At 38.6% G+C, this 72,089-nt stretch overlaps 1 protein-coding gene and 3 non-coding genes across 4 annotated transcripts in view; 2 read left to right on the top strand and 2 right to left on the bottom strand.

Annotated features, from left to right (window-relative positions):
• Nucleotides 1-2,875, top strand: part of LOC112718266 (uncharacterized) — a 77,416-nt gene extending 74,541 nt beyond the window's left edge. The window contains exons 4-5 of the mRNA XM_025770090.2: nt 2,249-2,326; nt 2,530-2,875. Of these exons, the coding sequence (XP_025625875.1) occupies nt 2,249-2,326; nt 2,530-2,663 (212 nt within the window). The 3' untranslated portion in view covers nt 2,664-2,875. The remainder of the gene's footprint in view (nt 1-2,248; nt 2,327-2,529) is intronic.
• Nucleotides 2,876-27,916: 25,041 nt separating this feature from the next.
• Nucleotides 27,917-28,024, bottom strand: LOC112718758 (small nucleolar RNA R71). Its single transcript, XR_003161084.1, has one exon. It is a non-coding gene; the product is annotated as a small nucleolar RNA R71 (small nucleolar RNA).
• A 20,922-nt stretch (nt 28,025-48,946) lies between these two features.
• Nucleotides 48,947-49,054, top strand: LOC112719451 (small nucleolar RNA R71). The gene has a single exon (XR_003161753.1). It is a non-coding gene; the product is annotated as a small nucleolar RNA R71 (small nucleolar RNA).
• Nucleotides 49,055-70,996: 21,942 nt separating this feature from the next.
• On the bottom strand, nt 70,997-71,104 carry LOC112718869 (small nucleolar RNA R71). Its single transcript, XR_003161196.1, has one exon. It is a non-coding gene; the product is annotated as a small nucleolar RNA R71 (small nucleolar RNA).
• Between the last annotated feature and the right edge of the window lie 985 nt (nt 71,105-72,089).

Raw genomic sequence — 72,089 nt, 5'->3', positions numbered from 1 at the left:
AATGCCTAATTGATATATATCACCTGCTACTTGTATATTTGCTACTTGTATTTTCTGTTCATTACTTGTGCTTGACCTTGTTTGGTTGTTTGTTCCTGTTTCATTATGGATGATAGAGGGATGGAGAAAATGGAGAAATGGTTTGGTGATAGGTGTGGATTGAAATTGAGTAAGTTAGGTAGATTTAGAATACCTACCCCTGTTTATGATTTTTGTTTAGTAATTAGGTTGGATAATTGAATAACGATGTTCTAGGATTGCCTATGGCATTCTCAGGACCTTATTTATTATACGCGTGGTACTTTTACCATGCTGAGAACCTCTGGTTCTCATTCCATATTGTATTATTGTTTTTCAGATGCAGGTCGAGAGGCTCCTCGCTAGGCGTCTGGATCTTGGGAAGCGAAGTAGTCCTTGGGTGTATTTTGGTTTTCTATTTGTATATATGTATATATGTATTTAGCTTATTCTCCAAATAATTTATGTATGCTGCTCCTCTTAGAGGTTCAAGGAGAGATAGGAGTTTACTTTGGTATTTTGGTGTATTTTGGGGATACCTATGTATGTTCATACGTGTGTGTGTGTACATATATATATATATATATTCTTTGGCCAGCCTTAGCTTCACAGGCTGAGTCAGGGGCTAGTTATGCTGTTTTCTTGGCTTTCCTTTATTCTTTTGCTTATCTTTATCATGTTCCTATTAGGTTTCTTAGCACGCAAGTAATCCGTTCCTGAGCGTTGCGCTTTTTATTTTGCGATTTTATTTTACCCCTGTTTCAAGGCTCCTAGTTAAGTATCCTTTTCTCTATTATTATTATTATTATTATTATTATTATATATATATATATATATATATATATATATATATATATATTACTATTCTTAGAAGTCATAATACCTTACTATCTCAGTCTTATGACTTAAGCATAAGATTAAGTATGGTAGGGTGTTACAACATCCAAGATGGCGTTTAACTCCAAGAAGAGCCTATGCACGTGAAAGCTTCAAAGCTCAGCCCAAACACACACCAAGTGGGCCCGGACGTAGATTTCTGCACTATCTGCACTTAGTTACTCATTTTATGTAAACCCTAGTAACTAGTTTAGTATATATAGCACTTTTTACTATTGTATTAGGGAGTCTTTGAACCCTTTTATCGTTTATCATGCCATTAGGGAGGCTGGCCATTCGGCCATGCCTAGACCATTTGTTCTTATGTATTTTCCAACGGTGGAGTTTCTACACCTCATAGATTAAGGTGAGGAGCTCTGCTGTTTCTCATGAATTAATGTAAGTACTATTGTTTTTCTTTCAATTCACGCCTACTTCTTCTCCAAGATATACTCTCGTACTTAATTCAGTTAAGTCAAAATGAAGGGGTGACCCGTGACAATCACCCATTATCTTCATTACTCGCTTAGCCAAGATCCGCGTGCCTGACAACCACAAGTGGTCTACATGATGTTCAACGTAGTCATTGGACGACAGTCGGAGTATATTCTCTTGGGTCTCTGATCCGCGATTTGCATTATCTTTTCTGACAACAGAGCATCTGAATCTAAGATTATAACCTTCGTGGTATAGGCTAGAAACAATTGGCAGCATTCCTGAGATCCGAAAAGTCTAAACCTTGTATGTGGTATTCCAAGTAGGATCTAGGACGGGATGACTATGACGAGCTTCAAACTCGCGACTGTTGGACACAGTGATAGTGTGCAAAAGGATCAAGGGATCCTATTCTGACACAAGTGAGAACCGACAGATGATTAGTCTTGCGGTAGCTGTGCTTGGTATTTCTCATCCGAGACGAGAAATTCGATAGTTGATTAGCCGTACAGAAATCGTAGCCAGACCATTTTCACTGAGAGGATCATACAGCTTGCCATGGAAGGAAGGACGCATGATTGGATGAAGGCAATAGGAAAGCAGAGGTTCAGAAGCAACAAAGCATCTCCAAACGCTTATCTGAAATTCCCACCAATGAATTACATAAGTATCTCTATGTTATTTTCTATTTTATTTATCCTTTAATTATTAAACTCTTATAACCATTTGAATCCGCCTGACTGAGATTTACAAGATGACCATAGCTTGCTTCAAGCTGACAATCTCTATGGGATCAATCCTTACTCGCGTAATGTTTATTACTTGGATGACCCAGTGCACTTGCTGGTTAGTTGTGCGGAATTGTGAAAAGTGTGATCACAATTTCGTGCACCAATTAATAGATTGTTTCCCTTTTAAGTGCCAGGATCACTACGTTGGCGAGCTAGGAACATGATTCTAGAATCAGTTTTTGGAGCAGCATTTTGCTTTCCTCTTGGTAACATAGCTATATTTCTTGATACTTTGTCAGCTCAGATTGTTGATGTGACTTTTGCAGATGCATAAGTTTCATATATAATATGTTGTGGAATATAATGCTGATAGAAGCATCACTTGATGCTCAATCTGGTAGCAATCTCTCATATTCAACCAAGTTTTCACTATATTTGTTGAAAGTCTTGTCTCATGATACGTTGGCAGGTTGGCTCCATTTGAAGCTGATAGAAAAAGCTAATGAAGGGAATCAAGCTGCAAATCAAAACTTAGATAAGAGAGACATAAAAAGTGGTGTTAGTGCTGAAATCGAAAGGCTTGAAAGCAATTTACACAAATAAAAGCTATTTGGCTACACAGAGGCATGCCTTCTTGTTTCTATTTTTCAGGGTGGTCAAGTAATCATGCAATGGAGGATGTGGCACCACTGGGAATGGCATTGATGTCCACTTAATAGGAGAAAAAGTTGTATTAATTAAATAATTCCGTTGACCAAGTTGAGTCATACAGTTCTTCCATATGAAATTATGATGCTATTATTAGTTTGTTATTATGTTTTTAGTCTTGTTACTATGACTTATGAGGCTATTGTGGTATGAATATCGTCTATTGCAGTGTCAATAGTATCTTGGGTCAGCCTCTAAGCTCCTAGTTTCTACCGTGTCTTGAGGCAAAATCATACGGGTGAAATCTGCAACATTGATGTGGCTATTGACTTGTACAAAAGTTTAAAGTGTTGTGATAAAGATATGGATGACCACGAATATCTTGGGTGGTTATCTTTCTCAATGTTGAAGGAATCTTTTTCAAGACAAAATCAAATTAATTGAGAGTTGAAAATGAAGTGCTCGTACATGTATAAATAGTGATAGTATGGCATGAGTATTAGACACACAGCAATAAAAACATTCCATTCTCTCTCATTTACTATAATATTCTTCTCTGCTAATAAACTCTCTCTATTTTATCTCTCTGTGGTTTTAAGCTATAATATTAGTAAATAGATAAATTGCTTATATTATAGTGAGATAAGAGCATATTTATATTTCTCTATTTTATATTCCTTATTTATTTATTTCACAACACATTATCAGTACGAGACTCTGATCAAATTTTTAGAAGATTCAGGTAACAAATTTTTATTATGTTGAAACTCTCTCATCTTAAATTCAATGCTCTTGATATATCTAGAAACAACTATTTATCATGGATACTAGATGCTGAAATCCATCTTGATTCAATGGATTTTGGAGATACCATTAAAGTTGAAAATAATGCATCCTAGAAGGATAAAGCCAAAACTATGATTTTCTTTCGTCGTCATCTTGACGAAGGATTGAAAAATAAATATCTCACATTCAAATATCCTACAGATCTTTGGAAAGACCTTGAAGAAAGGTACAATCATCAAAAGATGGTGATACTTCCTCAAGCCCGATATGCATAGATGCACTTACGTCTACAGGATTTTAAGTCTATAAATGAATATAATTCTGCAATGTTTCGAATCACCTCATGAATGAAATTATGTAGGGAAAAGATAACTGATAATGATATGTTGGAGAAAACTTTCTCAACCTTCCATGCCTCGAATGTGCTCCTACAGCAGCAGTATCGAGAAAAAGGATTTAAAAAATATTTTGAGCTAATTTCTTGCCTTCTTGTTGCTGAACGCAACAATGAGTTGCTGAATGCAACAATGAGTTGCTCTTAAAGAATAACGAAGTGCGCCCAACTGGCGCCGCCCCATTTTTTGAAGTAAATGTAGCAAATCATTACCCCAGAAGAGGTAAATGGCAAGGTTTTCGTAACAAGAAAAATAATGGAAGGAAAAGGAATTATGTTCAAAAGAGAGGATCTCACCAGAAGTGGGATAAAGAAAGAAATATTGGGCACAATAAATCAACAGAGGATAAGTGTTTCCTTTGTGGTGGAAAGGGCCATTGGTCGCGTGCCTGTCGTACACCACGGCATCTAGTCGATCTTTATCAAGCATCTTTGAAAAGGGATGACAAAAGGAAGGAAACAAATTTTGTTTCAAATGAAGTTGAGAATTCCACCACTCATTATGATGTATCTGATTTCTTTGAGAATCCTGAAAGAAATATTGGTCATTTGATCAATGATGGAATAGTTTAATATGTGGGATTATTAAGTATCCATGTAAATAAATAATGTAAAGAACTTATTGTTAAGTTTTATTTTCTATATATTTAAGTTTCAAATATAATGTATATAAATTATGAAATATTAATGTTTATGAATGTTGAAATCATTGAATGTGTCAAGTTTTAAAATAAAATTTTAGTATATGACATTATGTGCAGAGTTTCTAAGAAAAATAATTTCAATCAATAATTCAATTTGATTGTGCATATATTTCTACTCATTTTATTATTATTTATCTTTGAAGAAAATGGTAAGGATATATAATGAAGATGTATATCTTGCGGATAGTACAAGTTTGTACACCATTCTCAAAAGTGATATATATTTTACCCATCTTGTGCCAAAAGAAGAATATGTTAATACTATTATTGGCTCAGGCAATGTGATAGAAGGCTCTGGAAGAGCTATAATTTTGTTTTTTGGAGGAACAAAATTTATAAAAAATAATGCACTATTGTCTACGAAGTCTCTAATAAACTTGTTGAGTTTCAAAGATATTCGCCGAAATGGATATCATATTGAGACTATGAATCAGGGAAATGATGAGTACTTATGTAAACTCATAATTTAAATAAAAAGGTTATATTATAAAAGTTGCCCTCACTTTCATATGGGTTATATTATACCAAGATTAATGCAATTGAATCACATGCCACTATAAACCAGAAGTTTACTAACCCAAATGAATTCATAACTTAGCACGACCGATTGAGTCATCCGGGAACAACCATGATGCGGAGAATTATTGAGAACTCCCATGGACATTCACTAACGAATTAGAAGATTCTTAAATCTAGTGAATTTTGTTGTGCTGCATGTTCTCTAGGGAAGTTAATTTTAAGGCCATCACTAGTAAAGATTGGATTTGAGTCCCTTGAATTTCTAGAAAGGATTCAAGGCGATATACGTGGACCTATTCATCCACCATGTGGATCTTTTAGATATTTTATGGTCTTAATAGACGCATCTTCGAGATGGTCATATGTGTGCTTATTGTCTTCTCGCAACCTGGTGTTTGCGAGATTCCTGGCTCAAATTATTCGATTAAAAGCACAACTTTCAGAAAATCCAATCAAAGCAATGCGTCTTGATAATGCTGGTGAATTTACTTCCTAAGCTTTTGATGCTTATTGTATGGCTAATGGAATAAGTGTTGAGCATCCAGTAGCTTATGTTCACACACACAATGGGTTAGTAGAATAACTTATTAAATGCCTCCAATTAATTGCTAGACCCTTACTTATGAGAACAAATCTCCCAACTTCGGTTTGAGGGCATGTTATTTTACATGCCACAAAACTTATTCGTTTGAGACCAACGAGTTACCATTAGTTCTCTCCTATGCAATTAGCTTTTGTCCAGCAGCAAAATGTTTCCCATTTAAGAATATTTGGATGTGCGATATATGTTCCCATTGCACCACCTAATCGCACCAAAATGGGACCCCAAAGAAAATTGGGGATATATGTTGGATATGATTCTCCCTCTATAGTGAGGTATCTTAAGATACAAACTGGAGATGTATTTAAATCTCGGTTTGTGGATTGTCATTTTGATGAATCAAAATTTCCAATATTAGGGGGAGAGAATAAGCTTCCTGAAAAGGAACTTAATTGGAATGCATCATCCTTAATGCATTTAGATCCTCGATCAGGGCAATGTGAGCTAGAAGTTCAAAAGATTATACATTTGCAAAGAATAGCAAATGAATTGCCTGATGCATTTTCCGATACAAAGAGGATAACCAAATCTTATATACCAGCGGAAAATACCCCAATTCGAATTGATGTCTGATAAATGAGATTTGCTCGATGGTCTAGAATTCCTCTCATAGAAATAAGGACTTCATTGTAAGCATAGTTCTAAACCAACAAACAATTCCCACATCAAAAATTTGAGTTGTCACATGTACAAACCCCAAATAAGAATTAACCGAAGTATTTCAACTCCGGGTCATCTCACAAGGAATTGCAATGAAATGCTCAATTATTGGCTATGAGGATGCAAGGGGGTTTGATTTTATATTTTTTTGCAAAAAAAGTAAATGGAAAGAAAAGTAAATGAACAATGAACTAACAAAAGAAATAGAAAAGTACTCTTGGCTAGACATAAGTAATTGAGATCACCATCCTTGTCTACAACCCATATATTGATAATTATGAGAGGTCAACCTATTAAGTCTACTTCCAAAAGCCTTAAGTATGTAATATCTACTCCTAGGCTTGAAGTATATCAAATAGGCTTGATCACATCAACCCATAAGGTCTAACCTCACTACTAATTAACATAGTAGTAGGCTAGTGTCAATGGCTATCAAATTGATCACCAAGGGTTCTCAAATCACCAATTCATTGAGACCCAATGACTCAAGGTCACTCAATTCCCTTAGCCTAGGCCAAGAGTTAAGAGAACTACTCAAAAACTAGTGAAAGCATTTTAACAAACACCTATAGTGCAAGAAAAGTAAACATCATAAAATGCAAGAATTAAAAGAAACCATAACTATCATGAACAAGAAATCAATAATAACAATCAAGATCAACATAAAAGAGACATGGAAAAATAAATTTGCATTAAAGAAAATTAAGATCCAACAAGGGTTCATAAGCATAAAAGTAACAAAATGAAGGAAATGAACAAGTAAAACTAAAAGAGAAAAGATGTAATACAAGAAATTAAGAAGGAAAACTAAATCAAAACAAGAATTGAAAGTTGGATCTAAGAAAATTAAACCTAAACTACCCTAAATTCTAGAGAGAAGGGAAAACTTCTCTCTCTAGAATTCTACCCTAAAACATGATGAAAACTAAACTATGATTACTTGGTTCATTCCCCCTTCAATCCTTGTGTCAATAGCATTAGAAATGAGTTGAATTGGGCCCAAAATGAGCTAGAAATTGCCCCCAACGAGTTGCCCAAAATAGACCACGCTGCTCCATCAGTGCACACGCGTACAGTGCACGTGCGCGTCCCTAGACGTCAGGCAATGATGAGCGGATAATTTATACGCTTTTTGGCATTATTTTTAGGTAGTTTTTAGTAAATTCAAGCTACTTTTAGGGATATTTTCATTAGTTTTTATGTTAAATTCACATTTCTGGACTTTACTATGAGTTTGTGTATTTTTCTGTAATTTCAGGTAATTTCTGGCTGAAATTGAGGGACTTGAGCAAAACTCTGATAGGAGGCTGACAAAGGACTGCTGATGCTGTTGGAATCTGACCTCCCTGCACTCAAAATGAATTTTCTGGAGTTACAGAACTCCAAATTGCGCGCTCTCAATGGCGTTGGAGAGTAGACATCTAGAGCTTTCCAGCAATATATAATAGTCCATATTTTATTTGGGAATTGATGACGTAAAGTGGCGTTCAACGCCAAGTACATGCTGCTGTCTGGAGTTAAACGCCAGAACACGTCACGACCTGGAGTTGAACGTCCAAAACACGTTATAACTTGGCGTTTGATGAGCGGATAATTTGTATACTTTTTGGCATTATTTTTAGTATGTTTTTGGTATGATCTAGTTAGATTTTAGTATATTTTTATTAGTTTTTAGTCAAAATTCACTTTTCTGGACTTTACTATGAGTTTGTGTGTTTTTCTGTGATTTCAGGTATTTTCTGGCTGAAATTGAGGGACCTGAGCAAAAATCTGATTCAGAGACCAAAAAGGACTGCAGATGCTGTTGGATTCTGACCTCCCTGCACTCGAAGTGGATTTTCTAGAGCTACAGAAGACCAATTGGCACGCTCTCAACGGCGTTGGAAAGTAGACATCCTGGGCTTTCCAGCAATATATGATAGTCCATACTTTGCCCAAGATTTGATGGCCCAAACCGGCGTTCAAAGTCACCTCAAGAAATCCCAGCGTTAAACGCTGGAACTGGCACCCAAATGGGAGTTAAACGCCCAAACTGGCACTAAAGCTGGCGTTTAACTCCAAGAAGAGTCTCTACACGAAAATGCTCCATTGCTCAGCCCAAGCACACACCAAGTGGGCCCGGAAGAGGATTTTTATGTCATTTACTCATTTCTGTACACCTTAGGCTACTAGTTTTCTATAAGTAGGACCTTTGACTATTGTATTAGAAATCTTTTGATCACTTTAGATCTCTAGATCATCTTTGGACATTTTAGTTCTTAGATCATTGGGAGGCTGGCCATTCGGCCATGCCTAGACCTTATGCTTATGTATTTTCAACGGTGGAGCTTCTACACACCATAGATTAAGGTGTGGAGCTCTGCTGTACCTCGAGTATTAATGCAATTACTATTGTTCTTCCATTCAATTCCGCTTGTTCTTTATCCAAGATATCACTCGTTCTTCAACTTAATGAAGGTAATGATTGTCACGAATCATCACCATTCTCACCCATGAACAAGGTGACTGACAACCACTCTTGTTCTACAAGCGTTCAAGGCTCTAGTGAATATCTCTTGGATTCCTGATTGCACGATGCATGGTTGATCGCCTGACAACCGAGTGCTCGCCTGACAAACGAGCCAGCCATTCCGTGAGATCAGAGTCTTCGTGGTATAGGCGAGAACTGATGGCAGCATTCAAGAGAATCCGGAAGGTCTAACCTTGTCTGTGGTATTCTGAGTAGGATTCAATGACTGAATGACTGTGACGTGCTTCAAACTCCTGAGGGTGGGGCGTTAGTGACAGACGCAAAAGAATCACTGGATTCTATTCCGGCCTGATTGAGAACCGACAGATGAATTCCGCTATGCTGTGACAGAGCATATGCTATCGCTTTCACTGAGAGGATGGGAGGTAGCCACTGACAACGGTGAAACCCTTGCTTAAGCTTGCCATGGAAAGGAGTAAGAAGGATTGGATGAAGGCAGTAGGAAAGCAGAGAGACGGAAGGGAAGGCATCTTCATGCGCTTATCTGAAGTTCCTACCAATGAATTACATAAGTATCTCTATCTTTATCTTTGTGTTATTTTCGTTCATCACCATATACATTTGAGTTTGCCTGACTAAGATTTACAAGATGACCATAGCTTGCTTCAATACTAACAATCTCCGTGGGATCGACCCTTACTCACGTAAGGTTTATTACTTGGACGACCCAGTGCACTTGCTGGTTAGTTGTGCGAAGTTGTGTAATGCCATGGTATTGAGCTACCACGTTCTTGGAGCCATTACCGGGGATTATGAGAGTTGTGAAAAAGTATTGTTCACAATTTCGCCCACCAAGTTTTTGGCGCCGTCGCCGGGGATTGTTCTAGTTTTGAGCAAGCTTTCGGTAACATTAGTGCCAAAAGCCGGCAACAGTACCAAGTTTTTGGCGCCGTTGCCGGGGATTGTTCTAGTTTTGAGCAAGCTTTCGGTAACATTAGTGCCAAAAGCCGGCAACAGCACCAAGTTTTTGGCGCCGTTGCCGGGGATTGTTCAAGTTTTGAGCAAGCTTTTGGTAACATCAGTGCCAAGATCCGGCAGCAACATCAAGTTTTTGGTGTTACTGCCCGGGATTGTTCAGGCTGGACAACTGACGGTTCATCTTGTTGCTTAGATTAGGTATTTATTTTTTTTTCGAAATTCTTGAAGAGTAATTCTAGAGTTTCATGATGATTTGTTGAAATCTGGCTGGCTGAGAAGCCATGTCTAATCTCATTGGACCGAGGTTTCAACTTATCACCACAAGAGCTTGTTGATTTCTTATCAATCTTGCTTTTGGAGCAGTGATCTGCTAAGGCTTGGCTGGCCTCTGGCCATGTCTAGTGTTTTGGACCGAAGCTTTCTTTGAAAGCTTGGCTGGCTGTGAAGCCATGTCTAATTCCTGGACCGGAGTCTTAGACTAACATTGCACTGATTCCTGGAATTCTCATTAAGAATTTTGATATCTTTTTCCACTTAATTTTCGAAAAAACACAAAAAAATTTTACAAAATTATAAAATCCAAAAATATTTCTTGTTTAAGTCTAGTGTCTCATCATAAGTTTGGTGTCAATTGCATGCATTCATGTGTCTAAGTGATCTTCAAGATGTTCTTCATGATTTACTTGCTCTGATCTTTGAAATTCTATTGACTTGATTGTTTTGTGTGTCTCATATGCATTTTCATTTTGTTAGTGTCAGTGGTATACAAACTGCTAAGTTTAGTGTCTTGCATGCATTGTTATTTGATTCTTGTTGCATTTTGGTTTGTCCTTATTATTAAAAATCCAAAAATATTTTTAATTTGTGTCTTTTAAAGTCAATAATACAGAGAATTGAAGATTCAGAACATACAGCAGAGGAATTGCACAAAAAAAGGCTGGGCGTTCAAAACGCCCAGTGAAGAAGGACAGACTGGCGTTTAAACGCCAGCCAGGGTACCTGGTTGGGCGTTTAACGCCCAAAAGGGTAGCATTTTGGGCGTTAAACGCCAGAATGTGCACCATTCTGGGCGTTTAACGCCAGGATGGCTAGAAGGGAAGATTTTGTTTTCAAATCAAATTTTTTCTAAGTTTTCAAAATCTTTTCAAAATCAAATCTTTTTCAAATCAATTTTCCAATCAAATCTTCTTCAAAACCAATTTCCTTCCATTTTTAAAGATACTTACTATCAATTAATGATTTGATTCAACATTTCAAGTATGTTACCTTTTCTGTTGAGAAAGGTTTAATGTTTGAATCATATCTTTTCTTGTTAGTCAAGTTTTTAATTTTCAAATCAAATCTTTTTAAAATGTTTTTCAAATCATATCTTCTCAATCACATTTTTTTTATCAATTATATCTTCTTAACCACATCTTTTTCAAAATAGTTTTCAATCAAATCTTTTTGATTTCTAACTTCAAAATCTTTTTCAAAAATCACTTGATTTCTTTTCCATTTTCATTTTCGAAAATTAAGTAATGTTTTTCAAAAATGTTTTCAAATTTCCCACTTAATTTTCGAAAATTACTTCCCTCCTTCTCACATCCTTCTATTTATGGACTAACACTATCCCTTAATGCAAAATTCAAACTCCATCTCCTTTGATAAGTTCGAATTTTCCACTTCTGTCTTCTACTCTTCTTTTCCTCTGACACCTAAAGGAATCTCTATACTGTGACATAGAGGATTCCACATTTTCTTGTTTCCTTCTCTTTCTTATGAGCAGGAGCAAAGACAAAGGCATTCTTGTTGAGGCTGATCCTGAACCTGAAAGGACCTTGAAGAGAAAGCTAAGAGAAGCCAAAGCACAACTCTCTTTAGAGCACCTGACCGAATTCTTCAAGGAAGAAGAACAAATGGCAGCCGAAAACAACAACAATGCCAACAATGCAAGGAAGGTGCTGGGTGACTTTACTGCACCTACTCCCGACTTCTATGGGAGAAGCATCTCTATCCCTGCCATTGGAGCAAACAACTTTGAGCTTAAGCCTCAATTAGTTTCTCTAATGCAACAGAATTGCAAGTTCCATGGACTTCCACTGGAAGATCCTCATCAGTTTTTAGCTGAGTTCTTGCAAATCTGTGACACAGTCAAGACTAATGGGGTTGACCCTGAGGTCTACAGACTGATGCTATTCCCTTTTGCTGTAAGAGACAAAGCTAGAACATGGTTGGATTCTCAACCTAAAGAAAGCCTGGACTCTTGGGAAAAGCTAGTCAATGCCTTCTTGGCAAAGTTCTTTCCACCTCAAAAATTGAGTAAGCTTAGAGTGGAAGTCCAAACCTTCAGACAGAAGGAAAGAGAATCCCTCTATGAAGCTTGGGAAAGATACAAACAATTGATCAGAAAATGTCCCACTGACATGCTTTCTGAGTGGAGCATCATAGGTATTTTCTATGATGGTCTCTCTGAACTGTCCAAGATGTCCTTGGATAGCTCTTCTGGAGGATCTCTTCATCTAAAGAAGACGCCTGCAGAGGCTCAGGAACTGATTGAAATGGTTGCAAATAACCAATTCATGTACACTTCTGAAAGAAATCCTGTGAACAATGGGACTGGTCAGAAGAAAGGGGTTCTTGAGATTGACACTCTGAATGCCATATTGGCTCAGAATAAGATATTGACTCAACAAGTCAATATGATTTCTCAAAGTCTGTCTGGAATGCAAAATGCACCAAGCAGTACTAAGGAGGCTTCATCTGAGGAAGAAGCTTATGATCCTGAGAACCCTTCAATTGAAGAGGTGAATTACATGGGAGAACCCTATGGAAACACCTACAATCCTTCATGGAGGAATCATCCAAATCTTTCATGGAAGGATCAACAGAGACCTCAACAAGGTTTCAATAACAATAATGGTGGAAGAAACAGGTTTAGCAATAGCAAGCCGTTTCCATCATCTTCTCAGCATCAGACAGAGAGCTCTAAGCAGAATACCTCTGACTTAGCAACCATGGTCTCTGATCTAATTAAAACCACTCAAAGTTTCATGACTGAAACAAGGTCCTCTATTAGAAATTTGGAAGGACAAGTGGGTCAGCTGAGCAAGAAAATTACTGAGCTCCCTCCAAGTACTCTCCCAAGCAATACTGAAGAAAATCCAAAAGGAGAGTGCAAGGCCATCAACATGGCCGAATTCTGGGAGGAAGAAGAGGCAGTGAACGCCACTGAGGAAGACCTCACTGGACGTCCACTAGCCTCCAATGAGTTCTCCAATGAGGAGCCATGGAAATCTGAGGCTCAAACTGAGACCATAGAGATTCCATTGGACTTACTTCTGCCATTCATGAGCTCTGATGAGTATTCTTCCTCTGAAGAGGATGAGTATGTCACTGAAGAGCAAGTTGCTAAATACCTTGGAGCAATCATGAAGCTAAATGACAAGTTATTTGGAAATGAGACTTGGGAGGATGAACCTCCTTTGCTCACCAAAGAACTGGATGACTTGTCTAGGCAGAAATTGCCTCAAAAGAGGCAGGACCCTGGGAAGTTTTCTATACCTTGTACCATAGGTACCATGACCTTCAAGAAGGCCTTGTGTGACTTAGGGTCAAGTGTAAACCTCATGCCCCTCTCTGTAATGGAGAAATTAGGGATCTTTGAGGTGCAAGCTGCAAAAATCTCACTAGAGATGGCAGACAACTCAAGAAAACAAGCCTATGGACTTGTAGAGGATGTTCTAGTTAAAGTTGAAGACCATTACATCCCTACTGATTTCATAGTCCTAGAGACTGGGAAGAGCATGGATGAATCCATCATCCTTGGCAAACCCTTCCTAGCCACAGCAAAGGCTGTGATTGATGTTGATAGAGGAGAGTTGATCATTCAAGTGAATGAAGAACCCTTGGTGTTTAAGGGCCAAGGATATCCCTCTGTCATCATGGAGAGGAAGCATGAAGAGCTTCTCTCCAAACAGAGCCAAACAGAGCCCCCACAGTCAAACTCTAAGTTTGGTGTTGGGAGGCCACAGCCAAACTCTAAGTTTGGTGTTGAACCCCCACATTCAAACTCTAAATTTGGTGTTGGCAGGTTCCAACACGGTTCTGAGCATTTCTGAGGCTCCATGAGAGTCCTCTGTCAAGCTAATGACATTAAAGAAAGCGCTTGTTGGGAGGCAACCCAATGTTTTATAATTAACTATTTTCTTTTGTTATTTTATCTTTTTTGTAGGTTGATGATCATAAGAAGTCACAAAAACAATAGAAAAAGCAAAAACAGAATGAAAAACAGGAAGAAAAATAGCACACCCTGGAGGAAGATGCTGCTGGCGTTCAAACGACAGTAAGCCTAGCAGTTGGGCGTTTAACGCCCAGTCTGGCACCCTTCTGGGCGTTTAACGCCAGAAAGGGGCACCAGACTGGCGTTAAACGCCAGGAAAGGGCAAGAACCTGGCGTTAAACGCCAGGAATGGGCACCAGCCCGGCGTTTAACGCCAGAAATGGCTCAAAACGTGGATTTTGATGCCATTTGGTGCAAGGATGCCTTTTCCTTGACACCACAGGATCTGTGGACCCCACAGGACCCTACCATCACTCTCTCTCTTCTTCCCCCATTCACCAATCACCTCAACACCTCTTCCCCAAAAACCCTTCACCTATCAAATCCCATCTTTCTCTTCACCACTCACATCCATCCTTCATAAATCCCCACCAACCTCACCCTTCAAATTCAAACCACTTTCCCTCCCAAACCCACCCATAATGGCCGAACCATTACCCCGCTCTATCCTATATATACCCTTCTTCAACCCTTCATTTTCACACAACCTAAACACCACTTCTCCCCCTCTTTGGCCGAATACACCACCATCTCCCTCTTCCTCATTTCTTCTTCTTCTACTCTCTTCTTTCTTCTTTTGCTCGAGGACGAGCAAACATTTTAAGTTTGGTGTGGTAAAAGCATTGCTTTTTGTTTTTCCATAACCATTTATGGCATCCAAGGCCGGAGAAACCTCTAGAAAGCGGAAAGGGAAGGCAAAAGCTTCCACCTCCGAGTCATGGGAGATGGATAGATTCATCTCAAGGGTGCATCAAGACCACTTCTATGAAGTTGTGGCCTTGAAGAAGGTGATCCCCGAGGTCCCCTTTTCACTCAAAAAGGGTGAATATCCGGAGATCCGACATGAGATCCGAAGAAGAGGTTGGGAAGTTCTTACCAACCCCATTCAACAAGTTGGAATCTTGATGGTTCAAGAGTTCTATGCCAATGCATGGATCACCAAGAACCATGACCAAAGTGTGAACCCGAATCCAAAGAATTATCTTACTATGGTTCGGGGGAAATAATTGGATTTTAGTCCGGAGAGTGTGAGGATGGCGTTCAACTTGCCTATGATGCAAGGAGATGAACATCCTTACACAAGAAGGGTCAACTTTGATCAAAGGTTGGACCAAGTCCTCACAGTCATATGTGAAGAGGGCGCACAATGGAAGCAAGATTCAAGGGGAAAGCCGGTTCAATTGAGAAGGCATGACCTCAAGCCCGTGGCTAGAGGATGGTTAGAGTTCATACAACGCTCAATCATTCCCACTAGCAACCGGTCCGAAGTTACCATAGACCGGGCTATCATGATCCATAGCATCATGATTGGAGAAGAAATAGAGGTTCATGAGGTTATAGCCCAAGAACTCTATAAGGTGGCGGACAAGTCCTCTACCTTGGCAAGGTTAGCCTTTCCTCATCTCATATGTCACCTCTGTTATTCAGTTGGAATTGACATAGAGGGAGACACCCCCATTGATGAGGACAAGCCCATCACTAAGAAGAGGATGGAGCACACAAGAGATCCCACTCATCATGAAATCCCTGAGATTCCTCAAGGGATGCACTTTCCTCCACAAAACTATTGGGAGCAATTAAACACCTCCCTAGGAGAGTTGAGTTCCAACATGGGACAACTAAGGGTGGAGCATCAAGAACACTCCATCATCCTTCATGAAATTAGAGAAGATCAAAGAATCATGAGGGAGGAGCAACAAAGACAAAGAAGAGACATTGAGGAGCTCAAGCACTCCATAGGATCTTCAAGAGCAAGAAAGAGCCGCCATTACTAAGGTGGACCCGTTCTTTGATTTCCTTGTTATTTGTTCTTCTGTTTTTCGAATTTTATGCTTATGTTTGTCCATGTTTGTGTCTTGTGATCATTAGTGTCTTAGTGTCTATGCCTTAAAGCTATGAATGTCCTATGAATCCATCACCTTTCTTAAATAAAAATGTGCTTAATTGAAAAAAGGAAAGAATTGCATGAATTTTGAATTTTATAACAGTTTAATTGGTTTGATGTGGTGGCAATATTTTTGTTCTCTGAATGTATGCTTAAACAGTGCATATGTCTTTTGAATTTGTGGTTCATGAATGTTGGCTCTTGAAAGAATGATGAAAAAGGAGACATGTTACTGAGGATCTGAAAAATCATAAAAAATGATTCTTGAAGCAAGAAAAAGCTATTCAAAAAAAAAAAAATCGAAAAAAAAAAGAAAAAAAAAAGAGAGAAGAAATAGAGAAATAGGAGTTGTGATCCAAGGCAAATAAGAGTGTGCTTAAGAACCCTGGACACCTCTAATTGGGGACTTTAGCAAAGCTGAGTCACAATCTGAAAAGGTTCACCCAATTATGTGTCTGTGGCATGTATGTATCCGGTGGTAATACTGGAAGACAGAGTGCTTTGGGCCACAGCCAAGACTCAATAAGTAGCTATGTTCAAGAATCATCATACTTTACTAAGAGAATCATTAACACTATCTGGACTCTGAGTTCCTAAAGAAGCCAATCATTTTGAATTTCAAAGGATAGAGTGAGATGCCAAAACTATTCAGAGGCAAAAAGTAAAAACCCCGCTCATCTAATTAATACTGATCTTCATAGATGTTTTTGGGATTCATTGCATATTTTCTTCTTTTTATCTTATTTGATTCTCAGTTGCTTGGGGACAAGCAACAATTTAAGTTTGGTGTTGTGATGAGCGGATAATTTGTATACTTTTTGGCATTATTTTTAGTATGTTTTTGGTATGATCTAGTTAGATTTTAGTATATTTTTATTAGTTTTTAGTCAAAATTCACTTTTCTGGACTTTACTATGAGTTTGTGTATTTTTCTGTGATTTCAGGTATTTTCTGGCTGAAATTGAGGGACCTGAGCAAAAATCTGATTCAGAGACCAAAAAGGACTGCAGATGCTGTTGGATTCTGACCTCCCTGCACTCGAAGTGGATTTTCTGGAGCTACAGAAGCCCAATTGGCACGCTCTCAACGGCGTTGGAAAGTAGACATCCTGGGCTTTCCAGCAATATATGATAGTCCATACTTTGCCCAAGATTTGATGGCCCAAACCGGCGTTCAAAGTCACCTCAAGAAATCCCAGCGTTAAACGCTGGAACTGGCACCCAAATGGGAGTTAAACGCCCAAACTGGCACTAAAGCTGGCGTTTAACTCCAAGAAGAGTCTCTACACGAAAATGCTTCATTGCTCAGCCCAAGCACACACCAAGTGGGCCCGGAAGAGGATTTTTATGTCATTTACTCATTTCTGTACACCTTAGGCTACTAGTTTTCTATAAGTAGGACCTTTGACTATTGTATTAGAAATCTTTTGATCACTTTAGATCTCTAGATCATCTTTGGACATTTTAGTTCTTAGATCATTGGGAGGCTGGCCATTCGGCCATGCCTAGACCTTATGCTTATGTATTTTCAACGGTGGAGCTTCTACACACCATAGATTAAGGTGTGGAGCTCTGCTGTACCTCGAGTATTAATGCAATTACTATTGTTCTTCCATTCAATTCCGCTTGTTCTTTATCCAAGATATCACTCGTTCTTCAACTTAATGAAGGCGATGATTGTCACGAATCATCACCATTCTCACCCATGAACAAGGTGACTGACAACCACTCTTGTTCTACAAGCGTTCAAGGCTCTAGTGAATATCTCTTGGATTCCTGATTGCACGATGCATGGTTGATCGCCTGACAACCGAGTTCTCGCCTGACAAACGAGCCAGCCATTCCGTGAGATCAGAGTCTTCGTGGTATAGGCGAGAACTGATGGCAGCATTCAAGAGAATCCGGAAGGTCTAACCTTGTCTGTGGTATTCTGAGTAGGATTCAATGACTGAATGACTGTGACGTGCTTCAAACTCCTGAGGGCGGGGCGTTAGTGACAGACGCAAAAGAATCACTGGATTCTATTCCGGCCTGATTGAGAACCGACAGATGAATTCCGCTATGCTGTGACAGAGCATATGCTATCGCTTTCACTGAGAGGATGGGAGGTAGCCACTGACAACGGTGAAACCCTTGCTTAAGCTTGCCATGGAAAGGAGTAAGAAGGATTGGATGAAGGCAGTAGGAAAGCAGAGAGACGGAAGGGAAGGCATCTTCATGCACTTATCTGAAGTTCCTACCAATGAATTACATAAGTATCTCTATCTTTATCTTTGTGTTATTTTCGTTCATCACCATATACATTTGAGTTTGCCTGACTAAGATTTACAAGATGACCATAGCTTGCTTCAATACTAACAATCTCCGTGGGATCGACCCTTACTCACGTAAGGTTTATTACTTGGACGACCCAGTGCACTTGCTGGTTAGTTGTGCGAAGTTGTGTAATGCCATGGTATTGAGCTACCACGTTCTTGGAGCCATTACCGGGGATTATGAGAGTTGTGAAAAAGTATTGTTCACAATTTCGCCCACCAGCTTTCAACTCCAAGAGAAGCCTCAGCTCGTGTATAGATCAAGCTCAGCCCAAACATACACCAAGTGGGCCCCGGAAGTGAATTTATGCATCAAATACTTACTCATGTAAACCCTAGTAGCTAGTCTAGTATAAATAGGATACTTTACTATTGTATTAGACATCTTTGGTCTCAGTTTTGTTTTATTCTTCATCTTAGGAGGCTATTGATCACGTTTTAGGGGGCTGGCCATTCGGCCATACCTGAACCTTTCACTTATGTATTTTCAACGGTGGCGTTTCTACACACCATAGATTAAGGGTGTGGAGCTCTGCTGTACCTCAAGTTTCAATACAATTACTATTATCTTCTATTCAATTCTCTTTTATTCTTATTCCAAGATATACGTTGCACTTCAACTTGATGAATGTGATGATCCGTGACACTCATCATCATTCTGACCTATGAACGCGCGTGACTGACAACCACTTCCGTTCTACCTTAGGCCGGGCGCATATCTCTTAGATTTCCCAACAGAATCTTCGTGGTATGAGCTAGATAGATGGCGGCATTCATGGGAATCCGGAAAGTCTAACCTTGTCTGTGGTATTCAAAGTAGGATTCCGGGAATCTGGAAAGTCTAACCTTGTCTGTGGTATTCCGAGTAAGATTCCGGTATTGAATGACTGTGACGAGCTTCAAACTCCTGAAGGCTGGGCGTCAGTGACAGATGCAAAAGAATCAAGGGATTCTATTCCAACCTGATTGAGAACCGACAGATGATTAGCCGTGCTGTGACAGAGCATTTGGACCATTTTCACTGAGAGGATGGGATGTATCCATCGGCAAGGGTGATGCCTTCAGACGATTAGCCATGCAGTGACAGCGCATAGGACCATTTTCCCAAGAGGATTAAAAGTAGCCATTGACGATGGTGATGCCCTACATACAGCTTGCCATGGAAAGGAGTAAGAAGGATTGGATGAATGTAATAAGAAAGTAGAGATTCAAGAGGAGCACAACATCTCCATACGCCTATCTGAAATTTCCACTATTGATTTCCATAAGTATTTCTATCCTATTTTATTTTCTGTTTATTATTAATTTTCGAACTCATCATAAACTATTTGATCTGCCTAACTGAGATTTACAAGGTGACCATAGCTTGCTTCATACCAACAATCTCTGTGGGATCGATCCTTACTCACGTAAGGTATTACTTGGATGACCCAGTACACTTGCTGGCTAGTTGAACGGAGTTGTGTCCACACATAGCAAAGAGCCATTATAATGATTCCATACAACAACAAAGAATACTACATTGATGTGATCACAATTTCGTCCACCTAGTTTTTGGCGCCGTTGCCGGGGATTGTTGAGTTTGAACAACTGACGGTTCATCTTGTTGCTCAGATTAGGTAATTTTCTTTTCAAAAAGTTTTCAAAAAAATCTTTCAAAATTTTTTTTATTTATTTTTCGTTTTTCTAATAATATTTTTCGAAAAAATTAATAAAAATACAAAAATATTTCATAAAATCATAAAAACCAAAAATATTTTATGTTCTTGTTTGAGTCTTGAGTCAATTTTTAAGTTTGGTGTCAATTGCATGCTTTAAAAATTTTTCTTGCATTTTTTTCGAAAAATTCATGCATTCATAGTGTTCTTCATGATCTTCAAGTTGTTCTTGGTAAGTCCTCTTGTTTGATCTTGATGTTTTCTTGTTTGGTGTATTTTTTTGTTTTTCATATGCATTTTTTGTTTGTTAGAGTCCATACATTAAAGATTTCTAAGTTTGGTGTCTTCCATGTTTTCTTTGCATCAAAAATTTTTTCAAAAATATGTTCTTGATGTTCATCATGATCTTCAAAGTGTTCTTGGTGTTCATCTTGACATTCATAGTGTTCTTGCATGCATTAAGTGTTTTGATCCAAAATTTTCAAGTTTTGGGTCATGTTTGTGTTTTTCTCTCTCATAATTAAAAATTCAAAAAATCAAAAAATATATTTTCCTTATTTTTCTCATAATTTTCGAAAATTTGAGTTGACTTAGTCAAAAATTTTTAAAATTAGTTATTTCTTACAAGTCAAGTCAAATTTTCAAAATTTAAAAATCTTATCTTTTCAAAATCTTTTTCAAAAATCATATCTTCTCCAATTTTTCTTCTTTTTCGAAAATTTCAAAAATCTTTTTCAAAATATTTTCAAAATCTTTTTCTTATCTTTATATCAAATTTTCGAAAATTAGCTAACAATTAATGTGATTGATTCAAAAATTTGAAGTTTGTTACTTTCTTGTTAAGAAAGGATCAATCTTTAAATTCTAGAATCATATCTTGTAGTTACTTGTTAGTTAAGTAATTAATTTTAATTTTAAAAATTAAATCTTTTTCAAACATATCTTTTTATCACATCTTCTTATCTTATCTCTTTATCATATCTTTTTCAAAATTTTATCTTTTTCAAAAAATTTGATTTTAAAATATCTTATCTAACTTCTTATCTTCTTATCTTTTCAAATTTGATTTTAATATCTTTTTCAACTAACTAGTTAACTTTTTGTTTGTTTCTTATCTTTTTCAAAACCACCTAACTACTTTTCCGTCTCTAATATTCGAAAATACCTCCCTCTTTTTCAAAAAAAATCTTTTTAATTAACTAATTGTTTCAAATTTTAATTTTAATTTTAATTCATCTTTAATTTTTGAAATTACTAACTCCTTTTCAAAAATATTTTCGAAAATCCCTCTCTCATCTTCTTCTATTTATTTATTTATTTACTAACACTTCTCTTCATCTCTTATCACCTCCCCTATCCTTACTCTTTATACAGACTATTCATGCCTCTCCTTCCATTATCCTCTTTCTTCTTCTACTAATAATAAGGATCCTCTTTACTATGACATAGAGGATTCCTCTTCCTTTTCTTTTCCTCTTCTCTTTCAAATGAGCAGGAACAAGGAAAAAGGCACTCTTGTTGAAGCTGATCCTGAACCTGAAAAGACTCTGAAGAGGAAGTCAAGAGAAACTAAAAATCAACAATTCAGAGAAACCTCAAAAAAAAAGAGAAAAGGGAAGACAAAAAGCTTCCACCTCCAAGTCATGGGAGATGGAGATATTCATCTCAAGGGTCCATAACTCAGAAGAAGAGCATTTGACTGCACATCAAGAGAGTATGAGAAATTCCCTCATCAAGAAATCCCTGAGATACCTCAGGGGATACATGTTCCTCCACATAATTATTGGAAGCAACAAAGGGTAGGAACACCAAAATTACTAGGAATCATTCAATAGAAGCAAGGAAGAGACATAGAGGAGCTCAAAGAGCACCATTGGTTCTTCAAGAAGGCGCCACCCTCACTAAGGTGGACTCATTCCTTGTTCTTATTTCTCTGTTTTTTGATTTTTTTATGCTTCATGTTTATTTATGTTTTGTGTCTCTACTTCATGATCATTAGTGTTTAGTAACTATGTCTTAAAGTTATGAATAATTCCATTAATCCTTCACCTTTCTTAAATGAAAAATGTTTTTAATTCAAAAGAACAAGAAGTACATGAATTTCGAATTTATCCTTGAATTTAGTTTAATTATATTGATGTGGTGACAATACTTTTTGTTTTCTGAATGAATGCTTAAACAGTGCATATTTTTGATCTTGTTGTTTAAGAATGTTAAAACTGTTGGCTCTTGAAAGAATGATGAACAAAGAAAAATGTTATTGATGATCTGAAAAATCATAAAATTGATTCTTGAAGTAAGAAAAAGTAATGAAAAAGCAAAAGCTTGCGAAAAAAAAGTGGCGAAAGAAAAAAAAAGGTTGCGAAAAAAATAGAAAGAAAAAGAAAAAGCAAGCAGAAAAAGCCAATAGCCCTTAAAACCAAAAGGCAAGGGTAAAAAGGATCCAAGGCTTTGAGCATCAATGGATAGGAGGGCCCAAGGAAATAAAATCCAGGCCTAAGCGGCTAAACCAAGCTGTCCCTAACCATGTGCTTGTGTCATGCAGGTCCAAGTGAAAAGCTTGAGACTGAGTGGTTAAAGTCGTGATCCAAAGAAAAAAGAGTGTGCTTAAGAGCTCTGGACACCTCTAACTGGGGACTCTAGCAAAGCTGAGTCACAATCTGAAAAGGTTCACCCAGTCATGTGTCTGTGGCATTTATGTATCCGGTGGTAATACTGGAAAACAAAGTGCTTAGGGCCACGGCCAAGACTCATAAGTAGCTGTGTTCAAGAACCAACATACTTAACTAGGAAAGTCAATAACACTATCTGAAATTCTAAGTTCCTAGAGAAGCCAATCATTCTGAACTTCAAAGGAAAAAGTGAGATGCCAAAACTGTTCAGAAGCAAAAAGCTACAAGTCCCGCTCATCTAATTAGAATTAATATTCATTGATATTTTGGAGTTTCTAGTATATTCTCTTCTTTTTATCCTATTTGATTTTCAGTTGCTTGGGGACAAGCAACAATTTAAGTTTGGTGTTGTGATGAGCGGATAATTTATACGCTTTACGGTTCCTTCATTTCTTCATGAGTTCTCCCACTTTGCATACTTTTCTCCTCACTTCTTCCATCCAATACTCGCCTTATGAACCTAAGATCACTCAACAAACATATTAAGGCATCGAATTGAATTAAAGTGAATTAAATTTAGCTATTTTAGGGCCTAAAAATCATGTTTTCACATTTAAGCACAAATCAAGGGAGAATTACAAAACCATGCTATTTCATTGAATAAATGTGAGAAAAGGTGACAAAATCTCCCAAAATAAGCACAAGATAAACCACAAAATTGGGGTTTATCAATGTCCCAGTTGGACAAATAACCACTGAAGCAAATTCACGCCAGAAGCGTGCCATGCCTGTTGGTTCCAAAGACAAAAATCCTCGAAAAAGAAAAGAGGTAAATACTATTCCTGTTGAAAAAGACATAGTAAAGACACCTACAGTTGTCTAAAATTCTGATATAATTTTAACGCCAGAAGACATTCAAGTACCTGAAAATTGTGAAAATGACGAGATCTCGATAAATTATGTCTTTACAGGAGAGAAATAAGACCGAACTAAGACAAATTGTCAATGAAATATTTGCATATAATGTGGCATTAAATATCATGCATGAAAGTAAGGATCTTGAGCCAAGATCAGTCGAAGAATGTCGACAAAAGAATGATTGGCCAAAATAGAAAGAAGACATGAAGGCTGCGTTAGACTCACTTGAAAAACATGATGTCTTTAGACCTGTAATCCGTACACCAGAAGATGTAAAACCTATTGGATACCGATGGGTATTTGTGAGAAAATGAAATGAGAAAAATAAAGTTGTACGCTACTGATGAGCGGATAATTTGTATACTTTTTGGCATTATTTTTAGTATGTTTTTGGTATGATCTAGTTAGATTTCAGTATATTTTTATTAGTTTTTAGTCAAAATTCACTTTTCTGGACTTTACTATGAGTTTGTGTGTTTTTCTGTGATTTCAGGTATTTTCTGGCTGAAATTGAGGGACCTGAGCAAAAATCTGATTCAGAGACCAAAAAGGACTGCAGATGCTGTTGGATTCTGACCTCCCTGCACTCGAAGTGGATTTTCTAGAGCTACAGAAGCCCAATTGGCGCGCTCTCAACGGCGTTGGAAAGTAGACATCCTGGGCTTTCCAGCAATATATGATAGTCCATACTTTGCCCAAGATTTGATGGCCCAAACCGGCGTTCAAAGTCACCTCAAGAAATCCCAGCGTTAAACGCTGGAACTGGCACCCAAATGGGAGTTAAACGCCCAAACTGGCACTAAAGCTGGCGTTTAACTCCAAGAAGAGTCTCTACACGAAAATGCTTCATTGCTCAGCCCAAGCACAAACCAAGTGGGCCCGGAAGAGGATTTTTATGTCATTTACTCATTTCTGTACACCTTAGGCTACTAGTTTTCTATAAGTAGGACCTTTGACTATTGTATTAAAAATCTTTTGATCTTTGGAACCTTTTTCTTTAAAATCTTTTGATCACTTTAGATCTCTAGATCATCTTTGGACATTTTAGTTCTTAGATCATTGGGAGGCTGGCCATTCGGCCATGCCTAGACCTTATGCTTATGTATTTTCAACGGTGGAGCTTCTACACACCATAGATTAAGGTGTGGAGCTCTGCTGTACCTCGAGTATTAATGCAATTACTATTGTTCTTCCATTCAATTCCGCTTGTTCTTTATCCAAGATATCACTCGTTCTTCAACTTAATGAAGGCGATGATTGTCACGAATCATCACCATTCTCACCCATGAACAAGGTGACTGACAACCACTCTTGTTCTACAAGCGTTCAAGGCTCTAGTGAATATCTCTTGGATTCCTGATTGCACGATGCATGGTTGATCGCCTGACAACCGAGTTCTCGCCTGACAAACGAGCCAGCCATTCCGTGAGATCAGAGTCTTCGTGGTATAGGCGAGAACTGATGGCAGCATTCAAGAGAATCCGGAAGGTCTAACCTTGTCTGTGGTATTCTGAGTAGGATTCAATGACTGAATGACTGTGATGTGCTTCAAACTCCTGAGGGCGGGGCGTTAGTGACAGACGCAAAAGAATCACTGGATTCTATTCCGGCCTGATTGAGAACCGACAGATGAATTCCGCTATGCTGTGACAGAGCATATGCTATCGCTTTCACTGAGAGGATGGGAGGTAGCCACTGACAACGGTGAAACCCTTGCTTAAGCTTGCCATGGAAAGGAGTAAGAAGGATTGGATGAAGACAGTAGGAAAGCAGAGAGACGGAAGGGAAGGCATCTTCATGCGCTTATCTGAAGTTCCTACCAATGAATTACATGAGTATCTCTATCTTTATCTTTGTGTTATTTTCGTTCATCACCATATACATTTGAGTTTGCCTGACTAAGATTTACAAGATGACCATAGCTTGCTTCAATACTAACAATCTCCGTGGGATCGACCCTTACTCACGTAAGGTTTATTACTTGGACGACCCAGTGCACTTGCTGGTTAGTTGTGCGAAGTTGTGTAATGCCATGGTATTGAGCTACCACGTTCTTGGAGCCATTACCGGGGATTATGAGAGTTGTGAAAAAGTATTGTTCACAATTTCGCCCACCAAGTTTTTGGCGCCGTTGCCGGGGATTGTTCAAGTTTTGAGCAAGCTTTTGGTAACATCAGTGCCAAGATCCGGCAACAACACCAAGTTTTAGGCGTTATTGCCAGGGATTGTTCAAGTTTGAACAACTGACGGTTCATCTTGTTGCTTAGATTAGGTATTTATTTTTTTTCGAAATTCTTGAAGATGAATTCTAGAGTTTCATGATGATTTGTTAAAATCTGGCTGGCTGAGAAGCCATGTCTAATCTCATTGGACCGAGGTTTCAACTTATCACCACAGGAGCTTGTTGATTTCTATCAATCTTGCTTTTGGGGCAGTGATCTGCTAAGGCTTGGCTGGCCTTTGGCCATGTCTAGTGTTTTGGACCGAAGCTTTCTTTGAAGGCTTGGCTGGCTGTGAAGCCATGTCTAATTCCTGGACCGGAGTCTTAGACTAGCATTGCACTGATTCCTGGAATTCTCATTAAGAATTTTGATACCTTTTTCCACTTAATTTTCGAAAAAAAAAACACAAAAAAATCAAAAAAATCATAAAATCCAAAAATAATTCTTGTTTGAGTCTAGTGTCTCATGTTAAGTTTGGTGTCAATTGCATGTTTCTGTTCTTATTGCATTCATGCATGTGTCTTAAGAATCTTCAAGTAATTCTTGATGATTTTCGTGCTCTGATCTTTGAATTCTATTGACTTGAGTGTCTCATATGCATTTTCATTTTGTTAGTGTCAGCAGTATACAAACTGCTAAGTTTGGTGTCTTGCATGCATTGTTATTTGATTCTTGTTGCATTTTGATTTTTCCTTATTATTAAAAATCCAAAAATATTTTTAATTTGTGTCTTTTCAAGTCAATAATACAGAGAATTGAAGATTCAGAACATACAGCAGAGGAATTGCACAGAAAAAGCTGGGCGTTCAAAACGCCCAGTGAAGAAGGACAGACTGGCGTTTAAACGCCAGCCAGGGTACCTGGTTGGGCGTTTAACGCCCAAAAGGGTAGCATTTTGGGCGTTAAACGCCAGAATGTGCACCATTCTGGGCGTTTAACGCCAGGATGGCTAGAGGGGAAGATTTTGTTTTCAAATCAAATTTTTTTAAGTTTTCAAAATCTTTTCAAAATCAAATCTTTTTCAAATCAATTTTCCAATCAAATCTTTTTCAAAACCAATTTCTTTCCATTTTTTTTAGATACTTACTATCAATTAATGATTTGATTCAACATTTCAAGTATGTTACCTTTTCTGTTGAGAAAGGTTTAATGTTTGAATCATATCTTTTCTTGTTAGTCAAGTTTTTAATTTTCAAATCAAATCTTTTTAAAATGTTTTTCAAATCATATCTTCTCAATCACATTTTTTTAAAACAATCATATCTTCTTAACCACATCTTTTCCAAAATAGTTTCAATCAAATCTTTTTGATTTCTAATTTCAAAATCTTTTTCAAAAATCACTTGATTTCTTTTCCATTTTCATTTTCGAAAATTAAATAATGTTTTTCAAAAATGTTTTCAAAATTTTTCACTTAATTTTCGAAAAATTACTTCCCTCCTTCTCACATCCTTCTATTTATGGACTAACGCTATTCCTTAATGCAAAATTCGAACTCCATCTTCTCTGATAAGTTCGAATTTTCTACTTCTGTCTTCTACTCTTCTTTTCCTCTGACACCTAAAGGAATCTCTATACTGTGACATAGAGGATTCCACATTTTCTTGTTTTCTTCTCTCTCTTATGAGCAGGAGCAAAGACAAAGGCATTCTTGTTGAGGCTGATCCTGAACCTGAAAGGACCTTGAAGAGAAAGCTAAGAGAAGCCAAAGCACAACTCTCTTTAGAGCACCTGACCGAATTCTTCAAGGGAGAAGAACAAATGGCAGCCGAAAACAACAACAATGCCAACAATGCAAGGAAGGTGCTGGGTGACTTTACTGCACCTACTCCCGACTTCTATGGGAGAAGCATCTCTATCCCTGCCATTGGAGCAAACAACTTTGAGCTTAAGCCTCAATTAGTTTCTCTAATGCAACAGAATTGCAAGTTCCATGGACTTCCACTGGAAGATCCTCATCAGTTTTTAGCTGAGTTCTTGCAAATCTGTGACACAGTCAAGACTAATGGGGTTGACCCTGAGGTCTACAGACTGATGCTATTCCCTTTTGCTGTAAGAGACAGAGCTAGAACATGGTTGGATTCTCAACCTAAAGAAAGCCTGGACTCTTGGGAAAAGCTAGTTAATGCCTTCTTGGCAAAGTTCTTTCCACCTCAAAAATTGAGTAAGCTTAGAGTGGAAGTCCAAACCTTTAGACAGAAGGAAGGAGAATCCCTCTATGAAGCTTGGGAAAGATACAAACAATTGATCAGAAAATGTCCCACTGACATGCTTTCTGAATGGAGCATCATAGGTATTTTCTATGATGATCTCTCTGAACTGTCCAAGATGTCCTTGGATAGCTCTTCTGGAGGATCTCTTCATCTGAAGAAGACGCCTGCAGAGGCTCGGGAACTGATTGAAATGGTTGCAAATAACCAATTCATGTACACTTCTGAAAGAAATCCTGTGAACAATGGGACTGGTCAGAAGAAAGGAGTTCTTGAGATTGACACTCTGAATGCCATATTGGCTCAGAATAAGATATTGACTCAACAAGTCAATATGATTTCTCAAAGTCTGTCTGGAATGCAAAATGCACCAAGCAGTACTAAGGAGGCTTCATCTGAGGAAGAAGCTTATGATCCTGAGAACCCTTCAATTGAAGAGGTGAATTACATGGGAGAACCCTATGGAAACACCTACAATCCTTCATGGAGGAATCATCCAAATCTTTCATGGAAGGATCAACAGAGACCTCAACAAGGTTTCAATAACAATAATGGTGGAAGAAACAGGTTTAGCAATAGCAAGCCTTTTCCATCATCTTCTCAGCAACAGACAGAGAGCTCTAGGCAGAATACCTCTGACTTAGCAACCATGGTCTCTGATCTAATTAAAACCACTCAAAGTTTCATGACTGAAACAAGGTCCTCCATTAGAAATTTGGAAGGACAAGTGGGTCAGCTGAGCAAGAAAATTACTGAGCTCCCTCCAAGTACTCTCCCAAGCAATACTGAAGAAAATCCAAAAGGAGAGTGCAAGGCCATCAACATGGCCGAATTCTGGGAGGAAGAAGAGGCAGTGAACGCCACTGAGGAAGACCTCACTGGACGTCCACTAGCCTCCAATGAGTTCCCCAATGAGGAGCCATGGAAATCTGAGGCTCAAACTGAGACCATAGAGATTCCATTGGACTTATTTCTGCCATTCATGAGCTCTGATGAGTATTCTTCCTCTGAAGAGGATGAGTATGTCACTGAGGAGCAAGTTGCTAAATACCTTGGAGCAATCATGAAGCTAAATGACAAGTTATTTGGAAATGAGACTTGGGAGGATGAACCTCCTTTGCTCACCAAAGAACTGGATGACTTGTCTAGGCAGAAATTGCCTCAAAAGAGGCAGGACCCTGGGAAGTTTTCTATACCTTGTACCATAGGCACCATGACCTTCAAGAAGGCCTTGTGTGACTTAGGGTCAAGTGTAAACCTCATGCCCCTCTCTGTAATGGAGAAATTAGGGATCTTTGAGGTGCAAGCTGCAAAAATCTCACTAGAGATGGCAGACAACTCAAGAAAACAAGCCTATGGACTTGTAGAGGATGTTCTAGTTAAAGTTGAAGACCATTACATCCCTACTGATTTCATAGTCCTAGAGACTGGGAAGAGCATGGATGAATCCATCATCCTTGGCAGACCCTTCCTAGCCACAGCAAAGGCTGTGATTGATGTTGATAGAGGAGAGTTGATCATTCAAGTGAATAAAGAATCCTTGGTGTTTAAGGCCCAAGGATATCCCTCTGTCATCATGGAGAGGAAGCATGAAGAGCTTCTCTCCAAACAGAGCCAAACAGAGCCCCCACAGTCAAACTCTAAGTTTGGTGTTGGGAGGCCACAGCCAAACTCTAAGTTTGGTGTTGAACCCCCACATTCAAACTCTAAGTTTGGTGTTGGGAGGTTCCAACACGGTTCTGAGCATTTCTGAGGCTCCATGAGAGTCCTCTGTCAAGCTAATGACATTAAAGAAAGCGCTTGTTGGGAGGCAACCCAATGTTTTATAATTAACTATTTTCTTTTGTTATTTTATCTTTTTTGTAGGTTGATGATCATAAGAAGTCACAAAAACAATAGAAAAAGCAAAAACAGAATGAAAAACAGGAAGAAAAACAGCACACCCTGGAGGAAGATGCTGCTGGCGTTCAAACGCCAGTAAGCCTAGCAGTTGGGCGTTTAACGCCCAGTCTGGCACCATTCTGGGCGTTTAACGCCAGAAAGGGGCACCAGACTGGCGTTAAACGCCAGGAAAGGGCAAGAACCTGGCGTTAAACGCCAGGAATGGGCACCAGCCCGGCGTTTAACGCCAGAAATGGCTCAAAACGTGGATTTTGATGCCATTTGGTGCAAGGATGCCTTTTCCTTGACACCACAGGATCTGTGGACCCCACAGGACCCTACCATCACTCTCTCTCTTCTTCCCCCATTCACCAATCACCTCAACACCTCTTCCCCAAAAACCCTTCACCTATCAAATCCCATCTTTCTCTTCACCACTCACATCCATCCTTCATAAATCCCCACCAACCTCACCCTTCAAATTCAAACCACTTTCCCTCCCAAACCCACCCATAATGGCCGAACCATTACCCCCCTCTATCCTATATATACCCTTCTTCAACCCTTCATTTTCACACAACCTAAACACCACTTCTCCCCCTCTTTGGCCGAATACACCACCATCTCCCTCTTCCTCATTTCTTCTTCTTCTACTCTCTTCTTTCTTCTTTTGCTCGAGGACGAGCAAACATTTTAAGTTTGGTGTGGTAAAAGCGTTGCTTTTTCGTTTTTCCATAACCATTATGGCATCCAAGGCCGGAGAAACCTCTAGAAAGAGGAAAGGGAAGGCAAAAGCTTCCACCTCCGAGTCATGGGAGATGGATAGGTTCATCTCAAGGGTGCATCAAGACCACTTCTATGAAGTTGTGGCCTTGAAGAAGGTGATCCCCGAGGTCCCCTTTTCACTCAAAAAGGGTGAATATCCGGAGATCCGACATGAGATCCGAAGAAGAGGTTGGGAAGTTCTTACCAACCCCATTCAACAAGTCGGAATCTTGATGGTTCAAGAGTTCTATGCAAATGCATGGATCACCAAGAACCATGACCAAAGTGTGAACCCGAATCCAAAGAATTATCTTACTATGGTTCGGGGGAAATACTTGGATTTTAGTCCGGAAAGTGTGAGGGTGGCGTTCAACTTGCCTATGATGCAAGGAGATGAACATCCTTACACTAGAAGGGTCAACTTTGATCAAAGGTTGGACCAAGTCCTCACAGTCATATGTGAAGAGGGCGCACAATGGAAGCAAGATTCAAGGGGAAAGCCGGTCCAATTGAGAAGGCATGACCTCAAGCCCGTGGCTAGAGGATGGTTAGAGTTCATACAACGCTCAATCATTCCCACTAGCAACCGGTCCGAAGTTACCATAGACCGGGCCATCATGATCCATAGCATCATGATTGGAGAAGAAATAGAGGTTCATGAGGTTATAGCCCAAGAACTCTATAAGGTGGCGGACAAGTCCTCTACCTTGGCAAGGTTAGCCTTTCCTCATCTCATTTGTCACCTCTGTTATTCAGTTGGAATTGACATAGAGGGAGACACCCCCATTGATGAGGACAAGCCCATCACTAAGAAGAGGATGGAGCACACAAGAGATCCCACTCATCATGAGATCCCTGAGATTCCTCAAGGGATGCACTTTCCTCCACAAAACTATTGGGAGCAATTAAACACCTCTCTAGGAGAGTTGAGTTCCAACATGGGACAACTAAGGGTGGAGCATCAAGAACACTCCATCATCCTTCATGAAATTAGAGAAGATCAAAGAATCATGAGGGAGGAGCAACAAAGACAAGGAAGAGACATTGAGGAGCTCAAGCACTCCATAGGATCTTCAAGAGCAAGAAAGAGCCGCCATCACTAAGGTGGACCCGTTCTTTGATTTCCTTGTTATTTGTTCTTCTGTTTTTCGAATTTTATGCTTATGTTTGTCCATGTTTGTGTCTTGTGATCATTAGTGTCTTAGTGTCTATGCCTTAAAGTTATGAATATCCTATGAATCCATCACCTTTCTTAAATAAAAATGTGCTTAATTGAAAAAAGGAAAGAATTGCATGAATTTTGAATTTTATAACAGTTTAATTGGTTTGATGTGGTGGCAATATTTTTGTTCTCTGAATGTATGCTTAAACAGTGCATATGTCTTTTGAATTTGTGGTTCATGAATGTTGGCTCTTGAAAGAATGATGAAAAAGGAGACATGTTACTGAGGATCTGAAAAATCATTAAAAATGATTCTTGAAGCAAGAAAAAGCTATTCAAAAAAAAAAGGAGAAAAATCGAAAAAAAAAAGAAAAAAAAAGAGAGAAGAAATAGAGAAATAGGAGTTGTGATCCAAGGCAAATAAGAGTGTGCTTAAGAACCCTGGACACCTCTAATTGGGGACTTTAGCAAAGCTGAGTCACAATCTGAAAAGGTTCACCCAATTATGTGTCTGTGGCATGTATGTATCCGGTGGTAATACTGGAAGACAGAGTGCTTTGGGCCACAGCCAAGACTCAATAAGTAGCTATGTTCAAGAATCATCATACTTTACTAAGAGAATCATTAACACTATCTGGACTCTGAGTTCCTAAAGAAGCCAATCATTCTGAATTTCAAAGGATAGAGTGAGATGCCAAAACTATTCAGAGGCAAAAAGGTAAAAACCCCGCTCATCTAATTAATACTGATCTTCATAGATGTTTTTGGGATTCATTGCATATTTTCTTCTTTTTATCTTATTTGATTCTCAGTTGCTTGGGGACAAGCAATAATTTAAGTTTGGTGTTGTGATGAGCGGATAATTTGTATACTTTTTGGCATTATTTTTAGTATGTTTTTGGTATGATCTAGTTAGATTTTAGTATATTTTTATTAGTTTTTAGTCAAAATTCACTTTTCTGGACTTTACTATGAGTTTGTGTGTTTTTCTGTGATTTCAGGTATTTTCTGGCTGAAATTGAGGGACCTGAGCAAAAATCTGATTCAGAGACCAAAAAGGACTGCAGATGCTGTTGGATTCTGACCTCCCTGCACTCGAAGCGGATTTTCTGGAGCTACAGAAGCCCAATTGGCGCGCTCTCAACGGAGTTGGAAAGTAGACATCCTGGGCTTTCCAGCAATATATGATAGTCCATACGTTGCCCATGATTTGATGGCCCAAACCGGCGTTCAAAGTCACCTCAAGAAATCCCAGCGTTAAACGCTGGAACTGGCACCCAAATGGGAGTTAAACGCCCAAACTGGCACTAAAGCTGGCGTTTAACTCCAAGAAGAGTCTCTACACGAAAATGCTTCATTGCTCAGCCCAAGCACACACCAAGTGGGCCCGGAAGAGGATTTTTATGTCATTTACTCATTTCTGTACACCTTAGGCTACTAGTTTTCTATAAGTAGGACCTTTGACTATTGTATTAAAAATCTTTTGATCTTTGGAACCTTTTTCTTTAAAATCTTTTGATCACTTTAGATCTCTAGATCATCTTTGGACATTTTAGTTCTTAGATCATTGGGAGGCTGGCCATTCGGCCATGCCTAGACCTTATGCTTATGTATTTTCAACGGTGGAGCTTCTACACACCATAGATTAAGGTGTGGAGCTCTGCTGTACCTCGAGTATTAATGCAATTACTATTGTTCTTCCATTCAATTCCGCTTGTTCTTTATCCAAGATATCACTCGTTCTTCAACTTAATGAAGGCGATGATTGTCACGAATCATCACCATTCTCACCCATGAACAAGGTGACTGACAACCACTCTTGTTCTACAAGCGTTCAAGGCTCTAGTGAATATCTCTTGGATTCCTGATTGCACGATGCATGGTTGATCGCCTGACAACCGAGTGCTCGCCTGACAAACGAGCCAGCCATTCCGTGAGATCAGAGTCTTCGTGGTATAGGCGAGAACTGATGGCAGCATTCAAGAGAATCCGGAAGGTCTAACCTTGTCTGTGGTATTCTGAGTAGGATTCAATGACTGAATGACTGTGACGTGCTTCAAACTCCTGAGGGCGGGGCGTTAGTGACAGACGCAAAAGAATCACTGGATTCTATTCCGGCCTGATTGAGAACCGACAGATGAATTCCGCTATGCTGTGACAGAGCATATGCTATCGCTTTCACTGAGAGGATGGGAGGTAGCCACTGACAACGGTGAAACCCTTGCTTAAGCTTGCCATGGAAAGGAGTAAGAAGGATTGGATGAAGACAGTAGGAAAGCAGAGAGACGGAAGGGAAGGCATCTTCATGCGCTTATCTGAAGTTCCTACCAATGAATTACATGAGTATCTCTATCTTTATCTTTGTGTTATTTTCGTTCATCACCATATACATTTGAGTTTGCCTGACTAAGATTTACAAGATGACCATAGCTTGCTTCAATACTAACAATCTCTGTGGGATCGACCCTTACTCACGTAAGGTTTATTACTTGGACGACCCAGTGCACTTGCTGGTTAGTTGTGCGAAGTTGTGTAATGCCATGGTATTGAGCTACCACGTTTTTGGAGCCATTACCGGGGATTATGAGAGTTGTGAAAAATTATTGTTCACAATTTCGCCCACCAGCTACAAAGCTTGACTTGTAGCACAAGGTTTTTCACAGAGACTCGGTATAGATTATGAAGAAACGTATTCCCTTGTAGTGGATGTGATAACATTGCATTATTTGGTCAGTTTATCTGCATATCATAAACTGCATATGTATTTAATGGATGTGCTAACAACCTATTTATACGACTCATTAGATCGGGATATCTATATGAAAGTCCCTAAAGGACTAAAGATATCTAAACCATCCAATGAAGATTCACAGGGGTTATACTAAGTTAAATTGCAAAGATCTTTATATGGTCTAAAGCAATCTGGACGAATGTGTATAATTGTCTTACTGAGTATCTGGCCAAAAATGGATTCAAGAATGATGATATCTGCCCGTGTGTTTTCATAAAGAAGTCTGTATCTGGATTCATTATAATTGCTGTGTACGTTGATGATTTAAATATCATTAGAACTCTTGAAGAGATTTCCAACAATTATAAAAACTCTAAAATAAGAGTTTGAGATGAAAGATCTTGAAAAGACTAAATTTTGTCTCGGCCTGTAGATCGAGCATAAAAAAATAGAATCTTTATTCATCAAACAACATACATAAAAAAGATCTTGAAGAGATTTTATATGAATAAGTCACATCCATTAAGTACCCCAATGATCGTAGGATCTTTGGATGTGGAAAAGGATCAATTCCGTCCTAAGGAAGAAAATGAAGGTATCCTTGGTCCTGAAGTACTATATCTTAGTGCCATTAGAGCACTAATGTATCTTGCTAATAATACATGACCCGATATATCATTTGCTGTGAATTTACTAGCAAGATATAGTTCCCCTCCAACCAGAAGACATTGGAATGAGATCAAACAAATCTTTTGATATCTTGATGGAACGGTTGATATGGGATTGTTTTATCCCTATGGATCCAAGTCACAACTAATTGGCTATGCAGATGGCAGATACTTGTCTGATCCACATAAAGGGAGATAACAAACAGGATACCTATTTACATATGGTGGAACAGCTATATCATGGAGGTCCACGAAATAGACAATTGCTGCAACATCCTCTAATCATGTCGAAACACTAGCGATTCATGAAGCAAGTCGCGGGTGTTTTTGGCTCAGGAGTTTGATCCAATAGATTCTGTCATCATGTGGACTGATTTATCATAAGATAGCTCCAACTGTCCTGTTTGAAGAAAATACAGCATGCATTGCTCAACTTAAAGGCGGATACATCAAAGGTGATAGAACAAAGCATATTTCTCCCAAATTCTTCTTCACTCATGATCTTCAAAATTAAGGGATAATTGATGTCTAACAGATCTGCTCAAGTGACAATCTGGCAGACTTATTCACAAAGTCACTCCCAAAATTCTTCTTTGAAAGATTGGTACATGAGATTGGGATGCATCGATTTCGAGACATTAAATGATGTCGACAAGAAGGAGAGACTGTACTCTTTTTTTCTTAGTCACGTTTTTTCCCATTGGGTTTTACTTGACAAGGTTTTTAATGAAGCAGTCACCATCACAAAGGATTTTGTACTCTTTTTCCTTCACTAAAGTTTTTTTTCATTAGGTTTTTCTTTAGTAAGGTTTTAACGAGGCATAATCCAAAATGGTCATCCAAGGGAGAATGTTGTGATAAAGATATGGATGACCACATATATTTTGGGTGGCTATCTTTCTCAATGCTAAAGGAATCTTTTTCAAGACAAAATCAAATTAATTGAGAGTTAAAAATGAAGTGCTCGTACATGTATAAATAGTGATAGTATGGCATGAGTATTAGACACACAGTAATAAAACATTCCATTCTCTCTCTTTTACTATAATATTCTTCTCTGCTAATAAACTCTCTCTCTCTTTTATCTTTCTGTGGTTTAAGCTATAATATTAGTAAATAGATAAATTACTTATATTATAGTGAGATAAGAGCATATTTATAGTTCTCTATTTTATATTCTTTATTTATTTATTTCACAACATAAAATGGTCTGCTGACAAAAGAAATATATGGAATTCTTATTCCATTCTTTCCTTTCGAATTAGTTTGGTGAAATTGCTGACATCTAATATAAACTTTCTAAAATTAATTTTTTTATTTTAATTCTAAATTCTAGTATTTAAATTCTAAACTCTATATTTTAAATTTTAAATATAAAAAAATTAAAATAAAATACGAATTAATATTAACTAATGAAAAATTAATTCTTATATTTCTTTTAGTAAAAAATTATCTAAAAGCTACACAAAACTGCAAAAATATATGTATGGGAAAGCTGGAATCATACCCCTAATATTTTTGAGGGCACAACAAACGTATCAAATTAATAATACAAAATTGCACCTAGCTGATGACATAATTACATGAATAAAGTTTTACATTTAAGTAAAATATTTAACTAAGTTTAATCAAGTTATAACAATTTTTTAAATTATGCGCCTCCTTCTCCTCATCCTCCTTCTTCTTCTTCTTTTAAATTCACGCACGCAGGTTCTTCTTCTTCCTTTTCTTCAAATTCACTCACACAGTTTCTCCTTCTCCTCCAATGTTGCGTCTTCTTCATTTTCTTTTCCTTTTTCATTGTCGACATCACCAATAACCCCAACATTTTACAAACATCTTTATTGGTTTTGATTTTTTCTGATGCCATCATTAAATAATTTTGGTTCATTTCTTACTTTATTTTGATTCATTTGTGTGTTTGTTGAAGTTTACTTGATGCTGCTGATAAGTATTAACCAAATTTTTTATTTCCTAAGTAATTTCAGTTCATTTCTTAGTTTAATTGAGGTTCATTTGGACCTAGAAATGAATTTGATGTGTTTTTTTAAAGCTAAACAAATTCCAGTTCATTTGTGTGTTAATTGAGGTTCACTTGATGCTGCTGATAAGTATTGACCAAATTTTTTAGCGAAAAAGAATGAAACTATTCATTTTTACTTTATTCAATTACATTAGATTCCACTCCATTTTATTCAATTAGCTCAATTTTGAACAAGCAATAAAAAAGACTCAACCATCAACAAAAATACATCGAATTCATTTCTGGATCCAAATGAATATCAAATAAACAAAGAAATGAACCGAAATTACTTAAAGAATAAAATACTTGGTCAATACTTAACAACAACATTAAGTGAACCTCAATTAATTCACAAATGAATCAAAATTAGTTTAGTTTTGAACAAGCTGTCAAAAAGACTTAATCATCAACAAAAACACATCCAATTTATTTCTGGATCCAAATATATATAAATTAAACTAAGAAATAAACCGAAATTATTTACGGAATAAAAAATTTGATCAATACTTATCAGCAGTTTCAAGTGAACCTCAATTAACACACAAATGAACCGAAATTAGTCCGGTTCTAAACAAATAGTTAAAAATATTCAATCATCAAGAAAAATACATCAAATTTATTTTTGGATCCAAATGAATCTCAATTAAAAGGAGGAAAAGAAAAAATGCAACAGCAGCAGCAATAAAAGAATGACGATTAAGAGAAAACACGCGAAGAAGAAGAAAGAACACGAAGAAGAAGAAGGAGGAAGGCGAAAAAGAAGAAGGAATTTGATACGTGGTCAGGAGAGCATTTTCGTCATTTTAGAGCTAAGGGATAGAATGGTAATCTTTTCACGTTCAAATATCTGAATACTAGAAGAATTATACCATGTCGGTCTTGAACATCACGAAGACCAAGAGTTTGTCTCAAAAATATTAGTGCAGAAATGGCAACAACTCATAAAGCCCATTGGGCTAAGTTAGGACAGCAAGAAACCCAATAATACTTTTCATAATTTGTTTTGCTGTTAGAGTTTGTTGGAAGATTTTATTTACTTCTTATTTGCTTAGTAGTATTTTTAGGGATTTTAAATTTTAATCAAATTTGATTTAATCTAATAAGATCAAATCTGATTTAAATTAGTTATCATATCTTTAAGATTTAAATTTAAATCAAATCTGATCTAATCCAATAAGATCAAATCTAATTTAAATTAGTTATTTTATCTTTAGGAGATTTAAATTAAGTTATCTTATCTTATCTTTTAGCTAGCTTGTTACGAGCCTATTTAAACACCTTTGATGAGACAATTTACACAATTTTGATGAATAAAATTTTCAGTTACTTTATGCACATTTTTTAGTGTGATTAAGTGAGGTGGGTGATTTGTTTCGCTTGTTGCATGAAGAAGATTGAAGGATCCAACACTGAGGTGATTTGCATGGTGGTTTCTTTCAATTTTCATCCCTCAGATTTAGGTTGTCAAGGACATGTTCTTTGAAGGTCTAGTAGGAAATCCCTTCCAATGACCTAGGTTGCTAAGAACAGGTTTCTTAGAGGTCTAGTAGGAAAACCCTTATATATCCTTTATGTTTCTGCTATATCTTTCCGGTTGCGTCTTTTCTCCATTTTTTTTCTTGCCCCTCTATCATTAGTTCTAACTTCATATCATCTTGTATTAGTTACAGGTCATAGGTAAATTCTTTTTTATCTACACATTCTTTGGGTCTTGTTTAATATCTTTATTTTTCTCTTTAATTTCTGCAAATTTACTTTAGCGTCCAAAAAAAACAAAATTCTTATTTAGTTTTGTGTTTCAATAATTATTATATCTTAAAGTCAAGGTAAAAAAAAGTAAAACAAAAAGACGTAAAAAAAAGTAAAAAAACAAAAATTCATCTTTAAATTTTGGTTCTGCAACTATGTCAACATTTGCTACACACACGCGAAAAAAAAAAGATTATCAATTTTTCAGCTTTGTTTTAGCTTTCTAAATTTTATTTGGATTCCAATTAAGATTCAATTTTTCTAGTTTTTATCGTCTTAGTATCACTTATTGTTTTCCTTTCTTTGTCACATACTTTGATTGTCTTCTTGTCAAGTTGAACATTTCTATCATTCAGATTATCTTAGTTTTAGTATTTCAATTCCTCATTTTCTGAAGTGCAACTTGTTAAAGCAATCCAAGAGTGAAAAAAGGTAAGAGTGGTGAGCTCAATAGAGGGTAAAAGCCACATATTAAGTGTGAACACGAGTGTCCTACTCCAAGTGATACATGAGAGAAGAGTGTTGTGAGATCTTTTCTTTCACAGGTTCTTCAGTGATGGCTAATGACGAAGCGACCCCCAATCCACAACTGACTTTTTGCGTCAATGCAATCACTAGCATACTAGAAATGATTGAACAGTGTCTTGAAGACATGACTTCAATAATTAATTCCTTATCCCCTAGTCGATGAGTGCGGTCCTGAAAATCTGTTCATAATCATTCTAAGGAGTCTAAGGTGGAGACTTCACCCAAATCCCAGCGTCATAAATAACTGAAAGATGTTGATAGTAACCTCAATACTATCAAAATGCGTATACCAGAATTTAAAGGCAAAAGTGACCCTAAGGCTTACCTGGAATGAGAAAGAAAGGTGGAGCTCCTATTTCAGTGTCATAACTACTCTGAGGTGAAAATGGTATGACTACGATTGTAGCATTCTCAGAATATGCCCTTGTCTGGTGGACTGAGCTAGACAAAAATAGAAGACAGATTGGAAAACCACCAATTCAATCTTGGGAGAAGATGAATAAAATCATGAGGAATCTATTTGTGCCATCATCATACCATAATGAGTTTCTTGAACAATTTCATAAGTTGAAACAAGGTTCCAAATCAGTAATGGAGTACCACAAGGAGTTGATGTCTTTGGGAACCAAGGCTAATATTACAAAGTGTCCTCATAATCTTATGAGACGCTATTTTATTGGACTAAATAAAGACATTACAGATAACATCAAACTTTACCGTTGCACAATCATGGACGATTTAGTCAATGTTGCGATTGAATAGGAGCAGATGAAGAAGAAATAGAGAGAGTGGGTGTTTGAGTGAAAATGATCAATGTTTAATTGAAAGCGATAGTTTTAAGAGAAAAGATGAGAATAGTGAGAGAGAGGAGTCAATGCGTGACAAAGAAACTGAGAGCAATAAACACACTTGTGAGAGAGATCTAGAAAGTTTTAACTTAGACAAGAGTGCATTAGTATCATTGAATTCAAAAGAGTCTTTAATTTCTCATATATCTAACCATAAAATCCTTAGGCCCAGTTGGCATAAACAACATAAATAAGCTTTTTTTTTTTGGAAAAGAACTTATAAATAAGTTGTTTTTTGTTTGGATTTTTAGCTATAGAAGTACTTATTTTTAAGTTGTAGCGTTTGGATAAATAACTCAAAAAATATTTTTTTTACACAAGAAAATGGATATTAAGACAACGATGATAACAAATGCTTTTCAATATTGAATATTGATTTTACATAACCTAATCACTAAGATTATAATCGTTTCGACAATTGATTTTTTATTTGTTCTCTTATTAGTTTCATTTAGTAGGCAATTGGTTCTTCCTATGTAATATCATTAGAAACTGGTTCTTCTACTTCATCTTTACGCATAATGGTATTCTTGTATGTGATGAATAGTAATAAAATTTTAATTCATAATAATCTTGATGGCAATGCCAAAGAAATTATTGTGTAGTTAGTGTTTGCTGTTTTATTGTGTATGATATGATAGGTAAAAATAAAAAACAAATGTGAAATGTGTGTCAATGTATATTTTGTTGCTATTTTTTATTTTTTTTTACTCCTATTAGAACTCCCTCCTCTTTTACTGAGGTCAAGAACTTGCTATATAAAAATAATAACAAGCTATACAAAAATAAAATCACACGTGAAAAAATAAAATTAAAACTTAGATTTCATACTACACACAATGTTAAATACAAATTTAATAATAAAAATAGAGTGATAAAATAATAAAAAAATAACTAAAAAGAATATATGAAGTAGGTGATTCAGATGGAACATTCTTTTAAAATAGTGGTAGAGGACCAATACTTCTAACAGATGGAACATTGCGTAAAAATAATGGTGAAAAGCCAATGCTTCTAACAAATGGAACCTTGCGTAAAAATGGTGGTGGAGGGACAATATTTCTAGCAGAAATAGGAAACATTTTTTTACAGAGCCAAGAATGAAAGTAGATCTTTTTTGTTTTAAAGTCAAATTTTTTTACGAAAGTGATAAAATGACTTATCGAGAAGGAAGTCATTGATAAACTACTATTTTATGGTTTATATTGTGTTTAATTGAGTGGTTTTTATCAAATTCTTGCCCACTTATTCATATGATTTGCATGATTTTACAATTCCTTCCTAGTTTAGTTCTATGGTCGAAAACTTGCTTCCTAGATATCTTTTAATTACGTATTTTAATTCTCCTTTATACCATTCGATGCCGTGATCCGTGTGTTAAGTGTTTCAGGCTTCATAGGGCAGGAATGGCTTAGAGAATGGAGAGGAAGCTTGCAAAAATGGAAGGAACACAAGAAACTAAGGAGATGACCAGCGAACACCGATGCGGACGCATGGCCCACGCGACCGCGCGAATTGGAGAAAATTGCAGTGACGCGTTCGCGTGCTTGACGCGAACGCGTGGATTGGAGTCTGCACGAATGATGTAAACGCGTGGACGACGCGTACGCGTGGCAAGGAAAAACGCTGAATGACGCGCACGCGTGAATGATGCGTACGCGTGACATGCACGATCTGCAGAATTAACAGAACACACTGGGAGCGATTTCGAGCCGCATTTTGACCCAGTTTTTGGCCCAGAAACACAGAATAAAGCCAGAAAATATGCAGATACTCAAGGCATACTTATCACTCATTCATAATTCACAATTTTAGTTTTTAGATGTAGTTTTAGAGAGAGAGAGAGAGAGAGGCTCTCTCCTCTCTCTTAGGATTTAGGATTAGGATTCCTCTTAAAGGATTTAAGATTTCTTCTTCTCAATTTCCAGGTTTAATGTTCTTTTTATTTATTTTCCCAATTTAATTTACGAACTTTTCCATGTTAGATTGGATTTCTTTTATTATTGAAATTTGAGGTAATCCATATTTATTATTTTAATTTAGCTTTTTACACTCTTAGCTTTGGTTGAGTAATTAGTAACACTTGAGTTATCAAACTCAGCTGTTGATTGAAATTGGAATTCTCTGATTAATTTGTACTCCAATAATTCTATTCTTTCCATAGGAGTTGACTAGGACTTGAGGATCAAATTAATTAGTCCGCTTGACTTTCCTTTATTTAGTAAGGGTTAACTAAAGTGGGAGCAGAATCCAATTCTTATCACACCTGATAAGGGTAACTAGGATAGGACTTCAATTTCTCATACTGGTGCACGAAATTGTGATCAATACTTTTCACAAATCAAATAATCCCCGGTAATGAATCCAAAAACTTGGTGTTCAATACCATGGCATAAACACAACTTCGCACAACTAACCAGCAAGTGTACTGGGTCGTCCAAGTAATAAACCTTACGCGAGTAAGGGTCGATCCCACAGAGATTGTTGGTATGAAGCAAGCTATGGTCACCTTGTAAATCTTAGTCAGGCAAACTCAAATGGGTATAGTGATAAACGCATAAAACTTAAAGATAAAGATAGAGATACTTATGTAATTCATTGGTAGGAATTTCAGATAAGCGTATGAAGATGCCTTGCCTTCCGTCTCTCTGCTTTCCTACTGTCTTCATCCAATCCTTCTTCCTCCTTTCCATGGCAAGCTCAAGCAAGGGTTTCACCGTTGTTAATGGCTACCTCCCATCCTCTCAGTGGAAATGTTCAACGCACCCTGTCACGGCACGGCTATCCATCTGTCGGTTCTCGATCAGGCCGGAATAGAATCCAGTGATTCTTTTGCGTCTGTCACTAACGCCCCGCCCTCAGGAGTTTGAAGCACGTCACAGTCATTCAATCATTGAATCCTACTCAGAATACCACAGACAAGGTTAGACCTTCCGGATTCTCTTGAATGCCGCCATCAGTTCTAGCCTATACCACGAAGACTCTGATCTCACGGAATGGCTGGCTCATTTGTCAGGCGAGCACTCGGTTGTCAGGCGATCAACCATACATCGTATATCAGGAATCCAAGAGATATTCACCCAATCGAAGGTAGAACGGAGGTGGTTGTCAGTCACACGTTCATAGGTGAGAATGATGATGAGTGTCACGGATCATCACATTCATCAAGTTGAAGAACAAGTGATATCTTAGAACAAGAACAAGCGGAATTGAATAGAAGAACAATAGTAATTGCATTAATACTCGAGGTACAGCAGAGCTCCACACCTTAATCTATAGTGTGTAGAAACTCCACCGTTGAAAATACATAAGAACAAGGTCTAGGCATGGCCGAATGGCCAGCCTCCCAAAGAGGATTCAATCATAAAAACATGATCAAAAAGCTCCTAAATACAATAGTAAAAGGTCCTACTTATAGAGAACTAGTAGCCTAGGGTGTACAGAGATGAGTAAATGACATAAAAATCCACTTCCGGGCCCACTTGGTGTGTGCTTGGACTGAGCAATGAAGCATTTTCGTGTAGAGACTCCTCTTGGAGTTAAACGCCAGCTTTTATGCCAGTTTGGGCGTTTAACTCCCATTTTGGTGCCAGTTCCGGCGTTTAACGCTGGAATTCCTGAGGGTGACTTTGAACGCCGGTTTGGGCCATAAAATCTTGGGCAACGTATGAACTATCATATATTGCTGGAAAGCCCAGGATATCTACTTTCCAACGCCGTTGAGAGCGCGCCAATTGGGTTTCTGTAGCTCCAGAAAATCCACTTCGAGTGCAGGGAGGTCAGAATCCAACAGCATCTGCAGTCCTTTTCAGTCTCTGAATCAGATTTTTGCTCAGGTCCCTCAATTTCAGCCAGAAAATACCTGAAATCACAGAAAAACACACAAACTCATAGTAAAGTCCAGAAAAGTGAATTTTAACTAAAAACTAATAAAAATATACTAAAAACTAACTAGATCATACTAAAAACATACTAAAAACAATGCCAAAAAGCGTACAAATTATCCGCTCATCACAACACCAAACTTAAATTGTTGCTTGTCCTCAAGCAACTGAAAATCAAATAAGATAAAAAGAAGAGAATATGCAATGAATTCCAAAAACATCTATGAAGATCAGTATTAATTAGATGAGCGGGGCTTTTAGCTTTTTGCCTCTGAACAGTTTTGGCATCTCACTTTATCCTTTGAAATTCAAAATGATTGGCTTCTTTAGGAACTCAGAATCCAGATAGTGTTATTGATTCTCCTAGTTGAGTATGATGATTCTTGAACATAGCTACTTATTGAGTCTTGGCCGTGGCCCAAAGCACTCTGTCTTTCAGTATTACCACCGGATACATACATGCCACAGACACATAATTGGGTGAACCTTTTCAGATTGTGACTCAGCTTTGCTAGAGTCCCCAATTAGAGGTGTCCAGGGTTCTTAAGCACACTCTTTTTGCCTTGGATCACAACTTTATTTCTTTCTTTTTCTTTCTTTTTCTTCCTTTTTCTCCCCTTTTTTTTGAACCTTTTTTTTTTGAATCACTACTTTTTCTTGCTTCAAGAATCATTTTAATGATTTTTCAGATCCTCAGTAACATATCTCCTTTTTCATCATTCTTTCAAGAGCCAACATTCATGAACCACAAATTCAAAAGACATATGCACTGTTTAAGCATACATTCAGAGAACAAAAACATTGCCACCACATCAAAATAATTAAACTGTTATAAAATTCAAAATTCATGCAATTCTTATCTTTTTCAATTAAGCACGTTTTTTATTCAAGAAAGGTGATGGATTCATAGGACATTCATAACTTTTAGGCATAGACACTAAGACACTAATGATCACAAGACACAAACATGGACAAACATAAGCACTAAAATTCGAAAAACAGGAAAATAAAGAACAAGGAATTTAAGGAACGGGTCCACCTTAGTTATGGCGGCTCTTTCTTCCTCTTGAAGATCCTATGGAGTGCTTGAGCTCCTCAATATCTCTTCCTTGTCTTTGTTGCTCCTCTCTCATGATTCTTTGATCTTCTCTAATTTCATGGAGGATGATGGAGTGTTCTTGATGCTCCACCCTTAGTTGTCCCATGTTGGAACTCAATTCTCCTAGGGAGGTGTTTAGTTGCTCCCAATAGTTTTGTGGAGGAAAGTGCATCCCTTGAGGTATCTCAGGGATCTCATGATGAGTGGGATCTCTTGTGTGCTCCATCCTCTTCTTAGTGATGGGCTTGTCGTCATCAATAGGGGTGTCTCCCTCTATGTCAACTCCAACTGAATAACAGAGGTGACAAATGAGATGAGGGAAGGCTAACCTTGCCAAGGTAGAGGACTTGTCCGCCACCTTATAAAGCTCTTGAGCTATAACCTCATGAACTTCTATTTCTTCTCCAATCATGATGCTATGAATCATGATAGCCCGGTCTATGGTAACTTCGGACCGGTTGCTAGTGGGAATGATTGAGCGTTGAATAAATTCCAACCATCCCCTAGCCACGGGCTTGAGGTCATGCCTTCTTAATTGAACCGGCTTCCCTCTTGAATCTCTCTTCCATTGGGCGCCCTCTTCACATATGACTGTGAGGACTTGGTCCAACCTTTGATCAAAGTTGACCCTTCTAGTGTAAGGGTGTTCATCTCCTTGCATCATGGGCAAATTGAATGCCAACCTTACACTTTCCGGACTAAAATCCAAGTATTTCCCCCGAACCATAGTAAGATAATTCTTTGGATCCGGGTTCACACTTTGATCATGGTTCTTGGTGATCCATGCATTGGTATAGAACTCTTGAACCATCAAGATTCCGACTTGTTGAATGGGGTTGGTAAGGACTTCCCAACCTCTTCTTCGGATCTCATGTCGGATCTCCGGATATTCACTCTTTTTGAGTGAAAAAGGGACCTCGGGGATCACCTTCTTCAAGGCCACAACTTCATAGAAGTGGTCTTGATGCACCCTTGATATGAATCTCTCCATCTCCCATGACTCGGAGGTGGAAGCTTTTGCCTTCCCTTTCCTCTTTCTAGAGGTTTCTTCGGCCTTGGATGCCATAAATGGTTATGGAAAAACAAAAAGCAATGCTTTTACCACACCAAACGTAAAAGGTTTGCTCGTCCTCGAGCAAAAGAAGAAATAAGAAAGTAGAAGAAGAAGAAATGAGGAAGAAGGGAATGGCTTTGTGTTCGGCCAAAAGGGGGAGAAGTGGTGTGTATGTTGTGTGAAAATGAAGGAGTGAAGGAGGGTTTATATAGGAGTGGGGGAAGGGTAGGGTTCGGTCAAGTGAGGGTGGGTTTGGGTGGGAAAGTGGTTTGAATTTGAATGGTGAGGTAGGTGGGGTTTTATGAAGGATGGATGTGAGTGGTGAAGAGAAAGAAGGGATTTGATAGGTGAAGGGTTTTTGGGGAAGAGGTGTTGAGGTGAGCAAGGATTGGTGTTGTGATGATTGGTGAAGAAGAGAGAGGGTGGTGGGGTAGGTGGGGATCCTGTGGGGTCCACAGATCCTGAGGTGTCAAGGAAAAGTCATCCCTGCACCAAATGGCAAGCAAAATCTTGTTTTGTGCCAATTCTGGCGTTAAACGCCGGGCTGGTGCCCATTCCTGGCGTTTAACGCCAGCTTCTTGCCCTTTTCTGGCGTTTAACGCCAATCTGGTGCCCCTTTCTAGCGTTAAACGCCCAGAATGGTGCCAGACTGGGCATTAAACGCCCAACAGCTAGCCTCACTGGCGTTTAGACGCCAGTGGGTTCTTCCTCCAGGGTGTGCTGTTTTTCCTTCTGTTTTTTTCATTCTGTTTTTGCTTTTTTCATTGATTTTGTGACTTCTTATGATCAACAACCTACAAAAAATATAAAATAACAAAAGAAAATAGATAAAATATAACATTGGGTTACCTCCCAACAAGCGCTTCTTTAATGTCAGTAGCTTGACAGAGGACTCTCATGGAGCCTCAGAAATGCTCAGAGCTATGTTGGAACCTCCCAACACCAAACTTAGAGTTTGAATGTGGGGGTTCAACACCAAACTTAGAGTTTGGTTGTGGCCTCCCAACACCAAACTTAGAGTTTGACTGTGGGGGCTCTGTTTGGCTCTGTTTTGAGAGAAGCTCTTCATGCTTCCTCTCCATGATGATAGAGGGATATCCTTGACCCTTAAACACCAAGGATTCTTCATTCACTTGAATGATCAACTCTCCTCTATCAACATCAATCACAGCCCTTGCTGTGGCTAGGAAGGGTCTGCCAAGGATGATGGATTCATCCATGCACTTCCCAGTCTCTAGGACTATGAAATCAGTAGGGATGTAATGGTCTTCAACTTTAACCAGAACATCCTCTACAAGTCCATAGGCTTGTTTTCTTGAATTGTCTGCCATTTCTAGTGAGATTTTTGCAGCTTGCACCTCAGAGACCCCTAACTTCTCCATTACAGAGAGAGGCATGAGGTTTACACTTGACCCTAAGTCACACAAGGACTTCTTGAAGGTCATCGTGCCTATGGTACAAGGTATTGAAAACTTCCCAGGATCCTGTCTCTTTTGAGGCAGTTTCTGCCTAGACAAGTCATTCAGTTCTTTGGTGAGCAAAGGGGATTCATCCTCCCAAGTCTCATTTCCAAATAACTTGTCATTTAGTTTCATGATTGCTCCAAGGTATTTAGCAACTTGCTCTTCAGTGACATACTCATCCTCTTCAGAGGAAGAATACTCATCAGAGCTCATGAATGGCAGAAGTAAGTCCAATGGAATCTCTATGGTCTCATTTTGAGCCTCAGATTCCCATGGTTCCTCATTGGGGAACTCATTGGAGGCTAGTGGACGTCCATTGAGGTCTTCCTCAGTGGCGTTCACTGCCTCTCCTTCCTCCCAGAATTCGGCCATGTTGATGGCCTTGCACTCTCCTTTTGGATTTTCTTCTGTATTGCTTGGAAGAGTACTAGGAGGGAGTTCAATAATTCTCTTGCTTAGCTGACCCACTTGTCCCTCCAAATTTCTAATGGAAGACCTTGTTTCAGTCATGAAACTTTGAGTGGGTTTGATTAGATCAGAGACCATGGTTGCTAAGTCAGAGTTATTCTGCTTAGAACTCTCTGTCTGTTGCTGAGAAGATGATGGAAAAGGCTTGCTATTGCTAAACCTGTTTCTTCCACCATTATTATTGTTGAAACCTTGTTGAGGTCTCTGTTGATCCTTCCATGAGAAATTTGGGTGATTTCTCCATGAAGGATTATAGGTGTTTCCATAGGATTCTCCCATGTAATTCACCTCTTCCATTGAAGGGTTCTCAGGATCATAAGCTTCTTCCTCAGATGAAGCCTCCTTAGTACTGCTTGGTGCATTTTGCATTCCAGACAGACTTTGAGAAATCATATTGACTTGTTGAGTCAATATTTTGTTCTGAGCCAATATGGCATTCAGAGTGTCAATCTCAAGAACTCCTTTCTTCTGACTAGTTCCATTGTTCACAGGATTTCTTTCAGAAGTGTACATGAATTGGTTATTTGCAACCATTTCAATCAGCTCTTGAGCTTTTGTAGGCGTCTTCTTCAGATGAAGAGATCCTCCAGCAGAGCTATCCAAAGACATCTTGGACAGTTCAGAGAGACCATCATAGAAAATACCTATGATGCTCCATTCAGAAAGCATATCAGAAGGACACTTTCTGATTAATTGTTTATATCTTTCCCAAGCTTCATAGAGGGATTCTCCTTCCTTCTGTCTGAAGGTTTGGACTTCCACTCTAAGCTTACTCAATTTTTGAGGTGGAAAGAACTTTGCCAAGAAGGCATTGACTAGCTTTTCCCAAGAGTCCAGGCTTTCTTTAGGTTGAGAGTCCAACCATGTCCTAGCTCTGTCTCTTACAGCAAAAGGGAATAGCATAAGTCTGTAGACCTCATGGTCAACCCCATTAGTCTTGACAGTGTCACAGATTTGCAAGAATTCAGCTAAAAACTGATGAGGATCTTCCAATGGAAGTCCATGGAACTCGCAATTCTGTTGCATTAGAGAAACTAATTGAGGCTTAAGCTCAAAGTTGTTTGCTCCAATGGCAGGGATAGAGATGCTTCTCCCATAAAAGTCGGGAGTAGGTGCAGTAAAGTCACCCAGCACCTTCCTTGCATTGTTGGCATTGTTGTTGTTTTCGGCTGCCATATGTTCTTCTTCTTTGAAGATTTCTGTTAGGTCCTCTACAGAGATTTGTGCCTTGGCTTCTCTTAGTTTACGTTTCAAGGTCCTTTCAGGTTCAGGATCAGCCTCAACAAGAATGCTTTTGTCTTTGCTCCTGCTCATAAGAAAGAGAAGGGAACAAGAAAATGTGGAATCCTCTATGTCACAGTATAGAGATTCCTTTAGGTGTCAGAGGAAAAGAAAAGTAGAAGACAGAAGTAGAAAATTCGAACTTATCAAAGGATATGGAGTTCGAATTTTGCATTAAGGAATAGTGTTAGTCCATAAATAGAAAGATGTGAGAAGAAGGGAAGTAATTTTCGAAAATTGAGTAAAAGATTTTGAAAACATTTTTGAAAAACACTAATTGATTTTCGAAAATGAAAGTGGAAAAGAAATCAAGTGATTTTTTGAAAAAGATTTTGAAATTAGAAAAAAAAAAATTGATTGAAAACTATTTTGAAAAAGATGTGGTTAAGAAGATATGATTAGTTTTAAAAAGGTGTGATTGAGAAGATATGATGTGAAAAGTATTTTAAAAAGATTTGATTTTGAAAATTAAAAACTTGGCTAACAAGAAAAGATATGATTCAAACATTAAACCATTCTCAACAGAAAAGGCAACATACTTGAAATGTTGAATCAAATCATTAATTGATAGCAAGTATTTATTTTTTTTTTTAAAATAGAAAGAAATTGGTTTTGAAAACATTTGATTGAAAAGATTTGATTTGAAAAAGATTTGATTTTGAAAAACTTTGAAAACTTGAAAAAAATTTGCATTGAAAACAAAATCTTCCCTCTTGTGCCATCCTGGCGTTAAACGCCCAGAATGGTGCACATTCTGGCGTTTAACGCCCAAAACACTACCTTTTTGGGCGTTAAACGCCCAACCAGGTACCCTGGCTGGCGTTTAAACGCCAGTCTATCCTTCTTCACTGGGCGTTTTGAACGCCCAGCTTTTTCTGTGTAATTCCTCTGCTGTATGTTCTGAATCTTCAATTCTCTGTATTATTGACTTGAGAGGACACAAACTAAAAATATTTTTTGGATTTTTAATAATCAAAATGCAACTAAAAGCAAATAACAATGCATGCAAGACACCAAACTTAGCAGTTTGTATACTACTGACATTAACAGAATGAGAATGCATATGAGACACATAAACACTCAAGTCAAGAGAATTCAAAGATTAGAGTAAGAAATCATCAAGAATTATTTGAAGATCCTTAAGACACATGAATGAATGCATGCAATTGACACCAAACTTAACATGAGACATTAGACTCAAACAAGAAACATACAATATTTTTGGATTTTATAGTTTTGTAAATTTTTTCTTTTTTTCTTTTTTTTTCGAAAATTAAGTGGAAAAAGGTATCAAAATTCTCAATGAGAATTCCAGGAATCAGTGCAATGCTAGTCTAAGACTCCGGTCCAGGAATTAGACATGGCTTCACAGCCAGCCAAGCTTTCAAGGAAAGCTTCGGTCCAAAACACTAGACATGGCCAATGGCCAGCCAAGCCTTAGCAGATCACTGCTCCAAAAGCAAGATTGATAGAAATCATCAAGCTCTTGTGATGATAAGTTGAAACCTCGGTCCAATGGAATTAGACATGGCTTCACAGCCAGCCAGATTTCAACAAATCATCATGAAACTCTAGAATTCATCTTCAAGAATTTCGAAAAAAATACCTAATCTAAGCAACAAGATGAACCTTCAGTTGTCCAAACTCAACAATCCCCGGCAACGGCGCCAAAAACTTGGTGCACGAAATTGTGATCAATACTTTTCACAAATCAAATAATCCCCGGTAATGAATCCAAAAACTTGGTGTTCAATACCATGGCATAAACACAACTTCGCACAACTAACCAGCAAGTGTACTGGGTCGTCCAAGTAATAAACCTTACGCGAGTAAGGGTCGATCCCACAGAGATTGTTGGTATGAAGCAAGCTATGGTCACCTTGTAAATCTTAGTCAGGCAAACTCAAATGGGTATAGTGATAAACGCATAAAACTTAAAGATAAAGATAGAGATACTTATGTAATTCATTGGTAGGAATTTCAGATAAGCGTATGAAGATGCCTTGCCTTCTGTCTCTCTGCTTTCCTACTGTCTTCATCCAATCCTTCTTCCTCCTTTCCATGACAAGCTCAAGCAAGGGTTTCACCGTTGTTAATGGCTACCTCCCATCCTCTCAGTGGAAATGTTCAACGCACCTTGTCACGGCACGGCTATCCATCTGTCGGTTCTCGATCAGGCTGGAATAGAATCCAGTGATTCTTTTGCGTCTGTCACTAACGCCCCGCCCTCAGGAGTTTGAAGCACGTCACAGTCATTCAATCATTGAATCCTACTCAGAATACCACAGACAAGGTTAGACCTTCCGAATTCTCTTGAATGCCGCCATCAGTTCTAGCCTATACCACGAAGACTCTGATCTCATGGAATGGCTGGCTCGTTTGTCAGGCGAGCACTCGGTTGTCAGGCGATCAACCATGCATCGTGTATCAGAAATCCAAGAGATATTCACCCAATCGAAGGTAGAACGGAGGTGGTTGTCAGTCACACGTTCATAGGTGAGAATGATGATGAGTGTCACGGATCATCACATTCATCAAGTTGAAGAACAAGTGATATCTTAGAACAAGAACAAGCGGAATTGAATAGAAGAACAATAGTAATTGCATTAATACTCGAGGTACAGCAGAGCTCCACACCTTAATCTATGGTGTGTAGAAACTCCACCGTTGAAAATACATAAGAACAAGGTCTTGGCATGGCCGAATGGCCAGCCTCCCAAAGAGTGTTCAATCATAAAAACATGATCAAAAAGCTCCTAAATACAATAGTAAAAGGTCCTACTTATAGAGAACTAGTAGCCTAGGGTGTACAGAGATGAGTAAATGACATAAAAATCCACTTCCGGGCCCACTTGGTGTGTGCTTGGGCTGAGCAATGAAGCATTTTCGTGTAGAGACTCCTCTTGGAGTTAAACGCCAGCTTTTATGCCAGTTTGGGCGTTTAACTCCCATTTTGGTGCCAGTTCCGGCGTTTAACGATGGAATTCCTGAGGGTGACTTTGAACGCCGGTTTGAGCCATCAAATCTTGGGCAAAGTATGGACTATCATATATTTCTGGAAAGCCCAGGATGTCTACTTTCCAAAGCTGTTGAGAGCGCGCCAATTGGGCTTCTGTAGCTCCAGAAAATCCACTTCGAGTGCAGGAAGGTCAGAATCCAACAGCATCTGCAGTCCTTTTCAGTCTCTGAATCAGATTTTTGCTCAGGTCCCTCAATTTCAGCCAGAAAATACCTGAAATCATAGAAAAATACACAAACTCATAGTAAAGTCCAGAAAAGTGAATTTTAACTAAAAACTAATAAAAATATACTAAAAACTAACTAGATCATACTAAAAACATACTAAAAATAATGCCAAAAAGCGTACAAATTATCCGCTCATCACATACCTTGCCAAGAGATTTTATAATTATTAATTTATTTTTCTTGCCATTTAAATAACATGTTCCTTATTTTAAAAACCCAAAATTATACTGTTTTCTTTAACCAATAATAAATCATACCTCCCTGCAATTCCTTGAGAGACGACCCGAGGTTTGAATACTTCGGTTATAAATTTTATTGGGTTTTGTTACTTGTGACAACCAAAACTTTTGCACGAAAGGATCTCTGTTGGTTTAGAAACTATACTTACAACGCGATTATATTAGTGAATTTCTTTACCGATAGAAATCCGATCGTCAAAATGGTACCGTTGCCGGGGAATTGCAAATGTGTGCCTTATTATTGGTTATTGTAAATATTTTCTTTTCTTGTTTAATTATTTTTGTTTTTGTTTTTAATTTTTATTAGTTACTATGAGTTCTCACCCCCCATCGCTTTGAGTTTGGTTCTAATAGTGTTGAAAGGAATGGAAGCTATAACAGGAACATGCATCAAGGTCAAAACAATCAAAGATGGACGGAGCCACGAGGATCTGATCAACCCGTTAGGCAACAACACCTTCCAAGATACCATGGACCACGACCGTTCCAGAATGCATGTCAAGACAATAGTTATGGTGGACCCTTTCGTGACAACCAACACCCACCAAATTACTATGGTCAAGAGCCATTCCGAGGTGTATACCAAGATGACAGATATAGTGGACCCCCTGTGGCTACCAACAAGCCCCATCATATGCCTATGAACCACCTTCTCAACACAGCTTTGAACCACCACACTCACAAGCCCCCTACCACCATTCATCTCCATATGGCCCTAACCCATATCCACACCAATTCCAATCCAATTACTCTTAAGAACCACCACTTCCTTATGCACTATGTCCATATCCATCAACCCAAGAATCTATCAAGGAACGTCTCAAGGAAACAGTAGAAAAATTTCCTGCAACCCTTCACCAATTGAATCAAGCGATAAATCGATTACCTCCCCGACGTTTGGACACTCAAAGAACTACCATGGCTCCATGTGGACAATCTAATGAAGAACATAGCATGAAGGAGATACTAGAAACTCCAGTAGACAGTACGGAGCATGACTTTGTACTGGAACAAGTGGAGGAAGCTGTCATTATAGAAGAAGAAGAGTTGGTTGAAGACTTAGGAGACGCTGAACCTCTATGGGAATCCAGAATTGAGGAGAATTTCATCAAGAAATTTGCGATCGATGCTAAGGAGGAGAGTGCACAACCCCCAAAGCAGGTATCTTATGAAGAACTGGACGGAACAACTCAAGAAGCAGGTTTCCTTGATGATGATAATCACAAGTCAAGTTCTCCTAGTAATGAACTTGCATCCGCAAGTGAATTCTTTGAGATAGAAGAATCTTCCCCAAGTGAATACGAAGATGATGCAGAGGTAGACTTTTCTCAACCTCCGAATTATGACTCAAGTAATGAGGAAGATATTGAAGACTTTGATCAAGACATGGTTGCAGTTGAAGAAATTCACAAAAAAGTGGAAGAATTCACAGAAGACTACAAGGGAGTAGAGCTTGCAAAACCACTGGAAACACCTATCCCAAGGCCATTACCGCCCAACACAAACTTCAAGTGGGTAAAACCCTTAGCTTTTATCTTTACTTTTCCACTTGAATATGGTTTACTTGAAACAGATGGCCAGCTTATAGCTCTTTGCGGCTTTAAGAGTAAAAGGGAAATGACTTGCACTCAGAGCTGGTATGCAAGATTCAATGAGGTTTCACACTTCAACTTGAGGAGCAAGGATTGGTACAGAGTTCGATTAATTGGGTCTCGGAAGATTTTTGGTCATCTTGGTGAGAATACAACTTCCAAACCACCCGGCTGGAAAAATATAAATCGAGACAAAGACGGGTGCAAAAGCAAGGTTTGGGATCTTGGAATCTGTTCTGACATTCATCACTCCGAAAGCCTGAGAACCTGTTTGAAACTGCTCAAGGGCTTTACATGCCTTGTTTGGGACCCCGGAGGCTGTTGGAATTCCAAACATTGGTGGAGATTTTTGGATGAATACAAGCACAAGCCACCATAACAGGAAGCTCATCCAATGTCCAACTTAAGGACTTTAACCAAAAGTGCTAGGTGGGAGACAACACACCGTGGTATGATCGTTCCATTTTCAATTTTATTTCGTTTTGTTTGTTTTTGAGTTTTCTTCTATTTTATTTTATTGAACCTATAATTATTCATAGCATCCACATTAGCATTGCATTTTCCATCCTGCATATATATATATATATATATATATATATATATATATATATATATATATATAACAAAAAAAAAACACGCACGCGACACGTAAGCGTCGCTGACGCGTCTGCGTCACAAGTGCATTAGGAAGAAAAGAAAAGTGAACAGAAAGTCACGCGAGAGCATGGCTGGAGGCGTGCCTCAGGCACAAATATGCTCACGCGACCGCGTCGCTGACGCGTTCGCGTCGTTTGCGAAATAGCCTCCCCACACGTCCATGTCACCCACGCGAATGTGTGGCCCTGTAAAATTGATGTAAATGGGTGCATGGCAGAGAGTTATGATGGAGTAGGGCTGGACTCGTGCTAGAAGCACAAGCCCTACCATGCGAACGTGTGCCTCACGCGTCCGCATCGTTTTTCAAAAATGGCCATTCACGCGATCACGTCACCCAGATTTTTGGCAAAATGAGTTTGAAACAGAGAGTTGCGTGAACGCGAGGCTGCACTCGCGCCAATCGCACAAATCAGGCCACGCGATCGCGTGACCCACGTGTCTGCGTCACCTAACCTTATCGCACACCACGCGACCGCGTCCCTCATGCGTCCGCGTCGCCTGCGCCACACAACTTATCCAGATTAGCGCCAATTATCTTATCTTTTCTTTTCTAATCCTAATTTCTTCTATCTTTTCTTACTTTATCTCTTTAACTTCTCATCCCTCTTCACTTCAATTCTATTTTACTTAATTTATTTGTATATCTCATTCATTGCATTTTAATTTTGTGCATATTTTTCTTTTCTTTTCTAAATTTATTATTTTGCTATTGGTGTTACTTGTTCATATTCAACTATTGCGTCTTTTCTGATATTATTTTGGTACTAAGTGACTTGTTTTACACTGTTGGGTAATATTATTTAAGTCAATGCTAATTTTTTATGATAATTGTATTAATTTTGCATTGACATGAAATTATATTATCTTTCATTACCCACACTCCTCCCCTTTGTTACGAATTTTGCACCATTGGTATGCCATGTGCTTCTATTATTTTATCACTTGTATGTTGTAGCTACCATGTAATTGAGACCCTCATTATTTGGCATTAACCCACCCAGACTTTATTTATTTTCTTATCTTTATTTCTGGGTTACTTTTTCTTCTTTTTCCTCTTCTTTCAGGCTGGCCACCGAGAAAGGAAAAAAACTTCTATATGGGACAACAGACAAGTCCATCTGCACAATCTCTAGAGAAAGGCATCAGTTCTAGCAGCCCGTCCACCTGCACATCTCAGCATGCACCGAGGACGGTACAATCTTTAAGTGTGGGGAGGTCAATACGGTTAGTTATTTTCTTCTCAACACCAATGTTTTATTTTATTTAGTACATTGTTGCATTTGCATGTTGCATTTCATGTTTGTTGATTTTATGTATTTAGCTACTGCTTGGTTAAAGTAATGAGTTTCTTTTTAAGACCATATTTTTGAAAAAATTTCACTAATTTAAATCAAAACTTTTGTGTTAAATTTGTTTGGAAGTTGTATTTGGAACATGGTTTTTTGAGCCAAAGAACACACAACCTGTGAGATTTTGAGCTTAATTACATGGTTACATTATTTAACCATAATATTTTATTCTTGTGTGTTTTCTTCTCTATGATTGCAATCTTTACTTTGTTTCAGTCTATATGCCCATTATTTAGTGTATTTACATGCTTGCATATGATTGAGGCCATTACTTGTTTTTGCTCACTTATCCTAAAATAACCTACCCTTCCATTTACCTTTGTTAGCCACCTTGAGCTTTTTAATCCCTTTTTGTTCTATAACCACATCACTAGCCATAAGCAGAAAAATAATTAATTACCCTAAATTGAATCTTTGGTTAGCTTAAGATAGAGATGGTGCATCAACTAAATGTGGGAAAACTGTGGGAACATGGGTTAATATGGGAATGTATTATGTTTCTAATTTATTCGAATATTGGGAATTTGGGAACCTACTCATGTAAAACCAGAAAAATTAAAAATCCATGTACATTGATAAGTTATGTTCCAAAAAAAAGTGAATAATGGGATAAAATTACCCCAATGTTAAGCTTTAATAAAGATCCATGCACATGTGATAAAAGTAAAGAAATATAAAAAATTTGGTACATGAGTATGGGAATTATACAAAAGTGGGAATTATGGGTAGTTGGGTGTGATTTTTAGAATTACATAGAGTGTGTATGTATGTTAGGTGAAAGCTTAGGTTAGTCAAAGATTCATATTATAGCTCACTTAGCCATACATATATCATCATCCTTACCTTAGCCCCATTACAACCCTGAAAAGACCTCATGATGTTTGCATTGGTATGCTAAATATTTGTTGATTGGTTAGATGAAGAACAAGGTTGAGAAAGCATGACTAGGGAAGAGTAGAGTGATTGACCCTAGACACTTGAGAGTTAGAGTGATATACACTACCAGAAAGGATTCAGTGCTTGATTCTATGTTCCCTGCTTTCATGAGATATCTTCTTACAAGTTTACTTGTTTTCACTGTATAATTTGAATTAGTAGAATTTGGTTTGTATTTGTCTTGGAGAACTTGTTTGCTTTTAACCAAGTAGATAGAGACGTCTTAGCATGTAGTTGCATTTACATTCATAGGTTGCATTGCATGAGTCTTGCCTTTTCCCTACTCAGTTATTTTATCTCCTTAAGCTAAGCATGAGGACATGCTAATGTTTAAGTGTGGGGAGGTTGATAAACCACTATTTTATGGTTTATATTGTGTTTAATTGAGTGGTTTTTATCAAATTCTTTCCCACTTATTCATATGATTTGCATGATTTTACAATTCCTTCCTAGTTTAGTTCTATGGTTGAAAACTTGCTTCCTAGAGATCTTTTAATTACGTATTTTAATTCTCCTTTATACCATTCGATGCCGTGATCCGTGTATTAAGTGTTTCAGGCTTCATAGGGCAGGAATGGCTTAGAGAATGGAGAGGAAGCTTGCAAAAATGGAAGGAACACAAGAAACTAAGGAGATGACCAGCGAACACTGATAGACCCCGTTTTGACGGTGGTGCACGAAATTGCAATCACACTTTTGCAACCCCGCACAACTAACCAGCAAGTGCACTGGGTCGTCCAAGTAATACCTTACGTGAGTAAGGGTCGATCCCACGGAGATTGTCGGCTTGAAGCAAGCTATGGTTATCTTGTAAATCTTAGTCAGGATATCAGAAATTATCAGGATTGATTGTGAAAAGTAAAAGAACATGAAATAAGTACTTGTTTTGCAGTAATGGGGAATAGGTTGAGGTTTTGGAGATGCTCCATCTTCTGAATCTCTGCTTTCCTACTGTCTTCTTCTTCAAGCACGCAAGGCTCCTTCCATGGCAAGCAGTATGCAAGGGTTTCACCGTTGTCAGTGGCTACCTCCCATCCTCTCAGTGGAAATATTCAACGCACCCTGTCACGGCACGGCTATCCATCTGTTGGTTCTCAATCAGGCCGGAATAGAATCCAGTGATTCTTTTGCGTCTGTCACTAACACCCCGCCTTCAGGAGTTTGAAGCTCGTCACAGTCATTCAATCATTGAATCCTACTCAGAATACCACAGACAAGGTTTAGACCTTCCGGATTCTCTTGAATGCCGCCATCAGTTCTAGCTTATACCACGAAGATTCCGGTTAAAGAATCCAAGAGATATCTACTTAATCTAAGGTAGAACGGAGGTGGTTGTCAGGCACACGTTCATAGTTGAGAATGATGATGATTGTCACGGATCATCACATTCATCCGATTTGAGAACAAGTGATATCTTAGAATGGAAGCAAGCATGATTGAATGAAAAACAGTAGTAATTGCATTAATCCATCAAGACACAGCAGAGCTCCTCACCCCCAACCATGGGGTTTAGAGACTCATGCTGTGGAAGGTACATAAAGAAACGTGTAAAGTATCATGAGGTCCAGATACAATGTCCAAAGATCCTATTAATAGTAAGCTAGTAACCTAGGGTATACAGAAATGAGTAAATGACGTAAAAATCCACTTCTGGGTCCACTTAGTGTGTGCTTGGGCTGAGCGTTGAAGCTTTCATGTGTAGAGACCTTTTCTGGAGTTAAACGCCAGCTTTCATGCCAGTTTGGGCGTTTAACTCCAGTTTTCATGCCAGTTCCAGCGTTAAACGCTGGAAATTCTAAGGCAGATTTGCAATGCCGGTTTGGGCCATCAAATCTCGGGCAAAGTATGGACTATTATATATTGCTGGAAGGCCCAAGATGTCTACTTTCCAACGCCGTTGAGAGCGCGCCAATTGGGCTTCTGTAGCTCCAGAAAATCCACTTCGAGTGCAGGGAGGTCAGAATCCAACAGCATCTGCAGTCCTTTTCAGCCTCTGAATCAGATTTTTGCTCAGGACCCTCAATTTCAGCCAGAAAATACCTGAAATCACAAAAAAACACACAAACTCATAGTAAAGTCCAGAAAAGTGAATTTTAACTAAAAACTACTAAAAATATACTAAAAACTAATTAAATTATACTAAAAACATACTAAAAATAATGCCAAAAAGCGTATAAATTATCCGCTCATCACAACACCAAACTTAAATTGTTGCTTGTCCCCAAGCAACTGAAAATCAGAATAAGATAGAAAGAAGAGAATATACTATAGACTCCAAAATATCAAGGAAACTTAGTTCCAATTAGATGAGCGGGACTAGTAACTTTTTGCCTCCGAACAGTTTTGGCATCTCACTTTATCCTTTGAAGCTCAGAATGATTAGCATCTATAGGAACTCAAAACTCAGATAGTGTTATTGATTCTCCTAATTAAGTATAATGATTCTTGAACATAGCTAGTGTATGAGTCTTGGCTGTGGCCCAAAGCACTCTGTCTTCCAGTATTACCACCAGATACATACATGCCACAGACACATAATTGGGTGAACCTTTTCAGATTGTGACTCAGCTTTGCTAGAGTCCCCAATTAGAGGTGTTCAGGGTTCTTAAGCACACTCTTTTTGCCTTGGATCACAACTTTATTTCTTTCTTTTTCTTTTTCTTTCTCTTTTTTTTTGAAAATTTTTTTGTTTTTGTTTTTGTTTTTTTTTTTTTTTGAATCACTGCTTTTTCTTGCTTCAAGAATCAATCTGATGATTTTTCAGATCCTCAATAACAGTTCTCTTTTTCCTTCATTCTTTCAAGAGCCAACAATTTTAACATTCTCAAAACAACAAATTCAAAAGACATATGCACTGTTCAAGCATTCATTCGGAAGACAAAAATTATTGTCACCACATCAAACTAATTCAACTAGTTTCAAGGATAAATTCGAAATCCTGTACTTCTTGTTCTTTTGTGATTAAAGCATTTTTCATTTAAGAGAGGTGATGGATTCATAGGACATTCATAGCTTTAAGACATGAATTTTAAATTTTATTAGTTATGAATTAAGAACAAAACTCAAAGATAGATATAAGATGAGACTAAAAAAAATAGAAAACAAAAATTTAAACTAGGCTCCTAATAATAGAGGTTTTCACAGAGTTAGGACTCAACAACCTTGATTTTGAGAAGTGGATGCTCCCTCAAATTGAGGGGAGAATTTCTAGCGTTTCAGCTCTTAGAGTTCACGCCCCTGCTTCTCTTGTTCCTTCAGCAATTTGCAGAGCATGCAGTTCTGATTCTGCTGTTCTTCCTTAAGTTGCTCCATAGTCTCTTGCAACTTGGTGATAGATGCTTCTAGGCTGGCCCAGTAGCCAATTTCAGGGAATTCAGGGAGGAACTCCTGCGCCCTCCTTTTGATAGAGTTGTCTTGCATTTGTCCTTCCATTGACTTCTTGGTGATTGGATGTTCAATGGGTATGAATTCATCTACTCCCATCTTCACCCCAGCCTCTTTACAGAGCAAGGAGATCAAGCTTGGGTAAGCCAATTTGGCTTCAGTGGAATTCTTATTTGCAATTGTGTAGATCTCACAAGCAATCACATGATGAACCTCCACTTCTTTTCCAAGCATAATGCAATGAATCATCACTGCTCTCTTGATAGTGACCTCAGAACGGTTGCTAGTGGGCAGTATGGAACGCCCAATAAAGTCTAGCCAACCTCTTGCAATTGGTTTGAGGTCTCCCCTCTTGAGTTGGTTTGGGACACCCTTTGAATTGGTTATCCACTTAGTTCCAGGGAGGCATATGTCCTCTAGAACTTGATCCAACCCTTTATCTGCTCTCACCATTCTCCTATTAAAGGATTCAGGATCATCCTGTAGTTGAGGCAGTTTGAAGATTTCTCTTATTTTGTCCAGATGGAAGTACATAACTTTCCCTCTGACCATGGTTCTGTAGGTATGGTAAGCAGTCCCAGTCATTCTCTGCTTATCTGTTAGCCACAGATTTGAGTAGAATTCCTGAACCATATTCCTTCCAACCTTTATCTCAGGATTGGTTAGAACTTCCCATCCTCTATTTCGAATTTGCTCTTGGATCCCCGGATATTCATCTTCTTTCAGATCAAATTTAACTTCCGGGATCACTGACCTCAGACCCATTATCTTGTGATAATGGTCTTCATGTTCTTTGGTTAAGAACTTCTCTTGATTCCAAAGATTCTTTGGATTATTCTCTTTCTTTCCTCTTAAATTGGTTTGTTTTCCCTTAGGAGCCATGATCTTGATGAATCTTGGCTTAGTGATCACGGAAAAGCACACCAAACTTAGAGGTTTGCTTGTCCCCAAGCAAAAGAAAGGAAAGAAGAGAGAGAGGAGAAGAGCAAATTCGAATGGTGTGGGGGAATGAGGAGGCCAAACGTATTTTTATAAGGGGGGGAAGAGATTTCGAAAAATTGAAAGGGAATTTGAGAAGATATGGAGAGAATTTGAGAGAAGGGTGAGTTTTTGAACAAGATTTGGGATTGATTTGAGAGATTTGAAGAATGATTTTTGATTTTTGAAGGTTTTAAAGTGGATGATGAAAGGTTGAGATTTATTTATGTAGAAAAGTATGGGTAAGAAAAGGAAAGTTTGAAAAAAATTTGATTGGAAATCAAAATCTTGGTCCCCCACCTTTCTGGCATTAAACGCCCAGAATGGCACCCATTCTGGCGTTTAACGCCCATTTGTTGCCCATTGTGGGCGTTTAACGCCCAGCCAGGTGCCCTGGCTGGCGTTAAACGCCAGAATTCCCTTTATCACTCGGCGTTTTTCTAAACGCCCAGGATGCTGCACACCTGGCGTTAAACGCCCAGAATGGTGCCCATTCTGGCGTTTAATGCCCAAAATGCCCCTTACTGGCGTTTTTTCGCCAGTAAGCTCTTTTTCTCTGCTTTTTGCACTGAATCCTTCTATAACTCTGTGAATTCCTTCATTTTTGATACTTGCCTTTGTAAAAACAAAACATATAACCTGCTAATGACTGGGTTGCCTCCCAGCAAGCGCTTCTTTACTTCTTTAGCTGGACCTTTACTGAGAATCACTCAAGTCTCAGTTTCGAGCATTCCTGCTCAAAATTGCTTTCAAGATAATGCTTGATTCTCTGTCCATTAACAATGAACTTTTTGTCAGAATCAATATCCTGAAGCTCAACATATCCATATGGTGACACTCCTGTAATCACATACGGACCCCTCCACCGGGATTTGAGTTTTCCTGGAAACAATCTGAGCCTTTAATAGCAGAACTTTTTGTCCTGGCTCAAAGACTCTGGATGACAACTTCTTGTCATGCCACTTCTTTGCCTTTTCCTTATAGATTTTTGCATTTTCAAAGGCATTGAGTCTGAACTCTTCTAACTCATTTAGCTGGAGCAATCTTTTTTCACCAGCTAACTGAGCATCCATGTTTAGGAATCTGGTTGCCCAGTAGGCTTTATGTTCCAGTTCCACGGGCAGATGACAGGCCTTCCCATACACCAGTTGGTATGGAGAGGTTCCTATAGGAGTCTTGAATGTTGTTCTGTATGCCCACAGAGCATCATCCAAGCTCTTTGCCCAATCCTTTCTTCGGGCTATCACAGTCCGTTCCAGGATTCTTTTTAGCTCTCTGTTAGAGACTTCAGCTTGCCCATTTGTCTGTGGATGATACGGAGTTGCCACTTTGTGGCTAATTCCATATCTAACCATAGCAGAGTATAGCTGTCTATTGCAGAAATGAGTGCCCCCGTCACTGATTAGTACTCTGGGAACACCAAATCTGCTGAAGATGTGTTTCTGGAGGAATTTCAGCACGGTCTTGGTATCATTAGTGGGTGTAGCAATTGCTTCTACCCACTTAGATACATATTCCACTGCCACCAGAATGTAAGTGTTTGAGTATGATGGTGGGAATGGACCCATGAAGTCAATTCCCCATACATCAAACAATTCTATCTCTAATATCCCTTGTTGAGGCATGGCATATCCGTGAGGCAAGTTACCAGCTCTTTGGCAACTGTCACAGTTACGCACAAACTCTCGGGCATCTTTATAGAGAGTAGGCCAGTAGAAGCCACATTGGAGGACTTTAGTGGCTGTTCGCTCACTTCCAAAATGTCCTCCATACTGTGATCCATGGCAGTGCCATAGGATCCTTTGTGCTTCTTCTCTGGGTACACATCTGCGGATCATTCCGTCTGCACATCTCTTAAAGAGATATGGTTCATCCCAGAGGTAGTACTTGGCATCTGAAATTAATTTCTTTCTTTGCACTCTGCTGTACTCCTGGGGTATGAACCTCACAGCTTTATAATTTGCAATATCTGCAAACCATGGAACTTCCTGAATGGCAAAGAGTTGCTCATCTGGGAAGGTCTCAGAGATCTCAGTAGAAGGGAGGGACGCCCCAGCTACTGGTTCTATTCGGGACAGATGATCAGCTACTTGGTTCTCTGTCCCTTTTCTGTCTCTTATTTCTATATCAAACTCTTGCAGAAGCAACACCCATCTTATAAGCCTGGGTTTTGAATCCTGCTTTGTGAGTAAGTATTTAAGAGCAGCATGGTCAGTGTACACAACCACTTTGGATCCTACTAGATAGGATCTAAACTTGTCAATGGCATAGACCACTGCAAGTAACTCTTTTTCTGTGGTTGTGTAATTCTTCTGTGCGTCATTTAGAACACGGCTGGCATAATAAATGACGTGCAGAAGCTTGTTATGCCTCTGTCCCAACACTGCACCAATGGCATGGTCACTGGCATCACACATTAGTTCAAATGGCAATGTCCAATCTGGTGCAGAGATGACTGGTGCTGTGACCAGCTTAGCTTTCAGGGTCTCAAATGCCTGCAGGCACTGTGTGTCAAACACAAATGGTGTGTCAGCAGCTAGCAGGTTACTCAAAGGTTTTGCAATTTTCGAAAAATCCTTTATGAACCTTCTGTAGAATCCTGCATGCCCCAGAAAGCTTCTGATTGCCTTAACATTGGCAGGTGGTGGTAATTTTTCAATTACCTCTACCTTTGCCTTATCCACCTCTATTCCCCTGCTTGAAATTTTGTGCCCAATGACAATTCCTTCAGTCACCATAAAGTGACATTTCTCCCAGTTTAAAACCAGGTTAGTCTCTTGGCACCTTTTCAGGACAAGTGCTAGGTGGTTAAGACAGGAGCTGAATGAGTCTCCATATACTGAGAAGTCATCCATGAAGACTTCCAGGAATTTCTCCACCATATCAGAGAAGATGGATAGCATGCATCTCTGAAAGGTTGCAGGAGCATTACACAGACCAAAAGGCATCCTTCTGTAGGCAAACACGCCAGAAGGGCAAGTAAATGCTGTTTTCTCTTGGTCCTGAGGGTCTACTGCAATTTGGTTGTAACCTGAATAGCCATCCAAAAAGCAGTAATAATCATGACCAGCTAGTCTTTCTAGCATTTGGTCTATGAATGGTAAAGGAAAATGATCCTTTCTGGTGGCTGTATTGAGTCTTCTGTAGTCAATACACATACGCCACCCTGTGACTGTTCTTGTAGGAACCAGTTCGTTTTTTTCATATGAACCACTGTCATGCCTCCCTTCTTGGGGACAACTTGTACAGGGCTCACCCAGGGGCTATCAGAAATAGGATAAATAATCCCAGCCTCTAGTAATTTAGTGACCTCTTTCTGCACCACCTCCTTCATGGCAGGATTTAGCCTCCTCTGTGGTTGGACCACTGGTTTGGCATTATCCTCCAACAGGATCTTGTGCATGCATCTGGCTGGGCTAATGCCCTTAAGATCACTTATGGACCACCCAAGAGCTGTCTTGTGTGTCCTTAGCACTTGAATCAGTGCTTCCTCTTCCTATGGATTTAAAGCAGAGCTTATAATCACTGGAAAAGTGTCACCCCTTCCCAGAAATGCATACTTCAGGGATGGTGGTAGTGGTTTGAGTTCAGGTTTGGGAGGCTTATCCTCCTCCTGAGGAATTTTCGAAAATTCCTTTGTTTCCACTGATTCTTCTTGATCAGGTTGAGCATCCTTGAAGATGTCCTCAAGCTCTGATTCTAGGCTTTCAGTCATATTGACTTCTTCTACCAGAAAGTCAATAATGTCAGCGCCCATGCAGTCATTTGGTGTGTCTGGATGCTGCATAGCTTTTACAGCATTCAACTTGAACTCATCCTCATTGACTCTCAGGGTTACTTCCCCTTTTTGTACATCAATGAGAGTTCGTCCAGTTGCTAGGAAAGGTCTTCCTAGAATGAGAGTTGCACTCTTGTGCTCCTCCATTTCCAGCACCACAAAGTCAGTTGAAAAGGCGAATGGCCCAACCTTGACAATCATGTCCTCTATTATGCTTGATGGATATTTAATGGAGCCATCAGCAAGTTGGAGGCATATCCGGGTTGGTTTGACTTCCTCAGTCATCCCAAGCTTTCTGATAGTGGATGCAGGTATTAGATTGATGCTTGCTCCAAGATCACACAGGGCTGTCTTGGTGCAAGCACCTTCTAATGTGCATGGTATCATAAAGCTTCCTGGATCTTGAAGCTTTTCTGGTAAGCTTTTTAGAATGACTGCATTGCATTCTTCAGTGAGAAACACTTTTTCAGTTTCTCTCCAATCCTTCTTATGACTTAAGATTTCTTTCATGAATTTAGCATAAGAAGGTATTTGCTCAAGTGCCTCTACAAACGGAATCTTCATTTCAAGAGTCCTTAGGTAGTCTGCAAAGCGGGCAAATTGCTTATCCTGTTCCGCTTAGCGGAGTTTTTTAGGATAAGGCATCTTGGCTTTATATTCTTCAACCTTAGATGCTGCAGGTTTATTCCTTACAGAAGTGGTTGAAAAAGCCTTGTTAGAGGGATTACTGTCAGCACTCTCAGGTGTCTGATCTTCCCTTGGCGTCTGAACGCCAGGATTGGGTGGAAAATGGGTGTTTAACGCCAACTTTTCCCCCTTTTCTGGCGTTTGAACGCCAGACCTGGGCAGGGAATGGGCGTTTAACGCCAGCTTTCCCCCCTTTTCTGGCGTTTGAACGCCAAAAGTGTTCCTCTCTGGGCTCTTACTGTCCTCAGAGGGATTTTGAACAGTGGTTTGGTTATCCTCTGTCGATTGTTCCTTGTTTGGCTTTTTGCTCTTTTGAGCAGTGTTATTCAGTGTCTTCCCACTCCTTAGTTGAACTGCTTGACATTCCTCTGTTATCTGTTTAGATATTTGCTATTTTGCTTGATTCAACTGCAGTTCTATGTTCTTGTTAGCAACTTTAGTTTCATGGAGCATCTCTTTAAATTCTGCTAACTGTTCTGTCATCAGGAGCAATTGTTGATTAAGCTCAATCATCTGTTCTTGAGGATTAGGATCAGTGGCTAGTGCCATGACTTCCTCCTTTGGAGAGAACTCATTGCTAGAATACAAATATTGGTTTCTAGCAACAGTGTCTATAATCTCTTGAGCCTCTTCAATTGTCTTCCTCATGTGTATAGATCCACCAGCTGAGTGGTTGATGAGCGGATAATTTGTATGCTTTTTGGCATTGTTTTTAGTATGTTTTTAGTATGATCTAGTTAGTTTTTAGTATATTTTTATTAGTTTTTAGTTAAAATTCACTTTTCTGGACTTTACTATGAGTTTGTGTGTTTTTCTGTGATTTCAGGTATTTTCTGGCTGAAATTGAGGGACCTGAGCAAAAATCTGATTCAGAGACCAAAAAGGACTGCAGATGCTGTTGGATTCTGACCTCCCTGCACTCGAAGTGGATTTTCTGGAGCTACAGAAGCCCAATTGGCGCGCTCTCAACGGCGTTGGAAAGTAGACATCCTGGGCTTTCCAGCAATATATGATAGTCCATACTTTGCCTAAGATTTGATGGCCCAAACCGGCGTTCAAAGTCACCTCAAGAAATCCCAGCGTTAAACGCTGGAACTGGCACCCAAATGGGAGTTAAACGCCCAAACTGGCACTAAAGCTGGCGTTTAACTCCAAGAAGAGTCTCTACACGAAAATGCTTCATTGCTCAGCCCAAGCACACACCAAGTGGGCCCGGAAGTGGATTTTTATGTCATTTACTCATTTCTGTACACCTTAGGTTACTAGTTCTTATAAGTAGGACCTTTTACTATTGTATTAGAGGACTTTGGTAGCTATCTTCATTTTTATGCTATCTTAGATCATTGGGAGGCTGGCCATTCGGCCATGCCTAGACCTTATGCTTATGTATCTTCAACGGTGGAGCTTCTACACACCATAGATTAAGGTGTGGAGCTCTGCTGTACCTCGAGTATTAATGCAATTACTATTGTTCTTCCATTCAATTCCGCTTGTTCTTTATCCAAGATATCACTTATTCTTCAACCTGATGAATGTGATGATCCGTGACACTCATCATCATTCTCACCTATGAACAAGGTGACTGACAACCACTTCTGTTCTACAAGCAACCAAGGCTCTAGTGAATATCTCTTGGATTCTTTAACCGGAATCTTCGTGGTATAGGCGAGAACTGATGGCAGCATTCAAGAGAATCCGGAAGGTCTAACCTTCTGTGGTATTCTGAGTAGGATTCAATGATTGAATGACTGTGACGTGCTTCAAACTCCTGAGGGCGGGGCGTTAGTGACAGACGCAAAAGAATCACTGGATTCTATTCCGGCCTGATTGAGAACCGACAGATGAATTCCGCTATGCTGTGACAGAGCATATGCAATCGCTTTCATTGAGAGGATGGGAGGTAGCCACTGACAACGGTGAAACCCTTGCTTAAGCTTGCCATGGAAAGGAGTAAGAAGGATTGGATGAAGACAATAGGAAAGCAGAGAGACGGAAGGGAAGGCATCTTCATGCGCTTATCTGAGGTTCCTACCAATGAATTACATAAGTATCACTATCTTTAGCTTTGTGTTTATTTTCGTTCATCACCCATATACATTTGAGTTTGCCTGACTAAGATTTACAAGATGACCATAGCTTGCTTCAATACTAACAATCTCCGTGGGATCGACCCTTACTCACGTAAGGTTTATTACTTGGACGACCCAGTGCACTTGCTGGTTAGTTGTGCGAAGTTGTGTAATGTCATGGTACTGAACTACCAAGTTTTTGGGGTTCATGACCGGGGATTATGAGAGTTGTGAAAAAGTATTGTTCACAATTTCGCGCACCAAGTTTTTGGCGCCGTTGCCGGGGATTGTTCAAGTTTTGAGCAAGCTTTTGGTAACATCAGTGCCACGATCCGGCAACAACACCAAGTTTTTGGCGTTATTGCCAGGGATTGTTCAAGTTTGGACAACTGACGGTTCATCTTGTTGCTTAGATTAGGTATTTATTTTTTTTTCAAAATTCTTGAAGATGAGTTCCAGAGTTTCATGATGATTTGTTGAAATCTGGCTGGCTGAGAAGCCATGTCTAATTTCATTGGACCGAGGTTTCAACTTATCACCACAAGAGCTTGTTGATTTTTATCAATCTTGCTTTTGGAGCAATGATCTGCTAAGGCTTGGCTGGCCTTTGGTCATGTCTAGTGTTTTGGACCGAAGCTTTCTTTGAAAGCTTGGCTGGCTGTGAAGCCATGTCTAATTCCTGGACCGGAGTCTTAGACTAGCATTGCACTGATTCCTGGAATTCTCATTAAGAATTTTGATACCTTTTTCCACTTGATTTTCGAAAAACACAAAAAAAAATTAAAAAAATCATAAAATCCAAAAAAATTTCTTGTTTGAGTCTAGTGTCTCATCTTAAGTTTGGTGTCAATTGCATGCATTCATTCATGTGTCTTAAGGATCTTCAAGTAATTCTTGATGATTTTCGTGCTCTAATCTTTGAATTCTATTGACTTGAGTGTTTTGTGTGTCTCATATGCATTTTCATTTTGTTAGTGTCAGTAGTATACAAACTGCTAAGTTTGGTGTCTTGCATGCATTGTTATTTGATTCTTGTTGCATTTTGGTTTGTCCTTATTATTAAAAATCCAAAAATATTTTTAATTTGTGTCTTTTCAAGTCAATAATACAGAGAATTGAAGATTCAGAACATACAGCAGAGGAATTGCACAGAAAAAGCTGGGCGTTCAAAACGCCCAGTGAAGAAGGACAGACTGGCGTTTAAACGCCAGCCAGGATACCTGGTTGGGCGTTTAACGCCCAAAAGGGTAGTATTTTGGGCGTTAAACGCCAGAATGTGCACCATTCTGGGCGTTTAACGCCAGGATGGCTAGAAGGGAAGATTTTGTTTTCAAATCAAATTTTTTCTAAGTTTTCAAAATCTTTTCAAAATCAAATCTTTTTCAAATCAATTTTTCAATCAAATCTTTTTCAAAAATCAATTTCTTTCCATACTTACTATCAATTAATGATTTGATTCAACATTTCAAGTATGTTACCTCTTCTGTTGAGAAAGGTTTAATGTTTGAATCATATCTTTTCTTGTTAGTCAAGTTTTTAATTTTCAAATCAAATTTTTTAAAATGTTTTTCAAATCATATCTTCTCAATCACATTTTTTTTAAAACAATCATATCTTCTTAACCACATCTTTTCCAAAATAGTTTCAATCAAATCTTTTTGATTTCTAATTTCAAAATCTTTTTCAAAAATCACTTGATTTCTTTTCCATTTTCATTTTCGAAAATTAAATAATGTTTTTCAAAAATGTTTCCAAAATTTTTCACTTAATTTTCGAAAAATTACTTCCCTCCTTCTCACATCCTTCTATTTATGGACTAACACTATTCCTTAATGCAAAATTCGAACTCCATCTTCTTTGATAAGTTCGAATTTTCTACTTCTGTCTTCTACGCTTCTTTTCCTCTGACACCTAAAGGAATCTCTATACTGTGACATAGAGGATTCCACATTTTCTTGTTCCCTTCTCTTTCTTATGAGCAGGAGCAAAGACAAAGGCATTCTTGTTGAGGCTGATCCTGAACCTGAAAGGACCTTGAAGAGAAAGCTAAGAGAAGCCAAAGCACAACTCTCTTTAGAGCACCTGAACGAATTCCTCAAGGAAGAAGAACTCATGGCAGCCGAAAACAACAACAATGCCAACAATGCAAGGAAGGTGCTGGGTGACTTTACTGCACCTACTCCCGACTTCTATGGGAGAAACATCTCTATCCCTGCCATTGGAGCAAACAACTTTGAGCTTAAGCCTCAATTAGTTTCTCTAATGCAACAGAATTGCAAGTTCCATGGACTTCCATTGGAAGATCCTCATCAGTTTTTAGCTGAGTTCTTGCAAATCTGTGACACTGTAAAGACTAATGGGGTTGACCCTGAGGTCTACAGACTTATGCTATTCCCTTTTGCTATAAGAGACAGAGCTAGAACATGGTTGGATTCTCAACCTAAAGAAAGCCTGGACTCTTGGGAAAAGCTAGTCAATGCCTTCTTGGCAAAGTTCTTTCCACCTCAAAAATTGAGTAAGCTTAGAGTGGAAGTCCAAACCTTCAGACAGAAGGAAGGAGAATCCCTCTATGAAGCTTGGGAAAGATACAAACAATTAATCAGAAAATGTCCCTCTGACATGCTTTCTGAATGGAGCATCATAGGTATTTTCTATGATGGTCTCTCTGAACTGTCCAAGATGTCTTTGGATAGCTCTTCTGGAGGCTCTCTTCATTTGAAGAAGACGCCTACTGAAGCTCAAGAACTGATTGAAATGGTTGCAAATAACCAATTCATGTACACTTCTGAAAGAAATCCTGTGAACAATGGGACTAGTAAGAAGAAAGGAGTTCTTGAGATTGACACTCTGAATGCCATTTTTGGCTCAGAACAAAATATTGACCCAACAAGTTAATATGATTTCTCAAAGTCTGTCTGGAATGCAAAATGCACCAAGCAGTACTAAGGAGGCTTCATCTGAGGAAGAAGCTTATGATCCTGAGAACCCTTCAATAGAAGAGGTGAATTACATGGGAGAACCCTATGGAAACACCTACAATCCTTCATGGAGGAATCATCCAAATCTTTCATGGAAGGATCAACAGAGACCTCAACAAGGTTTCAATAACAATAATGGTGGAAGAAACAGGTTTAGCAATAGCAAACCTTTTCCATCATCTTCTCAACAACAGACAGAGAGCTCTAAGCAGAATACCTCTGACTTAGCAACCAAGGTCTCTGATCTGATCAAAACCACTCAAAGTTTCATGACTGAAACAAGGTCCTCCATCAGAAATTTAGAAGGACAAGTGGGTCAGCTGAGCAAGAAAATTACTGAACTCCCTCCAAGTACTCTTCCAAGCAATACAGAAGAAAATCCAAAAGGAGAGTGCAAGGCCATCAACATGGCCGAATTTGGAGAGGAAAGAGAGGCAGTGAACGCCACTGAGGAAGACCTCACTGGACGTCCACTGGCCTCCAATGAGTTCCCCAATGAGGAACCATGGGAATCTGAGGCTCAGACTGAGACCATAGAGATTCCATTGAACTTACTCCTGCCATTCATGAGCTCTGATGAGTATTCTTCCTTTGAAGAGGATGAGTATGTCACTGAAGAGCAAGTTGCTAAA

Source organism: Arachis hypogaea, chromosome 10, assembly GCF_003086295.3.
Source record: "Arachis hypogaea cultivar Tifrunner chromosome 10, arahy.Tifrunner.gnm2.J5K5, whole genome shotgun sequence".
NCBI classification, from domain to species: Eukaryota; Viridiplantae; Streptophyta; class Magnoliopsida; order Fabales; family Fabaceae; genus Arachis; species Arachis hypogaea.
The sequence above is the reverse complement of the archived record's forward strand: the minus strand, read 5'-3'. Positions and strand labels throughout refer to the sequence as shown.